This window comes from Artibeus jamaicensis, unplaced genomic scaffold (assembly GCF_021234435.1).
Source record: "Artibeus jamaicensis isolate MK-2021 breed Jamaican fruit bat unplaced genomic scaffold, CSHL_Jam_final contig_793, whole genome shotgun sequence".
In the NCBI taxonomy this organism is placed as follows: domain Eukaryota; kingdom Metazoa; phylum Chordata; class Mammalia; order Chiroptera; family Phyllostomidae; genus Artibeus; species Artibeus jamaicensis.
Window position 1 is genome coordinate 10,198,662 of NW_026521975.1, and position 72,089 is coordinate 10,270,750.

Sequence of the window (72,089 nt, forward strand, 5' to 3'; positions counted from 1 at the left end):
TAAAGGAACTCCTTAAAAACATATACTTCAGAAGGGAACAGATTCCAAAAGTTAGGTGCCAGATGAAAAAAATCAGGTTAACAACTAAACCCACTATCCTATCGCCAATTACAATGCTGAAGAGCATACTTAGTCCATATTATTTAACCGTCTCCCAGCCTACCAAACCCTTCCATATTCAATAACCTGACAATAGCATATTTTGTGAGTTAGGTATTGGTCGCTTCACTCCAATTGCTTTATCTCCGTATCAATCAGAATCAATTATCAAAATATAGATGAGTAGCTTGAAAAAAATAAAATTTCTGACTAGAATAAACCTTAAACTCATTACATTCTGAAATAATTAGTGCCGCAACACATCTTTCTAGTTCCCAAGCCATGTATTTAACCAATTTCCATAAGAAATGGCTGATAGCTATCACCAAATTAGGGAAGTTTTCTTTCATTATTTTTTCAAATAAGTTCAGTTTCTCGCTGTTCCACATTTGACATCCCTTTGATTCAGATGTTGGCACTTTTGGAGATGTCCCAGAGTCTTCTATACTCTCATTAAAAAAAAATATATATATATTGTTTCCTTATTCTGTTCTGGTTGAATGTTTATTTCTTCCTTATGTTACAAATTAATTTGAATCCCGGCTTTCTTCCCTATAGATTTTTATTTATTTCACTTAGTGTACCCTTCATTTCTTCCCTTATGTTTTTGCTGCACTCTAACATTTCTCTGAGCCTCCATATCACCAGCGTTTTGAACTCTCCATCTGATAAGTTGGCTATCTCTGTTTCACTTAGTTCTTTTTCTGGGGATCTTTCATTTGGGCCATGTTTCTTTGTTTCCCCAACTTGGCAGCACCATGTTTGTTTGTAATTAGGGAGAGCCGCTTTGACTTCCTGTCTTAGCATGCCAGTTAAGTCGTAAGGGTTGGAGCCTTAGATATTCACCAGGGTGGGACAACTTGCTTTTCTTTGTGGCGCTGTGAGGGGAATGGAGTTGGAGAGGGGACAATGCTGCTGCTTGACCTCTGGAGGCTTTCCTGGCACTTGTTCCATTTCCAGTCACTTCACCCACTTCCTGTATGTGACTGGCTCCCTTCTAGCTGCTCCCCTGTTGAAGACTCCCATAACGGGTAGGTTTGCACACCTTCTAGGAATGAGCAGGTTCTTTAAATGGACTCTCTTTAGAAACCTTAAGTTTCTTCTGCCACTCCAACCCCCACTGACTCTTACAGCCAGTTGTTGTGAGGCTTTCATCTCCCTGGTGCTGGAACCCTGGGCTACGTGGTCTGGCCCGGGGCTGGAATCAGTGGCTCTCCAGGATATCCCTCCCAATTTTTATCTGCTTCACATGAGTGTGGGACCACCAGTTTTGCCACCATCACCATCTCTCCACGCCCAACCCTATCCTCTCTGCCCCACTACCATCTTGGTGAATGTGGCTTCTTTAAATCCTTGGTTGTCAGACTTCCACGCAGTTTGATTTTCTGGCAGTTCTGGGTGTTTTTTTGTTTTGAGGTTAGTTGTGATTCTTCTGGTTGTGCAACGAGGTGAAGCATGTCTACTTATGCCTCCATCTTGACTGGAAGTCACAAAAGTGATATTTTCTGCAACCACTTATTAGGCAAGAATGGTCATTTATACAGGTTTTGAATACCTGTATAAATGAAAAAAAGTCTAAATCATGAACCAAGCCATAATCTCAGATTACCTTAAACACTTGTTTAAATACTGATGAAGTTTGGTTCTGATGTGCAAAAGAAAATAAAGATACACAACACACACACACTCTTAAGAGGTCAAACAGTATCATGTTAACCCTACCTGTCTAACCATATTATAAAGTGTTGTCTATTGCTGTTACTGAAATTTAACTGACACATAATCCATTTCAATGCCAATTTGTTAGTCCCACTGTGAAAGAAATGCTTATAAAACAAAATTCTTTCGCACAAGAAAACACTAAACAAATATAAAACTAGACTAGGTTGAAATTTTAGTTATTTTAAAGATTTCTAATTATCTGTTTTTATGGTATTGGGTTGCCTTTTTTAATATCTAAATTAATGTCTCCAAAGAAAATATAACATGGTGAAAGCTTTAAATGACACCATTATGCACCAAAGGATTTATGATTTACCAATTACATATTCCATCACTTTGGCAAAAGGATGAATTTTTAAAAACCATTCATAAACATAACATAGCTGTATATATTGGGTCGACCAAAAAGTCCATTTAGCTTTCTCTATAAAACAAAAGATACATTTTTCATTTTCACCAATAACTTTATTGATCTGGATATTTTGAACATGTTAGCTATCTCGTGTCATAGAACATGGATTGTTCTGAATTAATATCTCAATTTGATCGCTATCAACTTCAACAGATCTACCACACCATGGAGCACCACGCAGCAAGAAATCTCTAGTTTGAAACTTCGAAAACCGCTGTTGTCATGTTCAATTAGTCATGGCACCTTCTCCATACACTGCATAAATCCTTTTTTTGAGTTTCAGTTATATTTTTACCTTAATTGAAATAATAAAACATAACACGCCGAAAATGTTCCGTATTTTCTTTGATCTTCGATATTAAAATGGCTACACAAAAATTCCCCAATTTTGGTAAGTTTTTTTACAATGCAGGCTTATAGAACAGCTATCACAATACAATATAATACAATTGTTTCGAATGAAGTTAAAGATAACTAAGCATTAGTACAGCCATCTTATGAATAAAAACAAATGAATTTTTTGGCTAACCCAGTATCTCCAAATTGTACTTTTTCATATATAAGAATAAAACATTAAAGTAAAATGTCCTGTAAATACTAAGAACAGCACAAATTTGTCACAATTAAACTTAATGAAGAAGCTGATATGAGGAATATTAAAAATGTAGAAATGTAACACATATAAGTATAGAATGCCAAGATTGTATCAATAAATTTTATATACAGAATATACTACACTATTTTAAACTTTTTAGATTGTTGTGTCTATTAATACATGTCTTTGCTTCTAAATCAAGACCTTTTTTATTTTTAATTTTAATTTTTTATTTTATTTTAATTTTTATTTATTTATCTTTAGGAGGGAAGGAAAGGAGAGAAGGAGAGAAATATCAATGTATGGTTGCTTCTGGTGCATCCCCTGCTGGGAACTGGCCCCTGCTGGGAACTGGCCTGCAACCCAGGCATGTGTCCTGACTGGGAATCAAACGGGCAACCCTTTGCTTCACAGGCTGGTGCTCAATCCACTGAGCTACACCAGCCAGGGCTAACGTACTCATTTTTGTAACTAAGATAAAGTCACTTCTCACAAAATAAATAGACACTTAACAGAATTAACTTCCTCTATTGGCACTAGATGCTTCAAGACTATCAAAGATCTACATAATAGCGCAATAAATTTTGGAATTAGTTGAGAATAATACAAAATTTCTACTAGTAAATATAATTTAATCCAAAAATTAAGACAAAAGACAAAATGACAATTCTACAAGAACACTTCTAGTCACAAATGATTAGGTTTTACTTAGGTTTATGGAAAGCATTTAATTGCATAAAACTTATAGGGAAAAATGGCCATATTTGAAGACAGCCACAAGAATCAAAGTAGCACAAAGGATGGTAACAAGCAGAGTCACAAAACATACTAAAGAGGTATGTGTGGTCAGTCCCACTGGAACCTGTAAAGTCACATTCTCATATGCCTATAAAGAGAGATGGAGAGAGAAGTTAGAAACACTTAAAATGCATGGTGTAAGTGAGAACACTATTTCTTTGTTTTTAAGTTTTTTTAAAAAGATCTTTCAGCCCTGGCTGGCGTAGCTCAGTGGATTGAGCGCGGGCCTGTGAACCAGAGTATCGCGGTTCGATTCCCAGTCAGGGCACATGCCTGGGTTGCAGGCCAGTTCCCAGCAGGGGACACATAAGAGGCAACCATACATTGATATTTCTCTCTCACTCTTTCTCCTTCCCTTCCCCTCTCTCGAAAAATAAATAAATAAAATATTTTAAAAAAAAGATCTTTCAACCAATGCTATACGATAAATAACATTATTGTTTGAATGATTCTTTTGGATTAAACATTTTATTTAGTATAATAAAATCAAACTCATCTCCCACAGTAATTCTTAAATTCTCATTAGTTTTGATTTTTTGTATCTTTTACATAGAACTGAGTCTATTCTTTTTTTAAAATGCGGGCTATATCCCAATGTCACCTCTGTAATCAATATGTTTCATATTAGATTATAGAATTCTAAGTTGAAAGCTTAAAAGAAAAATATTAAAATAACAATAAAACTAAGGTATCTATTCATTTTGTTTTGCTGTTTCTCTCCCTAAATAGCTTTTAAAAGTTTGTTGTTCAAAAATTATATAATTGAATATATCCTTTATTATTAGTACAATATTAAATAGTTGTGATAGTGACTAGCAATGAAAAAGTGCTCCTATGTTCAACTTAATTTATATTTTCTATTTGGTTTTGAACATAAAGGGTTCAATTAGAAACTTTGGAAAATTTTATGGTTTAAAAATGGGTTTTTAAATACATTATTTAATTAGGTAATTTGGAAATATACTTATTTTTTACTTCTTTTTATTAATACCTAGATTATAACTTCACATCCAAAAAAGATTATGTTACCAACACTCTGTAACAAAGTACTATTTGAAAATTATCTTTCAAAAAACGGCATCTTAAACAAACAAACCTTGGTATAGATCACCACCTCAATGGTCACCTATTTTCTGCTATATATAAAGAAGATATGTAACACAAAGTAATTTTAAAAAATCAAACTGCTTTTTAAAAAAGATTTTATTTAATTATGTTTAGAGAGAGGGTAAGGGAGGGAGAAACAGAGGGAGAGAAACATCAATGTGAGAGAGAAACACTGATCACTTGCTTCTTGGATGCGAACCAAACCTGCAACCCAGGCATGTGCCCTGACTGGGGATTAAACTGGTAACCTTTCGCTTTGCAGGACTGTGCCCCAACCACGGAGGTCAGGGTTAAAAAATCAAACTGCTTAATTATGACCTCTTATTTGAAGTTACATGGTCTTAAAAGGAATTGACTTAAAAATGTTTTAACAGGGTAATTACTTATTTTACAGCAATGCACATCACCAATTGTTAAAATTAATAAATCATAAACAAACATTAATCATACTCTTTATTTTTTTTAACTTATTTTTTTAGAGAGAGGAGAAGGGAGGAAGAGAGAGAGGGAGACAGAAACATCGATGTGTGGTTGCCTCTCATGTGGCCCTCACGAGGGCCCTGGCCAGCAACCCAGGCATGTGTCCTGACTGGGAATCGAACCAGTGACCCTTTGGTTCTCAGCCCACGCTCAATTCACTGAGCTACACCAGCCAGGGCTCATACTCTTTATTCACACAAGAAAATAAAATGCAATTCTCCAGATGTATTTTAGAATTTGAAGAAATTCAAGTAGCATGTGATACTGCGATTTATATAATAAGAAATACATATTTGGTTTTCATTCCCCTTTCTTGCTTAAACCTCCCCACACTGTTGGAATTTCTTAAGTGCTGAGAGTGACCATGGCGCCTTTTATGATGATGAAGTCACCTCAGGATGAGATGCTTTGAAAAGCACCTCAGGATGAAAGCTGGTTGCCAATGGAGCCAACCACATGATAACAGAGTAGGAACTCTAAGTCACACCTCCTGACTTCCAGGAAGAGGAGAAGGACTGGAAGTGTTGTAAAGACTTACCCACTTTGAAGAGAAGAAAGAAGTAGACTATGTTAACTAAAGAAGGTAAAAAGAGCCCTGGCTGGTGTGGCTCAGTGTACTGAGCACAGGCCTGCACATCAAAGGGTCACTGGTTGGCTTCCCAATCAGGTCACATGCCTGGGTTGCAGGCCAGGGCCCCAGCTGTGGGATGCTCGAAAAGCAACCACACATTGTTTCTCTCCTCTTTCTCCCTCCTTTCCCCTATCTAAAAATAAATAAATAAAATCTTTTAAAATTATTAAAAAAAATAAAAGTGAATAGAAAACTGTAGACTTCTTAGACAAAACCAGTGTTAATCAATTATTAATACCTAATTTAATAACTAAAAACAAGTTAGGAGGTCAAAACTATAAAAATGGTCTGAAACAGCCTAGATTTAAATATATAGTAGTGCCCTAGCCAGTGTGGTTCAGTTGGCTGGGCACCATCCCACAAACAGAAGGATCATTGGTTATGGCACAGGCCTGGGTTTCTAGGTCGGTCCCTAGTCGGGGAATGTACAGAAGGCAACCAATCGATGTTTCTCTCCCTCTCTTTCTCCCTCCCTTCTCCCTTCTCTGAAAAAAATAAAATAAAATAATAGATATATAGTAGTAATACAACTGTCTAAAACTGAACCACAGTTGAAATGATTCTACGTTAAGTTTTATTTTCCTTTTTTCACCTGTTCTGTGTAACACAATGAAGTTAACTACTTTATTTTGCTGTTCAAAAAATGAATAAAAATTTCTAAATAAAGTTTTAAACATCTTTAACTAAAGATGGACATACTACTATTTTTCTTAGCCATTCCACACCTTTAAAAAGCCTATCGGCTCCACTTAAGATCTGGACCAATGAGGCATGAGATTAATGCTCAATTACCAGCCCTCAAAGTAAATAATTCAAAGACTCTTTATAAAGGAGAAACCACTGTTGCCATCAGTAGCAAAGAAACAATAACAACAAAAAAACCCCCAGCTTTCTATGGTAGAACATAAAATTCTAATCCCTTAAATGTGGCAGAAACATTATAGAAAGAATTTTAGATGAGGCAGTATAATTGAAAAACCTAAAATGTTAACTTACTGATTTATATTTCAGATTGTTCCACTGGCAAATATCCTTACTCTTCAAAGCACAAGGAGCTGCCACTTTTGACTGAGACCAGCATTTCAAAATTGGAAACTCTAAGAAAAGTGGTAGAAGATGGTATTAGAAAACCTGTACGTAGACTAGAAGCTAGGTCAAACCAATCAGTCATGTCGGTATATAAGTATTCAAACATTTTAATACACAACATACATGATCTGGATGTATTACATGCTGTTTTATTTTAATAGCCTATTCTAAGCAAATGCGTGAGAAATTATAAAATTACTTCTTAACAAATCTCATTAAATCAGGGACTACTTTAAAAAATTTTTAATTTAAACTATTTCTTGAAGTAGGTAAAAAGATACTTAGAACAGTGCACAGAACCTAAGCATATAACTCAGTAAATTTCCAAGATTAAACTCATCCGTATAAAAAGCACTCAGACCAAAAAACGACAAAAAAAAAAAAAAAAATAATACCAGAACCTCAGATTCTTTCTCCAGAGGGCACATTTTTTTCAAACTTTACTTCAGATATGTCAAAGGTACAACTAAGCCCTGGCTAAGTAGCTCAGTTGGTTAGAGCATTGTCCTGATAAGCTGTGATTGTGGGTTCCATCTCTGGTCAGGGCACATACAAGCAGCAGCCAATAAGTGCATAAATAAGTGGAACAACAAATTGATGTTTCTTTCTCTCAGCCTTCCTCTCTCTCTAAAATCAAAACTTTTTTTTAAGGCACCACTAATAGAAACAGAAAGCTAGGTTGGATGAACAAAGCTAACATACTTGAACACATTTTTTATTTTCTCATTATGAAATATATGATGGCAGAAAATGTATGGATTAAACATTTCATATCTGTCGGTCTTTAGTAATCATACTAGTGACTTATGCAAACATTCTAATCAGTCAAAATTTGGAAACACAAAGAACCAAAATCTGAAAGGAATTTCTTAAAGTCTTGATTCTAAGAAAACCAAATATGGTGAAAGCATAGTTTGTTTTTATTTATTCAAATTTACACAGAACCAAAAAGTCATGGATTATGTTTATAGCAAAAGTAGGTGATAAAGTACCCCCTCAAAAACCAACAGCTGCAGTCCTGTAATACCAGCATGAGTAAATGGAAAGCAGCCAAGGGGCAATGAGGACCACTGTCTGAAAAAAGAAACACACCAGTCACTATATATCTACTCATAAAAGAACATGGCACCACCCATAGTCTTGCCAAAAGTACACCTGAATCAATCACACCTCTGGAGCCAGCTGCCAATTTCCAGGAAATAAAGAGATCAGATGAACTATATGAATACTGTGACCAAAACCCCACCTCTGAGAAAACTTTTTAAATGGGTAAGACTAAATTAGTGTCTGAGAATGCCCATGTGGGTGATAAAAGTATAAAGAAATAGAAGGAAGTGATTAAATGTCAGGACAGTGGGTTTAGTCTTAAAAGACAGGAGGTGGCTATGATGGAGACAGGGTACACGGAACTGTTGCTGGGGTGGCGGGCAAAGTTCTATTTCTTGACCTGGGTAGTAATTAAAGGAAATTTGCCTTATAATAATTCACTAAACTATATATTTGTGAAGTTTTTTAGATTGTGCTTTATTTTAGAATCAAAAAGTTAAAAATAAAAAAGAAACATGCTTTGTTATCCCTTGACTTCAGACCTGCCACCATACCTTTATTTTTATTTTCAACCTTCAGAAAAGATGTGTAACCCTCACCTTGGTCACAATACATCAGTAAATCAGGGTTATTGACTACAAGAAAGATTTTTTCATCTTTAATATGTGGCTGATGATAGCGGTAGTGCACAGGCAAAAGAGCTTGGAAACAGTCGATGCACTGTGAATCTTGTCTGGCATAAATGAGAACTTCAGATTCCTCAGATAAATAGTTGGGAGCTTCTATATTAAAATCTTCTGAAACCATCACTGCCTGTCAAAAAGAAAATAAATATTAACCCAATAGGAAAAAAATGAATGAGGAAGATTTAAAAAACAAAAATAAAACCAGAAGACTGCTATACAGGTGAAATGTCAAATTCATCCCCCTTATAAACAATTCCATTGCCCTTCCATCTTCAGCTTTACAAAAACACGAGATATGATGATCTGTGTTTAATAAAAGTTTGTTTACTAAAAGTAAAGAAACTATGCTGATGCAAAATTTTCTCCTAACAAAAATTATTTCTACATAATTTCTTTATCAATCTTTGTTTAGGTGATAGAACAGGCACCGAGAAAAATTTTGTGCATATACATAGCATTACTTGATAAGTATGAAAACCATTATATAAAAAAGTTAACCCAGTATTGGGTTAAAATGATTGGTATCATTCTAGTCATTTCCTGTTCTTCACAGAAGCAGGTAAGATGGTAGTGAGATACAGCACTGTGTCAGGAAGTCAAAGCAAAGGTCAGCACTCTTTCTATACTAGTTATAAAAAAGTAATGAAAAAAATGGTAGTAATTTCTACAAGAAACAATATGGTAAAAACCATTTTAAAATAAGTATTCTATAGTAAAAGTTAAAATGTACATGTGGAAGAAATTAGTCCTATATTATAATATGCATGTTTGTGTATTGCATATGTATCCATATATGTACACATATTGATACAAGTATATAGGCATTACATACATATCTGTGTTTGTGTATGGATGTATTCACACAGACAACTTCTCTCTAGATTATCTATGCAAAGCCCTGACATATCTCAGAGAACAAAGCACCATTAACTTCTTCCCATCACAGCAAAAATCCTAATTCTCCTGTTTGATGACACCAACTGCTATATTTTTTTCACATGTGGAACTCAATGGCAACAGTCAAGGGATTATATGGAGTCATAAGGAAACTCAGATGTGATCAAATTAAACTGCTGTCCCAACAAGGGTATTTTTCAAGTATCCAGCCACTGCTTGATTATTTTCAATGACTGAGTTATTTCATTTTATCTAATGTTAAAAGGTTATTCTTTTCCTATGAGTAGAAACTTGATGCTCTGGCCTATAACATTCACCAACTGTCCTTGCTTACAATATCTGCAATAAATCTGTTCCTCATTTCACTAAGGGTCCTTAAACATCAAAAGTCCTCCATCAGGCTGCCTCTACTACATTTTCTCCTCACCAACAAAACATTCAGCTCTCTCCCTTTCTCAGGACATGGCTTCCAAACCATTCATCATATTAGTTGCCTTTGGAAATACTCAGGAACTAGGATAACAATATTACCTTATTTAGCCAAAAATTACATTAGCTTTGTAGCAGCCCTATTTCAGTGTGATAGCTCGCTAGCTAGCTAGCTATAGACAAATTCTTAAAAAAAATTAAGACTTTATTTTTAAGAGCAGTTTTAGGCTTACTGAAAAAATGAGCAGAAAATAAAGCATCCACATATAGCCTACTCACCCTCCACACAGTCACATAATTTTCTCTATTATTAACATGGGTATCGTATAGTAATTTTCAACTGGTGTGCCACAAGAATTCTTAACACATGCAACACCTAACTATTTAGTCAGGGGCACAGACTTTTCCCTAACATTGTCAGATTAAAAAAATGACAACAGCCAACACAACAAGAGCTGTCCAGTGTGAATGCATCAAAATTATACCTATTTTTGTCAGACTGGCAAAAAATTTAATATATCTTTCAGTGTGCCACAGAATTTTAGTAATTATTTTATGTTTGCTATCACTGGTGTAGTACATTTGTTACAACTGATAGCCCAGTACTGATATGTTATTAACTAAAGCTCATAGTTTTAAAGTCAGGGTTCACTCTATTTTGTATAGCCTATGATTGACAAATGTAAAATGACACATATCCGCTATTGCAGTATCATACAAAATAGTTTCAGTGACCGTATGTTTTCCCTACTCATCCCTATAGTTTTCATTTGAACTTTTTGCAGAAAACTTTAGGTAAGTTCCATCCTACTTTTTCAAGTAATTAACTCAATCAATTAAATGCAGGACTTTAGACTGATCTCTATTAAATTTTATCTTTTGGGCTACATACAGTCCGTCTCTTTCTAGACTGTTGAGATTTAATCGAAATCCCAATCTGTTAACCAACATTTATCTAGTATTTATCAGCATGGTAACTATGTCTTCAGTATTTTTAATCTAAGGACAAAAATGTTGACCAGGAAGGTCAAGAGAAAAGTCCTAAGGAATATTACTAGAGACGCTCCACTAGAAATTTTTTAATGAACTCTTTCGGTACAAGATACAAATCAAAATAACACAGCCCAATTTTTTCTATCTTGTCTACGAAGATGTATATGTGACCTGATATCAATAAAGGTACCTTTCTTTGATAGTACTTACTATCAGTGAGTATTTCACAAAGTGGTTTATGTACATTATATCCTTTAACTTTCACAAGAATTTTATCAGAAAACTATTAGCTCTTTTGTGTGTGTTACATGCTATTGCATTAGCTTCGACTCCTGGTAATCTCTGAATGAGTGATTTTCACAACGTCCTGTCCTCAACAGCCCTGCTCAGCTACTGTACAGTCACCCGTGTGGCTTCTTTTATGGAGTCAATCCATCTTACGTTTGCTCGTTCTCCTTTCCTGCTGCCTTTTATTTCCCCCAGTATTATTGTCTTTTCCAAAGAACTCTGCCTTCTCATAATGTGCCCAAAGTAGGGCACTTTCAGTTTTGTCATTTTTGACTCCAGTGATGATTCAGGCTTAATTTGCAATACACCCATTTGTTTTATACTTCTGACAGCGCAGGATATCTGTGGAGTTGTCCTCCAACACCATATATTTCAAATGAATCAATGTTTTTCCTATCAGCCTTCATCATTGTCCAACTTTCCCATCTGTACGCAGTATTTGGGAATACAAGGATACAGATATCTTAGCCATGGTCTCTAATGATACATCTTTGTTCTTGGTGATCTTTCCTAATTCTTCCATTGCTGCCAAGACTTCTCCTGATTTCTTTCTTTTTTTAAAGATTTCATTTGTTCATTTCTAGAGAGAAGGGAAGGGAGGGAGAAAGAGAGAGAAAGAAACATCGATGTATCAGATGTGTCAGAGAAACACCAATGGTGGTTGCCTCTCACATACCCCCAACCAGGGACCTGGCCTACCACCCAGGCATGTGCCCTGACTGGGTATTGAACCAGCAACTTTTTAGTTTGCAGGCTGACACTCAACCCATTGAGCCACACCAGACCGGGCTTTCTTTTTTTAATCTCATAGGAGGACATGCTTACTGACTTTAGAGACAGTAGAAGAGAGGAAGAAAGGAGAGAAACATAAGTGTGACAGAGAGACATCGATTGCTTGCCTCTTCTATGCACCCCAAAAGGGGATAGAACCCACAAGGTAGGTATGTGTCCTGACCAGGAATTGATGTTTACTGGATGTTACTCCCACCAACTGAGCCACACCAGCCAGGGCTTCCTTTTTAAAAAAATTTAATCTTTATTGAATATTTTTTCCATTACTATTTATACCCTTATATCTCCCTCCCCCTGGCAATCACCACACTGTTGTCCATGTCCATGAGTTTTTTCCTTTTTGCTCAATTCCTCCACCCCCTAACCTTGCCCCCCAACTGGCTGTCATTTACTCTGCATCTATGAGTCTGTCTCTGTTTGCTGGTTAGTGCAGTTTGTTCATTAGATTCCACATATGAGTGAAATCATATGGTATTTGTCTTTCTCTGACTGGCTTATTTCACTTAGCATAATGTTCTCAGTCCATCCTTACTGTTGCAAAGGGTAAAACTTTCTTCTTTTTTATGGCTGAGTAGTATTACATTGTATAAATATCCCATAGTTTTATCTACTCATCACTTCCATATCTTGGTGATTGTAAACAATGCTGCAATGAACACAGGAGTGCTTATGTTCTTTCAAATTAGTGTTTTGGGTTCCTTCGGATATATTCCCAGAAGTCAGATCACTGGGTCAAAAGGCAGATCCATTCTTAATTTTTTGAGTTATATTCATACTTCTTCCCACAGTGGCTGCACCAGTCTACATTTCAAACAACAATGCAAAAGGTTTCCCCTTTCTCCATGTACTTGTTATTTGTTAATTTATTGATAACCATTCTGACAGGTGTGAGATGGCATCTCATTGTGGTTTTAATGTGCATTTCTTTGATGACTAGGGATGTTGAGCATCTTTTCATGTCTGTTGACCATCTGTGTGTCCTGTTTGGAGAAATATCTATTTGGGTCCTTTGCTCATTTTTTAATTGGGTTGTTTTGGGGGTGTTGAGTTTTGAAAGTACTTTGTAAATTTTGGACATTAACCCCTTACCAGATGTATCAGCAAATATGTTCTCCCATTCTGTGGGATGTATTTTTATTTTGTTGATGATTTCCTTTGCTCTGCAAAAACTTTTTAGTTTGATGTAGTCTCATTTATTTTTTGTTTCCCTTGGCTGTGGAGGTATATCCATTAAAACTGTTATGAGCAATGTCCAAGATTTTGCTGCCTACATTTTCTTCTATGATTTTTATGGTTTCAGGTCTACCATTTGAGTCTTTGATCAATTTTAAATTTATTCTTGTGTGTGGTATAAGAAGGTGGTCTAACTTCCTTTTTCTGCATGTATCTGTCCAATTTTGCCAACACCACATACTGAATAAACTATCTTTAGACAACTGAATGTGCTTGGTTCCTCTATTGACTATCAATTGACTATAAAGGCACGGTTTTATTTCTGGGCTCTCTATTCTGTTTCATTGATCTATGTGTCTCTTTTTATGCCATGACTATGCTGTTTTGATTATTATGGTCTTATAGTATAGTTTGATATTAAGTGGTGTGATTTCTCCAACTTTGTTCTTTTTCCTCAGGATCAGTGTTGCTATGCAGGGCCTTTTGCAGCTCCATATAAAGTTTTGAAATATTTGTTCTAGTTCTGTGAAATACACAATTGGAATCTTGATAGGAATTGCACTGAATCTATAGACTGCTTTGGATAGTATGGGCATTTTAATGATGTTAATTCTTCCTATCCATGAACACAGTTAGGTGCTCCCACTTATTTGCATCTTCTTAAAATTTCTTCAGTGCCTTCTAATTTTCTGAGTACAGGTCTTTTGCATCCTTGGTTAGGTTTATTCCTAGGTGTTTTATTCTGTTTGAAGCAAGTGTGAATGGGATTGTTTTCTTAAGTTCCTTTCTGTTAGTTTGTTATTGGTATTTAAAAATGTAACTGACTTCTGGATGTTAACTTTGTATCCTGCTACTTTGCTGAATTCATTGATCAATTCTAGTAGTCTTGGTGGAATCTTTGGGGTTCTCTATACAGTACAATGTTGTCTAGACAGCAAATAAAGACAGTTTTACTTCTTCCTTTCCAAATTGGATGCTTTTTATTTCTTCTTCTTCTTGTCTGACTGCTGTGACTAGAACTTCCAGTACTACATGAATAAGAGAGGTGGAAGAGGATATCCCTGTCTTGTTCCCAATCTTAAGGGGAAAGCTTGTAGTTTTTGTCCACTGAGTATGATGCTGGCAGTGAGTTTGTCTTATATGCTTTTATTATGTCTAGGTATGTTCCCTTCAATCCCACTTTGCTGAGAGTTTTTATTGTAAATGGATGCTGGATTTTATCAAAAAGTTTTTCTTCATCTATTGATATGGCCACCTGTTTTTTATCCTTCATTTTGTTTATGTGGTGAATCACAATTACTGATTTGTGAATGTTATACAGACCTTCTATTCCCAGAATAAATCCCACTTAATCATGCTGTATGACCTTTTTGATGTATTGCTGTATTAATTTGTTTGCTAATATTTTATTGAGGATATTACATTCTGATGTTCATCAGGAGTATTGGCCTATTATTTTCTTCCTTTGTACTTTTATCTGGTTTTGGAATTAGCATAATGCTGGCCTCATAAAATGAGTTTGGGAATCCTTCCTCCTCTTGAATTTTTTTGAAATATTTTGAGGAGAGCTGTTATTTCTTCTAGGAATGTTTGGTAAAATTCACCTGTGAAGCCATCTCATCCAGGGTTTTTTGTTTTTTGTTTTTTTTTACTGCTTCAATTTTATTAGGTTTAATCTATCTATTCAGATTCTTTGATTCTTCCTGATTTATTTTTGGAAGACTGTATGTTTCTAGAAATTTATCCATTTTGCCAGGTTGTCCCATTTGTTGGCATATAATTGTTCATAGTATTTTCTTACAACCCTTTGTATTTCTTTGGTGTCAGTTGTTATTTCTCCTCTTTCATTTCTGATTTTATTTATTTGGGTCCCTCTCTCTTTTTTTTTTTTTTCCTTGATGAGCCCGGTTAAAGGTTTGTCAACTTGTTTATCTTTTCATGACCTTCTGTATCATTTTTTAGACTTTATTTCACTTATTTCTGCTTTGATCTTTATTATTTCCTTCCTTCTACTCACTCTGGACTTCGTTGTTCTTTTGCAAGTTTCTCTAAGCATGAATTTAGATTGTTTATTTGAGCTTTTTCTTGTTTTTTTCTGAGGTAGGCTTGTAATGCTATGAATCTCTCTCTTAAGATTGCTTTCTCAGTGCCCCATATATTTTGGGTTGTAGTGTCCTCAATTTCATTTGTTTCAAGGTATCTTTGGATTTCTTCCTCGATCTCATTGTTGACCCATTAACATGCTATTTAGTTTCCATGTCTTTGTGGGTTTTTTTTTCCCAGTTTTCTTGTGTTTGAATTTAGTTTCATAGCATTGTGGTCAAAGATGCTTGATGTGATTTCAATCTTTTTAAATTTACTGAGACTTGTTTTGTGTCCTAACATGTAGTCTCTCCTAAAAAATGCTCCATATGCACTTGAAAATAATGTACAGTCTCCTGCTTTGGGGTGAAATGTTCTGAATATACTGATTAAATCCATTAGGTCTAATGTGCCATTTAAGGCCACTCTCTCCTTGTTGATTTTGACTGGAAGATCTATCCACTGAAGTTAATTGGGGTGTTAAAATCCCCAACTATTACTGTATTTCTGTCTGTCTCTCCCTTTATGTCCATCAAGATTTGCTTTATATATTTAGGTGCTCCTATTTTTGATGCATAAATGTTTACTAGGGTTATATCCTCTTATTGTATTGTTCCCTTTATCATCATGTAGTATCCTTCTTTCTCTCTTATTGTGGCCTTGGTTTTAAAGTCTGTTTTGTTGGATATAAGTACTGCTACCCCAGCTTTACTTTTCCATTTGCATATCCTTTTTCATCCCTTTGCTTTTATTCTGTGTGAGGCTTTTGATCTGAGATGGGTCTCTTGGAGGCAGCATGTATATGGGTCTCATTTTCTTACCCATTTGGCTACCCTCAGTCTTTTGGTTGGGGCATTTAGGCCATTTACATTTAAGGTGATTAGTGATATATACATATTTAGTGCCATTTTAGTGTTAGACTGTTTTCCTATTTTTTTTTTTTTGTTTCTCTCCTCCTCCTCCTTCTTTCTCCTTCTCCTTCTTCTCAAAGTAAGCCCTTTAATATTTGTTGCAGTACTGGTTTGGTGTTAACCAACTCCTTTAGCTTTTTCTGGCCTGGGAAAACCCCTTATATCTCCCTCAATTTTAAATATAGCTTTGCTGGGTAAAGTGAACTTAGTTGTAGATCCTTGCTTTTTATCTTGAATATTCTATGCCACTTCCACCTGGCCTGCAATATTTCCGTTCAGAAATCAGATGACAGCTAATTGGTGTTCCCTTGTATGTAACTACCTGGTTTTCTCTTGTGGCTTTTAAGATTCTCTCCTTGTCTTTAAGCCTTGTCATTTTAATCATGATGTGTCTTAGTATAGGCCTCTTTGGGTACAACTTGTTCAGGTCCCTCTGGGCTTCCTGGACTTGTGTGACTCTTTCCTTCACCAGATTATGGAAGAGTTCAGTCATTATTTCTTCAAACAGATTCTCAATCCCTTGCTTCCTCTCTTCTCTTTCTGGTATTCCCATGATGCAGATGTTGTTACAGTTTATGTTGTCCAAAATGTTTCTTAAGCTCTCCTCATTTATTAAAATTCTATTTTCTTTTTGCTGTTCTGCCTGTATTTTTTCCTACCTTCTTTTCCAAAAACATTAATTTGATCTTCTGCTTCATCTAACCTACTGTTTATTCCTTCCAGTATACTATTATTTCAATATTGCATTCTTTATTACTTATTGGTCCTTTTTAACAGTTTTTATGTCTCTTTTCATGTTGTTGAGTATCCTTATAATCATTACTATAAACTATCTGATTAATTGCTTGTCTCCATTTCATCTAATTCTTCTGGAGAATTCTCTCATTCTTTCATTTGAGGTCTGTTTGTTTATCTTCCCATTTTGGCTGCTTCTTTGTATTTTCTGCCTTAGCTGCTAAACTAGTCAGTCATCAAACAGATCAGTTGTTGATTTAATCAGGCTGTGATCAGCAGCCTGGCATCAGCACCACACAGCGGGGTAGCGCAATTCCTGTGGGCAGCACTGTTGCTCCCCCTCAGGCTGATGCCACTTAGAGAGGAGTGCTCTGCCTGACAAAGATGGCTTCTGTAGTATGGGGGATGACACAGCACATGTATTCTGGTAGCTGTTTCTTCAGTTCTCTGCCCAGAGCCACCAGTCCCAGACTCTCCTCAAGCATTTCTAATCCACTCTGCCTTCCCTCTGCCAGAGCCCAGGGTAAGTGGCTGCAAAAGAAATTTGGGGCATTGGCTCTTTAAGAGGCTCTCTACATCTCCAGCTGTCTCTCCCTGGAAGATAGAAATCCTGTTGCTTTTCACAGCTGGATGTTATCTGGGTTCCTTTCCAGCTGTGGTGCTGTAGACTGGGGAGCCAAGCTTGGGGTTTAGACCCCACACTTCTCAGGGGGAAATCCCTGGGTGCTGAAATACTCCGCTGGAACTTTAGCTATTGCCCCTGGGAGCCCAGCCAGCCCTCTCATGTCTACTCTGCACTGCCTACCTGTTTTGTTGTGGTGAAGTGGTTTCTTCAGTCTGTCCTTGGTTATAAGGCTTTCCCCACCTAGTGTTCAGTTGATGATTTCTCTACAATTTACTTGTAATTCCAGATTGGTCCTGGGAGGTTTGTTAGTGTAGTTTCCATTTACTCCTTCGCCACCTTGGATCTGAATTTCTTCTTTTAATTTCTTGAGTGCAGATTTTATCTGAATTGATGAATGAATCAAGGTAAGCAAAACCTTAATAACTGCAATGTCTTCACTGTCAATGTTAAAGTCGTGTATTTCTTCTGTAGTCATGAATTCTGTCTTGATGTTCAAATGCAGACCTGCTTTAGCTCATTATATAAATGGAGAAAGTTATCAGAGTGGACAAATAATATAGTTAGGAAGTAGAGGAGACAAAATTTGAAACCAGGTCAAATTGACTCCCCTATTCAATTAGGTTAAACAATATAAAATAGACAATGTTTGACTAGTAGAAAATTATACATAATAAGAGCTGACATAAAGTATATTCCTGATCGTGCTGTCTAGAATTTATGATGGTACTATGACTTCAATTTCTCTAATTACTTATTTATTTCATTTAATATTTTTTTTCACAGAAATAAAAACATGGTAACTCTCCCAAAATTGAGAACTTTTTAAAATATAAATTTAAGCTAAGATATATGAAAAATAAGGCAGGTAGAAACAGCAATTTGGCCTTCAGAGAGGGCTCTGTTGCTCAAGGATTATTTGGTGATGGATCAAAAAAATTTTATTCCTGGTACTTTAATTTCAAAAATTATTCTTATAAGGGGTTTCTTTTCAGGTGATGAAAATGTTCTAGAATTAGATAATGGTGACAGATGTACAACTTTATGAACATATTAAAACCTACTAAATTGTACATTTCAAAAGTGTGAGTTTTATGTTGCATGACTTATGTCTCAATTTTTAAAATAAGAATATTTTTTTTACATGAACCTTAAAAGAGACCCAAATCCATTTTAAACCAAGATTGATTAAGAGAGAGCAGAAGCTAATCCACAGACAATAATCTGAGGTCTTGGAACCAACTTAGGTGTTTCAGGTATGAGTTTCTTTGAAACCTGGTTTAAACAGGGAGAAAGAAAGAAATTATACAAGTTGGTACACCAATTGACAAGTGATAAAAAATTCAGACAGTGGAGGTATGGATATCACTTTAGATTTAAAACAACAGAAAACCATTTTTGGAAATCATAACCTGACAATCAAAAATGATTTGGACAATGACTGGATGCTGGAAAACCTCTCAATCATGTGAGAAACCATTAATGCAATCCCTAAAAGTACAATGACTATATGCTGACCTGCAAAAATTATAATTAATTATTCCATTTTTCACTCCAGATAAGACAACAGCAATAGCATGTTACCAAGAAATTGAAATTATGCATTAAAAATTAATCCTAAAGCACATGAATTGGTTAACAGACATGGACCTATACATTTTCATGACGACACTCAACTACATGTGTCACAAACTGACCACAGCAAAGTTAAATGAATTAAGCTACAAAATTGCTATATGTACATTTGCAAAATCTTTCTCTCATGGACTAGAGCTCTAAAAAAACACAAAAATCCCCAATTAAAACATAGTAACTGGTGTCTTCAAACAACTTATACATATAATCCAAAAATGTAAAACTTTATAAAAATGAAATATATAATATTTTTCTGACACTGGGATGTTAATCCTTGGATGTTAATTTCAAGTGGGAGAATATCTGGTACCCGTTCTCCAAGTTGGGCATGGCAGAAATCCTAACACTACGTATTTTGATTGAGTAAAACTTATGATTTCAAAAATAGAGCATTTCCATTTTGACCATAAAATGGTAATTTCATGTTTCAATATAATATAATGCTGTTTTCAAAGAATGTGAGAGATTTTGCTTAAATATACCTGTGTAGTAGATCTACCTAATAAATGAAATGATGTTGCTCACAAACCATCACAAGCTCTTTAAAAATATATTATTTATTTATTTATTTATTTTTAGAGAGAAGAGAAGGGAGGGAGAAAGAGAGGGAGAGAAACATCAGTGTGTGGTTGCCTTTCATGTGTGTCCCATTGAAAACCTGGCCTGTAACCCAGGCAAATGCCTTGACTGGGAATTGAACTGTCAGTTCATTGATTCATAGGCCAGCACTCAATCCACTGAGCTACACCAGCCAGGGCTCAAGCTCTTTACAAAACATTTTGTTGTCACATCACCCATTTGATACAGACTCACTGTTCTATTTGCTGCAGCCCAAAACTTTATGTCATAGAACAGAGTCAAGATCTCAAGCTAAATATATAAGCATCAATCTATATGTAAATTCTCTTCTTTCCATTTAAAGTCATCACATAATACCACTTCTCATGATAAATTTTCTCAACACAAAGAATTGAGCCACAGTCTCAACTTAGCTAGGCAGAAGGTAATAGAATCTAATAGAGCAAGAAATCAATTTCCAATGATCTATGTCATAAATAAGACATCCATTTTTCTCAAAATTACCAAAAGAAAAAGTAAATTCACTTAAATGCCTTATAATTTAGAATTAGGAAGCAAAAAAAAAAAAATCAAGAAAAAGTTATCAATCAATCTATAGTGGCACCCTTTATCCCCTTCATTATCTTTGTTATACAGTCGACAGTACACATCCCAATCTCATCCCAACCAAAGGTGTGGGCATGTAACTTCTTTCTGGGCGCTTCTATGCAAAAAAAAAAATTCCATTTTCTTAAAAAATAGAAGACAATTTTATTAAGTAGATTTAAATATAATTCTAATACATGTCACTACAAGCCAAAAAACTGCACTTAAATTCAAAGCCTATTATTTGAAGTTTCAAAATCCTCACTCAGAATTCATGACTCAGACAAGAAACAAATGAGGAAAAAAAGCAACAAGGTCTTTCCACATGTGTATACGTATCTAAACTGGTATATATGAACATGGGTATCAAAACTGCTATATATACACAAAATAGAACACAGGAAAAACCTTGATGAATGGGAATTAAGAGAGCTGGAAGCTTACCATTGTGTACCTTTTCTTAAAATAAGACTTTATTCATTTATCTTTAGAAGGGAAGGGAAGGAGAGAGGGAGATAACAGGAACTGGCCTGTAATCCAGGCATGTACCCTGACTGGGAACTGAACCGTGATCTCTTAGTTTGCAGGCCCGCACTCAATCCACTGAGCTACACCAGCCAGGGCTCACTGTGTACCTTTTTATACCTTATGAATTTTGAAGCATGAGAATGTAATTACCTATTCAAAAAGAAATTTAAATAAACAAAGAAAGAAAGAGAAAAAATTGCCCTAAACAGAATTAGAAGTAAATTGCCATCATGAATGACTCCAAGTGTATCTATATTTTGTCTTTTTAAAATTCATATTTAGATTATAATCTTATGAACTAAGACAGTGTTTCCCAAAATTTATTAATAGGAATCACCTGAGTCATTAAAAGTAGATTTTGAGGTCTAATCTAGACATACCGAAATAAGATTTAGTGAACCAAAGGGTTGCTGGTTTGATTCCCAGTCGGGACACATGCCTGGGTTGCAGGTCAGGTCCCCAGCTGGGGGCATGTGAGAAGCAACCACACATTGATGTTTTCCCCCCTCCCTTTTCCTCCGTCTAAAAATAAATAAATAAAATCTTTAAAAAAAAGAAATCCAATAAATATTAATTTCCTTTCCTCTCATACTCAAATTATACAGATGTTGGGGTATGTCTCTCTAGTTTAACAAAGTTGCTTCCCTGGCTGGTGTGGCTCAGTGGATTGAGTGGCGGCCTGAGAAATAAAAGTGCTGGTTCGATTCCCAGTCAGGGCACATGCCCTCAGTTGCAGACCCGGTACCCAGTCAGGGGCGCTGAAGAGGCAACCACACATTGATGTTTCCCTCTCTTTCTCCATCCCTTCCCCCATCTCTAAAAATGAATAAAATCTTAAAAAAAAATAATATAACAAAGTTGCTGTTGAAACAGGATTAATTACTCGTTAATCTTCTTAGATACATATATAATTTTTCTAGTCACTAAACTAGAAACTAACTTGCCAAAAAGCATTTACTAGTTCAAGTACAAGTATCACTCACTTGTTAAAGAAACTCCTATCCCAGAGGGGAGAGGGGAGGGGACTACTATAAAGGACACATGGACAAAACCCAGAGGGAGGGTGGAAGCAAGGGAGAAAGGTGGGATTGGCTGGGGTGGGGAAAATGCAGACAACTGTAACTGAATGATGATAAAGTAATTAAAAAAATATATATATAGAAGAAACTCCTATCCCAATTAAAAGGTGTTACTGTTTATGCTTACAAAATGAATAAAAAATACTACAGTTTAGTTTTCTTGCATACTAGGTTGCCTAAATCTTGCATACTAGCTTCCTCAAAAAAAAATCCTCTCAAAAAAATCTTCTAATAGTTGTAAAAATCCTCTAGTAGTTGTACCTCTGTTATGTTTCTCTCTCGTAATGAAGCCAACTCATATGGGTCCACAAAAAGTCCTGTTGGGATGTACTGTTTAATTAAGAGGCGGCAGGTCTGTAAGTCCTCCATGCTTTCTCCAAATTTCACTTTTATTAAAAGGTCTCTGTAAGACAAATATGTTTAAAGTAAATCTCTTCATTCAATTGTTAATGAGATAGCATAATACTACATTCAAATGAGTAGAAACACTATAGATTATAAAGTCAAATGAAATATTTATATAATGTCAGAATCACCCATTAGATCAGGGATGTCAAACTCATTTTCACCAGGGGCCACATCAGCCTTGCGGTTGCCTTCAAAGGGCCGAATGGAATTTTAGGACTGTACAGATGTAACTACTCCTTAACTAGGGGCAAGGAGCTCAGCCCTGCCGCGGGCAGAAACAAGGTGCCGGGCCAGATAAAACAGGTGGAGGGCCGGATTCGGCTCGCAGGCCTTGTATTTGCCGCCTGTGCATTAGATCTTTCATGTATTTACGTCAGAATCCACAGTATTATATTAGTGCAACAATTTTCAACCAGTGTGCCACAAGAGGGACACTGCTAGTTGAAAGAATTTTTAAAACATGCAATACCTAACATTTTTTTAGTCAAGGACACTGACCTCTTTTCCCTTAGACTGTCAAATAAAAAAAGTCAACACAATAGCCATCCAATGTGAATAAATCAAAATCGTACCTATTTTTGGTGTGCTACAGAATTTTGGTAATTAGTTTAGATGCGCTGTGAAATGAAAAAAGGTTAAAAATCACTGTATTAGTGTGAAATCAGACAAAAGTCAATAGAAAAAGATAGAGTCCAAAAATGGTCACACACATATTATCTTTCTTTAAAACTTATTTATTTATTTTTAGAGGGAAAGAAAAGGAAAGAGAAAGAGAGGAAGAGAAACATCTATGTGAGGGAGAAACATTGACTGGTTGCCTCTCAAATGTGCCCTGACTGGGGACTGAACCTGCAACCAAAGCATGTGCTCTGACTGGGAATCGAACTGGCGACCTTTTGCTTCAGTGGGATGATGCCCAACCAACTGAGCCACACCAGTCAGGGGTAGACACACATATTTTCAAAAACAGTATAATTTAATGGGGAAAGGATAGTCTTTTCAAAAAATGACATTGAAACAAACAGATATCCATATAGAAAAAAATAAACCTTGACCTAAACCTCATACCATATACAAAAATTAACTTGAAATAAACTATAAACCTAAACATATAATTGTCTTAGCTTTGTGTCTGGGGGCACACTTGGACCAAATGCAGGAAATGAGATCCAAAGTATACCATGACAATTTTGCTTAGGTGAGAAAATAGATATAAAAGTTAAGGAAAGCTGAAGTGGCTGGAAGTCATAACACTAAGCTCCAGAGAGGAGGAAACTATGTAGGAAAAGCTTAGAAATATGAACTGGGGAGTCCTCTTGAGTATCTGTGGAATACTAAGATACGCAGGAGTGAGGCGTAACTCCACAAGATGGGCACATGATGACCAGGGAACCAAAAGATGAGAAATTCTAAAATTTCACACAAGGTAGGAAGATATTTCCATTCCAACCAACCAAAGCAAAGAAATCCCAATGGGGATCCCAACCAAAGCTTTCACTCGAAATCCAACAGGTAAAGCCTTAGTAGCTAAATTATTAGCCTTGCAGTAATGAAGGGCCATTTGTAACTCTAGACCCATAGAAAAAAAAGGTTAAAAGGATCAAGTTTATAAATAAGCAACTTAAAACTACCAATATTCCTGACCGGTGTGGCTCAGTTGTTTGGACATCATTCCACAAAGCAAAGGGCTAATGCTGGTTCTAGTCCTGGTTGGAGCACATGCCTGGGTTGTGGGTTCAGTTCCCAGTCAGGGTGTGTATGAGAAGCAACTGATCTACATTTCTCTCTCACATCAATGTTTCTTCCCCTTTCTTTCTCCCTCCCTTCCCTTCTCTCTAAAAATAAATCAATAAAATCTTTAAAATAATACCTTAAGAAAAACTACTAATGAAACTGCTAACTCCTTTAAAAGAAGATAAAATCTACACACTCAAAAACATTCATATCTACAATATTCAGTATTCAATCAAAAGTTACTAAATACGCTAAGCAGCAGAAAAATGAGACCAATAATGAAGAAAAAAATCACTCAAAGAAACAGAAGTAGAAATGACAGTGACAAAATTAGCAGAGGACATTATATACCTATTAACATGTCGGGGATTTAAAGAAAAACATGAACATTATGATGGAAAGTGAAGAAATATATGTTGAAATGCAACTTTGAGAGATGAAAAAGACAATTTCTGAAATAAAATCTATCCAGATATGATTAGAAGCACTTAGACACTGCAGAAGAAAAAAATCAGTGTCTTCGAGACACAATAACAGAAACTATACAAACCGAAGCATTCTGAGCAAAGAAGAATGGGGGTGGGAGAAACAGTTCCAAAGATCTTTCAACAGTCTCAAGTAGAGAATGTCAAAAGAGGCCGAGAGAGAGACAGAACAAAGAACATAACAGAAAGAAAATTTGAAGATGATATAATGGCTGAAAATTTTCTGGTTTTCATGAAAAATCTAAGCTAGTAAATCCAAAAAGCTCAACAAACACCAAGCAGAATAAACACACACAAAAAATACCCCATTCTAAGACATATTATCATCCAGTCACTGAAAAAAAAATTTTTAAGCAATCAAAGAAAAAAAAGAACTTTATGTGTAGAGTAACAAACATAAGAACACACCAGAGGACAATGGAACAATGTATGTAAAGTATTAAAAGAAAAAAAGCTGTCGATTTAGGATTATATATCCAGGAGGTAAACCCTTCAAAAATAAAGGTTAAGACAAACACAAACTAAAAGAATATGTCACTGCAATAAATAGTAAAGGAAGTTCTTCAGGCAGAAAAAGGAAATCAGATGGAAACTTAAATCTACAAGAAAGACAGAAGAGCAAATGGTAATATGTGGGTGAACATAAAAACAGTTCTCTCATTTTTTAATTGCTTTAAAATATGATTGATAGAGAAACTGGAACCCCTGTGCATTGTTGACGGCAATGTGAAATGGTGCAACCACTACTAAAAACAATATGACAATTACACAAAAAAATTAATATAAATGAAACTTGAGGACATTATGCTATGTGAGATAATCCAATCATAAGTACTGTATAATTCCACCTATATGGGGTACCTAGAATAGTCGAATTCAGAGAGATAGAAAGTACAATGGTGGTAGCCAGAGGCTGGGAAAAGGGGAGAATAGAGAGTTGATGTTTAAGAGGTATAATGTCAGTTTTGCAAGGTGAAGAGTTCTGTAGATGGATGGTGGTGATGGTAACACAATAGTGTAAATGTTCTTAATTCCACTGAAGTGTACAATTTTAAAGGTTTAAGATGGTATATTTTATATTATGGGTATTTGCCAGAAATAAAATAAATAATAATGTAACATGACTCTTCAAAATAAAAATAATAACAATATATGGTGGGGTTTACAACGTAAGTAAAATGTAAAGTTAACAAATGTATATCAACAATAGCATAAAGAAAAGGGGGAGGAAATGAACTATTTCGATGTAAGAGTCATACATTATTCACGGTGTAAAATAATACTATTTGAAAGTAGACTGTGGTAAGTTAAATTGTACACTGTACACCCTAAAGCAACCAACTAAAAAAAAAAGAAATACAGTTAATAAGCCAAAAATAGAGATAAAACAACATGCTTAAAAAATACTTAGTTTATCCAAATAAGGCAAGAAGAGAAAGACTAGATGGACGAAATAGAAAATAAGTAGCCAGATGGGTAAGTTTCAGCCAACCCAACCAAACCAACATTCACTAAAAGTAAATGGTCTGATCACTCCAATTAGAATGTAGAGATTGACAGACTGGATAAAATAACAAATTTTAATTCAATGTCCTATTGGAGATCCTAGCCAGGTAAAAAAGGGCATAAAAACATATAACAAGTGCACAGATTGTCTTTACTTACAAACCCATGATCACCTATGTAGAACAGCCCAAGGAGTCTACAAAAAGGCTATAGGCATTGATAAGTGATTTCATAAGGAATCAGGGTACTAAAACACGATACAAAAATCAACTGTATTTCTATTATTAGCAACAAACAAGTAGAAATGAAAATTTTACATAAAAAAACATGAAATATTTAGGGATACGTTTAACAAAGTATGTGTAAGACATAGACTCTGAAAGTTACAATATCGTTAAGATTAAACCGATAAAACCTAAATAAATGAAGATGCCATATTCATGCATTAGAACATTCAACATTCACAATCAGTTCTCTACAAATTGATCTAAGTTTCAACAGAATCCCACACAAAATTTCACAATGCTTTTTTGATGAAATCTACAAGTTGATTCCAAAAGTTATATGGAAATGCTCCAGCATTTCTCTGATCTACCTATCTAATAGCTCTAAAAGAAAATAAGTTTTTAATAAATAAATTTAATAAATAAATTTTAAATAAGTCTCTCTAATTCCCAGAGACCTCCACTTCCTCCTGTGTGTACAAACCATCCTTTTAATAATCTGGTCTAAAATTTTGCCCAGAACCTACATCAACTAACTCCCAGATTATCCAAAGATTACAAACAGAAGTTCAGCAATCATTCAAGCAAGTTCTCCCACTGAAACAAGATATAGTTCATCAGAGAGGGGAGACCCTACAGTCATTTATAGTAGTAAGGTCCTTTTGTATACTTCCCTTACACATTTTGCACTTCAGTTTCCTACTACCAATGCTTGCTTGACCCTTTCCAAAGTGGAATTCTTCCTGACCAAGAAGATAGAAATAAGAGGACCTATCAAATTTTACTTTCTTTAATCTGTTAATATTTCCTCATCTACCCTAGCAGCAAGACTATACATGCTCTACACATAACTAAAAAGCCTTTTTTAAAACAATGATTACAGGCATATTCTGAAGGTCTCAAATAACAGATTTCTAGTTTCTGAAGCTATTCTTGTAGGTTCTGCCTCTCTTCATATTTGGTTTTATTTCCTGCTTTTTATCTGCAATATTTACAATTGAACAGCTACTTCTGCCCTCACAATAGCCTCTCCAGGTACTTCTTTCTTCCTTATTAGAATCATTTATGATTATACTGTCATCTTTACATTATTTATTATCTCCCAGTCCTCCTGAGAATACATCCCAATTACTTTAAAGAGAGAAGCTATACACTTGGCACAATTACCTTGACACTGGGTAAAATGTGCCAGGAACTCTTGTCAAAAAAAACTCCTTTCAGAAGCAACTTCCCTTCCAAAGTCAGTTTTACTACTTTATAGTCATATCTCCTCTTTAACTGAAACTGTATTTCCCTGCTTGATCACCTATCTCAATATTAATAATAATACCCAACCTTTTCTAGGTGTGCAGTATGTGACAAGCACCATATTAAAGGGCTTTCCAAATACTAGTGTCTGATTTAGTTCTCACAACCCTAATGAGGAACTACTATCCTTATCCAGTGTTACTGATAAGGTAGTAAAACTTAAGTAACTTGATTAACGCCATGCAGATATTAAATAACAGAGCTACATTTTGAGCCAAAATCTGAGTTAAAAAGAAAACCACAACAAAAAATAACCCCACCCCAAGTTCTTTCTATACCTCCTAGTCATTCACATGTAGGCCAACTTTGAAGAGGAGGGTGAGATATTTTAGTTTAAGGTGACTTATAAATGAAGCGATTTTAAAAACAAACATTATCAGGCCCTGGTTGGATGGCTCAGTTGGTTGGTGCATCATCCCCTATACCAAAAGGTTGCAGGTTCAATCCCTGGAATAGGAGGCAACCAATTAATGTTTCTCTCTCATGTCAATGTTTCTCTCTTTCTCTGCCCCCTAATTCTTTCTCCCTAAAAATCAATAAACATATCCTTGGGTGAGGATTAATAAACAAATAAATAAATGTATTAGAATTTTTACATCAAATACCTGAGAATCATTTCAGAGTAATCACTTTGAGAAGCTTTAAAGTTTGGGAAGTTTTCTTATGGAGCAGTTTCTACAACGTTTTACCAGTCTTTTAAATACCTTCAATACTGGCAAATACTAATTTTTGAGGATAATTTGTATTTTGGAAACAGCTTGGTCATTTGGAACCAAGTCTTGAAAATCACGAATAGTGACTTAGGGTGGTATAATATCTTAGCACTACTTGTGAACACAGCTTTGGAGCAGAGTAGTCCTAAACTGGAGCCACCCTACCCACTACCAAATTATTTAAATTCTCTGTGCCCTAGTTATTTCACCTGAAAAATTAGAAAGGTATCATCCATCTCACAACCACTGTGAAGATTAAACAGGATATTGTATATACAACTTCTAACTATATGGTAAATAACAAACATGTTTTCTTTTCCACTGTTATTTTAATCGTTATTTCAAACTGTAACCATATATAAAAAATCTGTCACTTATAACTGGAATAAAGCAAGTGATTTTTTTCAGTTCAACCATTTTTCAACTACTGATTTTTTTTCCTCTACATTATATGAAACAGTACTTTGATGCAAATACAAGTATAGGCAATTTACCTGTGGAAACCATCCTTCAGAACTTCTTGCTGCAAAATAATTTCAGAGCAAGTGGCCCTTATGCCTGTAAGAACCAAAAGAGTTTTTTGTTTAAATAAAGCAAGCACATAATGAAAGAATACTTAAATAATTAGAAAATAATTATTTTAATAAGCTTTACTTGAATGGAAAAATGTAGCCAACCTCAAAATAAAACAAAAACTTTTAAAACTTAAATTGAACTACATATTAATCTACTTCTAGTATATATAGCACAGGGGTTAAGAACATTGACTTTGGAGTTATTGCCTATCTTCAAATCCAAGTCTGTCATTTAATAGCTGTGTGACTTTGGTTCATTGCTCTGCTAGCTGTCATGAAAAAATAACTGTAGAAGGAATTAGAACAGGTCTGACCACATAGTACTATATGTAAGTATTTGTTACTAATATTACTTTGTTCAGATGATCCCAGAACACCAAAAAGAACAAAATAGCTAAAAAAAAAAAGAGCCAGAAAATCTCAGTTTTAATTCCAGCTCACTGAAACTGTTTTTTAGATTCATACTGGCAATTTCTATATTCTACCATCCACACCAAACTGGAGTTTTTTTCAAAGGGTTCCTCTATAAACTTAGAATAACCAGAAATCTCACTATACAGACTCCATGCAGATTTCAGACATTAAAACTATTACTTAATTTTAGCATCACACAATTAAAAATTCAATTACTGATGATCAGATCACCAACTCTGCCAGGCATCTTGCTATATAATTTTACCCCATTTTCAAAAGCTGGCAGTGTACAGAAAGAACATTAGAACAAACACACTAAAACCCATATTGTATTGTATGTTGCTAGGTCCACTAGATATATTCCTGACAATACACATGAAGAAAAGTGACATGGAGATGAAAACATCTGAAATATACAAGGGAAGAAAGGGAAAAACTATGGAAAAATAACATTTCTTAAATAATATTTATATGACGGATACTCTACTTGGGGCTTTCACATGAATTTTAACTTTCACAACCTAGCAAAATAGGAATTCAAAATTATTGCCATTTGTACAAAGGAGGCTTTATAACAGTTACTAACTGGCTCTGGGTCTTACAAATAAGTGACTGATTAAAAGCCAGATTTGCCTGACATTTAAAGCCTCAAATATTTCCACTTTCCTAGCTATTTAAAGAAAGCCTTATTTACCACAAACAAATAACTTAGGGCACCTCTTGTACAAATCCAGATGTTTCTTCATCATGTTAATACTAAGGGGGGTGGGGTAGGGAATAAGAGTTTTTAAATATCAATATATTAAATTATAAAAAAGGTAAGATGAAAGGTTTAAGTTGGAATATACACTAGAGAGTAGTAAATCACATTCATCTGGAGATGGTAGGAAGGCTAATTTATAAACAATATAGCAAATACTAGACAATTTATCATTTTTAAGGCAAAAGTACCATCTTCAAAACAAATTTCTTGCATCTGAACTCACCTTATATATTTTTTCACTTAAGTATTACTTTATTTGGTTATTGTGGTCTGTTTGTACTCCCTCGGGAAATTGACCCTTTTTGAATCATAAAATGCCAGTGTGGGAACAGTCTAGAAAGATGTTACCAAGTCCAATGGTTTAAAAAACCTTTTTGGACTTACGGCCAAAATGGAGGCGTAGGAGGAAACACTGTTCCTCCTCGCACAACCAAGTTTATGAACAACAAATATTTAAAAACCAGAACACAACCAAAACAGAGAGAAAATTAAACTGTACCAAAGTCTGACAACAACGAATCATTCATTCAGACCAGTAAAAGGGGGTGGAGACAGTGGCTGGCGGAGAGGCAGGCTTTGCGCAGGAAAAAGTGGCCAGACCAACCCAGGTGCGCAGGTGGCGGTTGGCAGACCCCAGGCACAGGGTGGCAACCGGCACATCCAGTGAGGGGGCAAGGCGGCTGGCTGACCCTGGTCACACATTCGTGTGCAGATAAACCAGGCAAAGGAGCGAGCAGTGAGATAGACCACGCAAACCAGGGCCCCAGTGCTGAGAAATAAAGCCTAAAAGCACCAATTGGAAAATCTTTCAGGGGTCAAGGTGCTAGGAGAGGCTCCCAGGCTCACAGAGTTTGTTGGTGAGACCCATAGGGTTCTGGAGGGTGCAAAAGCCCACACATCTGGGAACTGGTACCAGAAGGGCCCAATTTGCTTGTGGGAAGCAGCAGAGGAGACCAAAATCCGAGAGTGTGGAACAAGGGCCAGTGCCCCTCTCTGACCCCACCCCCACATTCAGCTTCTTAACCAAGTGACCTGGGTTGCCCCACCCTGGTGAACACCTTAGGCTCCGCACCTCATACATAACAGGTGCAAACAGACCAAAACATTATGGCTCAAGAAGAACAGCTCAAAGCCCCAGGGCCCATACTTCTAAGCAACAAAGAGATAGCCAACTTATCAGATGCACAGTTCAAAACACTGGTGATCAGGATGCTCACAGAACTGGTTGATTTTAGTCACAAATTAGATGAAAAAATGAAGGCTTCACTAAGTGAAATGAAGCAAAATACACAGGGAACCAATAGTGATGGGAAGGAAACTGGGACTCAAATCAATGTAGGAGACCAGAAGGAAGAAGAAAACGACCAAACAGAAAACAATGAAGAAACAAGAATTCAAAAAAATGAGGAGAGGCTTAGGAAACTCCAGGACATCTTTAAATGTTCCAACAACCGAATTATAGGGCTACCAGAGGGGAAGAGGAAGAGCAACAAGTGGAAAAATTAAAAGAACTTCCCCAATCTGGCAAAGGAAATAGACTTCCAGGAAATCCAGGAAGCTCAGAGAGTAACAAAGAAGTTGGACCCGGGGAAGAACACACCAAGGCACATCATAATTACATTAGCCAAGATTAAAATGAAGGAGAATCCTAGAAGCAGCAAAGATAAGGGGACAGTCACCTACAAAGGAGTTCCCATCAGACTGGCAGCTGATTTCTCAAAAGAGACCTTACAGGCAAGAAGGGACTCGAAAGAAGTGTTCCAAGTCATGAAATCCAAAGACCTACATCCAAGATTGCTCTATCCAGCAAAGTTTTCATTTAGAACGGAAGGGCAGATAAAGTGCTTCTCAGATAAGGTCAAATTCAAGAAGTTCATCATCACCAAGCCCTTATTATATGAAATGTTAAAGGGACTTATCAAAGAAAAAGAAGATAAAAAATATGAACAGTGAAAGAACAACAAACAGTTATTAACAACCACACCTAAAACAAAAGCAAACTAAGGGGACACCTAAAACAGGAGGAGAACCATAGAAATGGAGATCGTATGGAGGGTTAGCAACAGGGGAGTGGGGGGGTGGGGAGAAGGTACAGAGACTAAGTAGCATAGGCAGTAAGGAGAAAATAGGGGGGTGGACAAGAATAGTATGGGAAATATAGAATCTAAAGAACCATGTTCTAAAGAACATGGACATGAACTAAATGGGGGAAATGGTGGGGGAGGAGGTGTGCAGGGTAGAGGGGAATGAAAGGGGGGGAAATGGGACAACTGTAATGGCATATGGAATAAAACATATAAAAAACTTTTTGGCCCTGGCTGGTGTAGCTCAGTGGATTGAGCACGGGCCTGTGAACCAAAAGATCACAGTTCGATTCCCCATCAGGGTACATGCCTGGGTTGCCGGTCAATTCCCAGCAGGGGCCAGTTCCCAGCAGGGGATGCACCAGAAGCAACCATACATTGATATTCCTCTCCTTCTCTCCTTCCATTCCCTTCTAAAGATAAATAAATAAATAATTTAAAAAAAAACCTTTTTGGCCTCAAAATCTTTTCTTCATATGAATTTTGAAACATAATAGATATGTAAACATACAAAAGCAGAACTGCATTGACTGACAAACACTAGTCTGATAATGCTCATTTTCCAGATGGAGAAACTCACGTGGCTTGACTTTCCTTTCCTTATCAAAGTCATAATTTATCTAATTATCACTACAGGAATCTGTCTCCTCCCCCACAATGAACGCTCAAGGAGGGCTGGAACCACAACTAGTACAGCACTCCAGCCCACGTACTTGGGCCCAAAGAAATCAACCAACTCCCTTGCTTAGGCAGGAATGATAAAGAAACCCTAGTCCAAAAGTAGAGTGTAAGCAATGGAGTAGCTAAAGAACTTCCACGCATGACAGGTGGCCAGGGGACAATAGAGTGGGGAGATTGCCTGAGGGAGTAAGGGGTACTGGGTGGAGGGGGGGAAAGGGGGAAAAACTGGAACAACATAATCAATAAAATATAATTAAAAAATAAAAAGTAAACACCTGGGATGAGTGAAATTTTTTTTAATGTTTGTAAGACAAAACTAGTCGTTTTCTCCCCACTCCCCCAGTCTCTGTATTCTGGATTGGGATTCTCACATCTCGCAGGGCACGGAAGCCTTGCTGGCCCCTTCCTGTTAAGAAACTTCATGCATCCCAAGACGCTTCAAGGCTGTACTTCCTTCACAATATTTTAGTAACAGAGTGGCCAGTCCTGCCTCGGAACAACAGATCCCGACTCTCCAGAGTCCACAGAGCTGTGCTGGGGACGAGTGGGGTGACAGAAGAGGAGATACGTCGACTCTGTTTTTAATCTCTTCCAGCTCAGCACACAGTTCTAGGGTCGCGCGCCGGGTTACAGTGAACGACCCTAGCGAACAGCTTAAGGGAGAGGACTCGGAAGTCCGAGCTGCGGCTCACCCCCTTGGCCCTCAAATCCGGCCCCCATTCCCGCAGACACGCCCTTCCCTTTACCCGCGTCGGTGGGTGCGACATTGAGGGCGGTAGCTGTAGTGCAGGTTGACTCCCAGAGGAATATCCAGGCCACCACTCGGACCACCACGATCCAGGCAGGGGCAGCCAGGACGCCGAAGAACGTGCTCCGGAGAGGAGCGCGCCCGGGCGAAATGCGGAAAAGAAGCCCGCATACGCTTCACGCCGCTCCTAGAGCGCGCTGCTAAGGAGTTAGTGACTGGGACGGAAGCCTACGGGCACCCACGCCTTTGGTGTCCTCACGCTCTCGGTCCCCCAGTTCCCCGCCACTACTCCTTGCAAGCCCGGCGAGCGAAACTTCCACGCTCTCCCGAGGCTGCACTCGGAAACCGAGCTTCGCTCTCACCGTTCGCGAGCCCCGCCCCTTGGTGTTCCGGTTGGGGGCGGGGAAAGGAAAGGCGCAAGCGCCTTTGAGAGCAGCGGGGCTATTTCTGTGGGAACGGTTTCCTGGGCCCGGAACCCGACTGTGACCTAGGCACGCTGGCTGCGGTGCGGGCTCGTCCAGTTGTTGTTCTCGACTTCCACCTCCAGGTATTTGTGGATTCGGGCTTCCTGCCGGGGAGTTTTACCCCACAGCCCTGTCTATAGGACTGTGGCTGTCGCCTCGTACTGCAATGCCAGGCTCTGCCGGGTGTCAAAGTCGAGTCAGGTGCTTCTCAGTGCACTGCAGTTGGATGGAAACAACCCCCCTCACGGAGGTTTTAGATGATGTCCTGCCAGAGAAAATGCATTTACTGTACTTCTCTAAGGGTAAAAAAAAAAAAGTCTTTCACTGGTAGAGACCTGAGCAGGGAGAGGATCGTCTGTCTACATGTTGGCAAAATCCATACACTGTGGGGGATGCTTGGCTAGATTCTGGCAGTCACTGTTCCTTGGGGCTAGGCAGGGCGGGGAGTGAGGGAGGCAGAGTCTTAGTGTCTAGGAAGAAGCGTCCGTCTGTCTTAAGAAATTTAGCTGAATCTGTAAGTAGGCTGAGAGAGTGTCCATTGCAGGTTGGAGCAGAACAGAGGGCTGTAGGACGAATGACTCAAAGAGGAAAGATATCAGAAGATAAAAACTGAAAATAGCAGAATAAGCATGCTATGATGAACTATAGAGCTAAATTTTGGAAGAAACTTGAAAGAATTGAAACTGGTTGTCTATACAGAGGAGAAGAGAGAAGGACAGTAGATTTATTATAAGTATCAGACTTATTTTTACATTTTAGACAGGATACAAACATTAGTAAAAATAAAAGTTTTTTAAATTTAAAAATATACAAATGTCTGTAATCAGAATTACATTATTGAGTATCAGTTGTATATATTCTTCATGAGTACAGCCATTTGCTTGAGTGTGTAGAATTTGTGTTCAGTGGAATCTCCTAGAAAATTTGCTAACGTACCAGATTTTAGTGGGATTAGTATTTGTTTTTAAAAAAAGAAGAAGAAAGAGGGGGTCGAGTGGGGAGGATCATTGCATTAAATCAGGGGCAGAGTACAGAAATTTGAAAAAGCATTTTTTACATGTTATTAATTTTCTAAATACAAAATTCTCACACCTAGCAATAAGGGGTGAATAATAGACATTTTGGTATATCCATAGGACATTCTACTAAAATTCAGATTTTAGTAGAATATTTAATGGCAAAATTACATAGGTTATTAAATTTGAAAGGTTGTTTAAATTTAATAGTATGTGTAATATAAAAGAACATACTATAGTTAAAAAATAAAACTATGTCTAGGAAAAAGACTGGGAGGAATCAAGGGTGCTTATTTTATATGTTTCCTCCACCCCATGTTGATGTGGACTCTGGGCCCATGGGGTACATGTGTTGTGTCTGGGACAAACAAATTCACACGAACTACAGAAGTCTGTAGAGAAGAAGGGATGGCATGGCCACTCTCTGAGAGGAGGGCCCTGACCCCTGCCTGGACAGGCTTTTATTGCTTTTCTGGGTACATTACTTTGAGGATGGTCTTCATTTACTATGCACAGGTTTGCTTTAGGTGGTTACCTTTTACAGATAACAAAGGAAAGAATGTTGCTAATTACTTCAAAGAAAAGGATGTTTTAGATGCAAGGTGAAGAGTGGTTGACCTGGTTACACTCCATCCTTGGGAGGTTTAGCATAGATTTTACGAAGTTACTTTAAAGATATGCAGTAAACATTTGTTGCCTCAATTCAGGATGAGGGAGTTTTCACAAAAAGCAAACCTCATAGCAGCCTAGGTACAATGCAGGCCTGATTCCCCATGGAAAAACAAATCCATGGGCTCGGTTCTTATGTGCCAACTTGCTCCCCACCAGTTTTCCAAGTTGGGGGCTGGGTTACATTCACCATGCCATGTGGATAGGTTCCCTATACTCCATCCCACCATCACTTCCAGTTTTCTACAGTGAATATGTATTAAATAACTATGTTCCTATAGTGATTCACTGACAGAACTGAGTATATGGTTACCCAATGCTGCTTTACTTCTAGATTCCTTGATATTTGCAAATTTTCCTGGGAATAATATAGTCACATCTAAAATAGTCCCTATAATGAAATATGCTTTGGCATTGGGGGTAGAGGAGGGAAAAGGGAATAGAAAGTATTAACCTATAAGATAGTTGTTTTTCTTCTTTTTTTTAGAGTTTTAGTTTTAGTTTTTAAAATATATTTTATTAATTATGCCATTACAGTTGTTTTATTTCCCCCCTTCATTCCCCTCCACCCTGCACACCCCCCCACCATTCCCCCCTTTAGTTTATGACCACGTGTCTCAAGTTCTTTAGATTCTATATTTCCCATACTATTCTTGCCCTCCCCCCTATCTATTTTCTACCTACCATCTATGCTACTTATTTTCTGTACCTTCTCCCCCCTTCTCCTTCTCCCACTCCCGTGTTGCTAACCCTCCATGTGATCTTCATTTCTATGTTTTTGCTCCTGATCTAGCTGTCCTCTTAGTTTGCTTTGTTTTAGGTGTGGTTCTTAATAACTGTGAGTTTGCTGCCCTTTCACTGTTCATCTTTTTAATCTTCTTTTTCTTAGGTAAGTCCCCTTAACATTTCATATAATAAGGGCTTGGTGATGATGAACTCCTTGAATTTGATCTTATCTGAGAAGCACTTTATCTGTCCTTCCATTCTAAATGAAAGCTTTGCTGGATAGAGCAATCTTGGATGTAGGTCTTTGGATTTCATGACTTGAAATACCTCTTTCCAGCCCCTTCTTGCCTGTAAGGTCTCTTTTGAGAAATCCGCTGACAGTCTGATGGGAACTCCTTTGTAGGTGACTGTCCCCTTATCTCTTGCTGCTTCTAGGATTCTAGAATTCACCAGGGTGGGGCCACCCAGGTCGCTGGTTTTTGACGCTGTATGTGGGGGCGGGGTTGGAGAGGGACAGTGGCAGTTCCCTCTGCTGTTTCCTGCCCCTGGGCCCTAGCGGCGCGTCTCACTGCTAGCTCCTTCACCGGTTTATCTGCGCGAGAGTGTGTGACCTCCGTCAGCCCTCAGTGGGTCCGCCCGCTTCTCCACATCTGGGATTCACCCACTCCCTTCCCCTCTTTCTAAAAATAAATAAATAAAGTCTTTTTTAAAAAGTAATTACCAAAACTCCAGGAATACAATGATTGGGAAAGTACAAGGTAAATAGATTTGGTCTGGTGAACCCCTCCAGACATAATGTTTAAGATTATGGAGCATGCTTGTATAAACTTGTTTAATTGGTAAATAAAAAAGATCCCATAAGTCAGCTCTTGGGCTGACTCATGGGTTCATATACAAACTTTAGTTAAGAGTACAGTACACTAAGAAATCAAAACCGAACTGCATTTCTAAGCTCATGTGTGACTATAGCTACAGCCCTCAGTGAATCAGGGACCCAACAGACTAAGGCTAACCAAGGGCCAAACGGAACTTTCAGGGGTAACCCTTGAAATATTGAGGTTGATAGGCTGATCATGCATCTCTAGAACTGATTTAGATCTGGACTAGAGCCAGATACACTGGGGAAGAGGGATAGGGAGGAGTGTGATTTATCCAACACTTATGGTAATTTTTTTTCTCTTTTTCAGGAAGTCATTATGTGACTAACACATCTTCATCAGATTTCCTCTGATTTACCCTGACGAGTATGTGAGAATGATGTGCACTGCCAAGAAATGTGGAGTTAGATTCCAGCCTCCAGCTATTATCTTAATCTATGAGAATGAAATGAAGGGGAAAAATCGCCAGCGCATTATGCCTGTACGAAACTTTTCAAAGTTTTCAGGTACCTCATGTTTTATCATGCCTCCTATCTTAAATATTCTCTAAATCACTTAATAAGAATGATTTGAGTCTTGTGGTGTGACATGGCATTCAGAGTTAAACAGACCTCTTAGGTTATGAAAATAAAAAATATATCCCTCCTTTCTCTGCCACACTCAAAGCTCAATTCTACTTCTGCAGAATAATTTGTTCTCAAAAAAGCCACTTTGCTACTTGGCTATAATGGCAGATAATCCTGTCAGTAGTTTGCAATGCACCAATAGTTTGTGGTGTATAGGTTCTGTGTGGTATATAGATTTGTTTCTCTCCTAGATTGCAACAGAGCTGCTGAACAATTAAAGAATAATCCACGACACAAGAGTTACTTGGAACAGGTGTCCCTGAGACAGCTGGAAAAGTTATTCAGTTTTTTACGAGGTTACTTGTGGGGACAGAGTTTGGCAGAAACAATGGAACAAATTCGACGGGAAACAACTATTGATCCCGAGGAAGACCTGAACAAACTAGATGACAAGGAACTTGCCAAAAGAAAGAGCATAATGGATGAACTTTTTGAGAAAAATCAGAAGAAGAAGGATGATCCAAATTTTGTTTATGACATCGAAGTTGAATTTCCACAGGATGAACTGCAGTCCTGTGGCTGGGACACAGAGTCAGCAGATGAGTTCTGATCCCCAAAACAAACATTTATTGAGCTAACAGAAACTCTGTGTTTATACAGAGAATATAGATCAGTTCTAGAAAAATCTGTAAAGAACACTAAATGTACATGTTGGGTCATATTTGGATTGACCATGTGACTTTTCAAAACCAAGACATGTGGAAAATCTACTATGTAGGTGCATGAGGAATATAAAAAAATCAGTACATAGGAATCTGACTTTAAGGTGCTCACAGTCTAATTGGAAGATGGGTCAAAAACTTGTGAAAACCTAATTAACAGTACTAGGCAGCAAAAACATTAAAGCCAAATGATTGATAAAAATGAAAAAGGGTCAGAGCCTAGATTACTGTAGAGCAGAATAGTCAGGGAAGACTTGGTTCTTCAGTGGCAAGATGGGACTTTGCCTGGCCCTTGAAGTGGTAGTATTTGAATAGAAGCTTATAGAGGATTCCAGATGAGAAACTGGGAGGAAAAAGAGGGGAAGGGTATAGTAAGCAAATTATAATTTGATAAGATTGGAGGGTGTATATGGTTACCAGGGGATTATCCGGTATACATTATGTCTTTATATACATTTAACTCTGTTTTACAAGTATTCTGGAGTAGAAGAGCAAGTCCATGTAATTTGATGAACAGCAGGGGGATTCTGCCCTTCTGGTATCTGGAAATATAAACCAAAGACATTCCGAAACCTGAACCTCTTCCCATAAGTAAGAGGTTTGTTTGTAAAATGGGAACTCTACCCATAATAAATGAACAATAGGTACTTCCAGTTTGGACCTGTTCATAGATTTGCATGTACAAAGGAGATTTTTGTTAAGCAAGGTTATATGTGTATAGATCTTTCTTCTTGCTATATTATTATTATTTGATTGGTAGAAATCCTGTGTTTTCTGCAAGGAAATTAATACTAAATAAACCTGTAAAAATTAGTCATTCTTTCTGTCTGTTTCTACTCTGTTTACCATTAAAAGGTAAAGCCCCCATTAAAGGGATCATTCTTATAGTGACACCACCAGGGACTTAAGATGGTCATGACTCATTATGTATATTTGCCAAAGGTGGCAAAAGAATTTTCAGAATTGGAGATTCTTTTACATCTGCATAGTATTTTAGTTTATAGATGTAGATGATATATTTTAAAAGTTGACTTTAGATTGTTTTCTCCTTCACTGTTACAAACAATGAAAATAACCTTGTATATTCTCTATTTTGCATGTGTATATGACTATAAATAGTGCATCGAGGGGAATTGCTGGATATGTGCATTTAAAATTTTCATAGATATTGCTAAGTTTTCCTCCAAAGAGGTTCATTCATTCATTCATTCATTCATTCAGTACTCTGTACCATATAAGTACCTACTATGTGCTGAGCATGTGCTGCTATTCAGAGCCTGAGGATACAGCAGTATGTACAACAAAGCCCTTGCCTTTATAAGGTTTACAGTCTAGTTGGAGAGGACACAATAAACAAATACACACAGTAATGTCCTATGATAAGTGGTCAGAGAGGATGGAAGCCACTGGATTTGATAGGGTGATCAAAGAAGGTCTTACTGAAGAGGTGACATTTGAGCAAAGGCCTGAAGGAAATAGGGAAAAATGTGCATTTCAGGGGTAGTAGAGAAAGGTAAGTGCATAGGTTACAGGATAGTGTGCTTGGCATAGTTGAGGGACAGTAAGGAGGGTGATGTGGTTAATACAGATGAAGCAAGAAAATGGTAGGAGATGCAGATGGAGTACATGAAGGTCTGTCTGAAAAAAGTGCAACCATTGTTTATGTAATGAGAATGGTTTGTGCAACACCAATGTAACCTGGCAGTCAAGGAGAGTGGACTGAAATGTGCATGTATGAACAATGACAACTTCATTGTACTAGTCAGTGGGGGTGGTAGATGCTGTTGAGTGAGCATGTGTACTGTGTGGCCATCACATTCAAAATGACTAAATGAGTAGAGCAACAAATCTGCATCAAATTTTGTGTTAAGCTTGAACATTCCTCCACAGAAACTATTCAGATGATTCAGAAGGCTTTCTCGGACAATGCAGTGAGTGCAGTGCAAATTAAAGTATGGCGCAATGCTTCAGATGATCGAGAATCTGTTGAAAGCGATCCATATTCTGGAGGGCCTGCAATAAGCAGAACTCTTGAGAAGGTTGAATGCCTATGGGCTGCAATCAACAAAGATCAGAGAACTGTGTGAGGTCCCAAGGTGCCTACTTTGAAGGCAACTGAGGCATTATTGTCCTGTGTACAATGTTTCTTGTATCTTGCATCTTCTTCAATAAATATATCTATTTTTCATATGACATAGCTGGATTCTTTCTGGACAAGCCTCATATTTTACCAATGGGCAGTACTTACCACAAAGGTTGTACCAACTTAAATATCAGCAATACACGAGTCCTGTCTTCCCCACATGCTTATCAATAGAATGTTAACAAACTTGTTGATCTATGCCAATTTTATAATTAAAAAAATGGCATTTCATAGTTTTAATTTGCATTGCTTTTGAGTGACAGTGAGTATAAGATCTATTTTTAAGCATTTTTTATTTAATTATTGTTCAAGTACAATTTTCTGTCTTTTACTCCCATCCCAGCTCACCCCCCCCAGTGCTCCCCACCTCCCTCCCATTTCTACCCCCCTTAGTTTTTGTCCATGTGTCCTTTATACTTGTTCATGTGAATCCTTCCCCTTTTCCTCTGAAATTCTTTCCCCTCTCCCCTCTGTTCCCTGTCAGCCTGTTCTGTATTTCAGTGTCTTTGGTTATATTTTGCTTGCTTGTTTGTTTTGTTGTTTAGCTTCCTGTTAAAGGTGAGATCATATGGTATTTTGTCTTTCACTGCTTGGCTTATTACTGATGGGCACCTAGGTAACATCTATTTTTAATGAAATAACTTATTATGTCCTTTGCTCATTTTTCTTGTGGGTTACTGGTCTTTTTCTTACTAATTTGTAAGAAGTTCTTTATTAGGAAAACAGTTCTTGGTCTGTGATTTGAGTTGCGGATATTTCCACCTTGTCATTTGTTTTGACTTTGTTCGTATTTTTTCCAGGCAGCTATTTTTTCAAGTCGAATTGATCAATATTTTTCTCTATACCTCTGGATTTTGTGTCATATATAGAGAAGCATTCCTCATTCAAAGATTTTTTTCAATCTCATGATTTTTTCTATACAGGAATATATTTTGGTATAAGATGTGAGATGTGACCCCAACTTTACTTTTTTCCAGATACCCATCGAATACCACTGTCTATTAAATTACCTATCTTTCCTCATCTTCATTTGAAATGTATTCTTGTCCATAAACTAAATTCCCATATGTATCAAAATAGTCATGTTTTGATTATGTTAATGTCATCTGCAGCACACTTCCCAATCCATGTTTTCTTGACTAAATTAAATGTATAGAAAGATACAAAATGTGCCATAATTTTTGCCTTTGAGGTGTTAACATAGTTTAGCTAAAGCCACAATACTACCATATATTAGGTTGAGGTACTAGCTACATACAGGTAAAGCAGAAGGGGGAGATCATGTGATCCAAGCAGTTGTGGGTTTTCCCCTCCATGTATGATGTCCAAAGCTTATTCTTCTGCTCATATCATTTACATTTTTTCCACTAGAAAATTAATACATGTTCAATGTCAATTATTTTAAAAGTTTAGGCAAATACCAGAGTGTAAAAGTGAAATGGAAAAATTCTCCCTTCAACCCAATTCTCACTCTGCACAGAAATTGGCTTTGTAGAGGACTTGTGTTCCATCTCTTCTTGTGATCATGCTTTATCATTCTCTTACTCTGACCCTGTCTTTCTCATATCAGCTTCATTTCCTGCTGACTCATTCTCTGTAATCTGTAAATACATGTAAGACCCTGCCATATTAAGTAAATACTTGAAATCACCTTGTGTTTTTCTACCTAATTCTGTGTCTAATCAAATTTTATCTAATTGTTAGATGTATCTGCTTCCCCTGACTCTGGCTCCTTCCACTCACCTATCCTTGAGAGCAGATCTAGAGATGCAGTCTTAGCCCATAAAGCTCCGTACTTCAAGAGCTGCCTTGAAAGTTCAGTTTGGCCGTGGGTTATCCTGAGTCTTTTGGATCCCTAAGAATCTCTGGTTCATTGAGGGATACAGGTTTGATCACATGTAAGCCTGGAATGGAATTCAGTTTGGAATTCAGTACACCTCTTAGTGTACTGTACTCTTAACCAAAGATTGTATATGAATTTCTGGGTCAGCCCAAGAATTAATATGAAGGATCTTTCCTATTTACCAATTAAGCATGTATTATCAAGCACCCTCATATCAAGGTACTGTAAGTGATTACATTAAATATGTCCTGGGACTGATCTTTCTCCCTTGTGTTTTTGCAATTATTTTACTTGTCAAGTCCATTGTAATTATTTAATCACCTATCTAATATTTTGACAATAGTAGTGGATGAAAATTGAGGAAAGGGGGTTTTGGCCAAGATGGAGGTGTAGGTAGAAACCCTTTGCTTCCTTGCACAACCAAAAGGAGGATAACAACCAATCTAAAATCAATAAACGACCAAAAGTACCAGAAAATCAAACTGCAAGGAACTCCAACAACCACAGAATTAAAGAAACAGTCAAAGAGAGCAACCAGACCAGCAAGATGGCAGATGGAGAGAACACGTTGCAACAAGGCGGCAGACCCTATGCAGGTGGCGGGCTGCATGGTGAGGCTGACTTAAGGGGAAACTGAGACTCAGAGCTGACTGTGGACTACAGGGGTTGCCGTGGTAGGAGAAACTCCCAGTCTCACAGGAGAGTTTGTCGGAAAGTGGGCTAGAGATGAGCAGGCAAGCTGCATTGTTCCCTCTCTGGGCCCTCCCCCACAGGCAGTACTACAATGCAGCAAGGAGGGTTGCTCTGTCCTGGTGAATACCTAAGGCCCCACCCCCTTACAACTTAACAGGTGCCCTGAACAAAGAAATAGGGCCAAAATAAAAGAACAGAGCAAATCTTCAGAAAGTAAGTTGAGTGAGGAGGAGATAGCCAACCTATCTGATGGAGAATTTAAAGTCCTGGTAATTAAACTGCTCACAGAACTGAGCTTGGTCCAGAAATGAAAGAACAAATGAAAGATACTCAAAATGAAATAAAGCAAAATATTTAGGGAACCAACAGTGACAGGAAGGAAACCAGGACTCAAATCAACGATTTGGAAAAAAAGGAAGAAATAAACATCCAACCAGAACAGAATGAAGAAAAGAATTCAAAAAAATGAGGAGAAACTTAGGAACCTCTGGGACAACTTTAAATGTTTCAATACCCAAATTATCAGGGTGCCAGAAGTAGAAGAACAATAGCAAGAAAATGAAAACTTATTTGAACAAATAATGAAGAAAAACTTCCCCAATCTGATGAAGGAAATAGACTCCCAGAAAGTCTGGGAAGCCCAGAGAGTCCCAAAGAAGTTGGACCCAAAGAGGAACACACCAAGGCACATCATCATTAAGTTACCCAAGATTAAAGACAAAGAGAGAATCTTAAAAGTAGCAAGAGAAAAGGAGATAGTTACCTAAAAAGGAGTGCCCATAAGGCTATCAGCTGATTTCTCAAAAGAAACCTTGCAGGCAAGAAGGGGGTGAAAAGAAGTATTTAAAATCATGAAAGGCAAGGACCTTTATCCAAGATTACTCTACCCAGCAAAGCTTTCATTTAGAATGGAAGGGCAGATGAAGTGCTTCCCAGATAAGGCCAAGTTCAAGGAGTTCATTCCTACCAAGCTCTTATTATATGAAATGTTACAGGGACTTGTCTAGGAAAAGAAGATAAAAAATATAAGTAGTAAAATGACAAGAAATTCACAACTGTCAACAAATGAACCTGAAAAAAAAACAAACAAAAATTAAGCAAACAACTAGAACAAGAACTGAATTAGAAAAATGGAGATCACATGGAGGGTTTTCAGTAGGGAGGGAAAAAGGAGGAATGGGGGAAAAGGTACAGGGAAGAAGAAGCATAATTGATAAGCATTAAATAGACAGGGAGAGGTCAAAAATAGCATAGGAAATAGCTCAAAGAACTTATATGTACAACCCATGGACATGAACTAAGATGGGGTTAAATGCTGGGGGGTTGGGGGATGCAAGGCAGAGCAGGGGAAATTGGGAAAACTGTAATAGCATAACAATAAAATATACAAAAAGAAAAGAAAATTGAGTAGAGGCCATTCATTGACTCTGGCAACTAGGTTTCTGTTAACATTCTAGAATGAAACCTGAAGGGGCCAATTAGGATAGAAATTGCAGGATATTAAAAAGGTAACAGAAGATCTTAACTATGTGAGATGATGGATAAGCTAATTAGTTTGTGGTAATCATGTCACAATGTCTATGTAGTGTATCAAAATGTTGTATACCTTAAATATGTTTGATATTTGTCAATTATACCTCAAGAAAGTTGGACAAAAATAAAAATAAATAAACATGTAAAGGAAACAGAAGATCATATGCCTAAATGAAAAACATAAAACTATACAACTCTTAGAAGAAAATAAAGGAGACATTTTTATGACCTTTGCACATTAGCTCCAAGACTGCCACAACAAAATACTATCTAAACTGGGGAGCTTATGAACAAAAGAAATTTATTTCTCACAGTCCTCACAGTTGGCAAAGATGCTCAACATCATTGCCATTAGGAGAATGCAAATTAGAAGTACAATGAGATACTACTTCATATCCACTAGAATGTCTATAATTTAAAAAAGGTAAGTGTTAGTGAGTACGGGGACAAATTGGAACCTTCCTATACTGCTGATAAAAATGTAAAATGGTACAGCCACTTGGAAGTTTGGCATTTTCTTGAAAAGTTACATGTAAATTCACTATACTACTCAGTAGTTCCACCCCTAGGAAGCTGCATAAGAGAACTGAAAACATATGTCCACCCAATAACCTGTACTTGAACGTTCATAACAGCATTATTCATAATAGTGTAAAACTGGAAACACTCCTTTATCCATCCATTGTGTGAGTAGAGAAACAAAATGAGTAACATTTGCACAATAAAATACTATTTGGCAATAAAACATATGCTAGGTGAAAGAAGCCAGACAAAAGACTGCATACATAGCATATGATCTATTTATAGGAAATATCCAAAAAAAAGGCAACTCTAGAGACAGAAAGCAGATTAGTCATTGCCTGGGGCTGGAGTTGAGGAATGGGAATTGATTACAAATAGGCATGAGAGATATTTCGCAGTTGATGGAAACACTCTAAAATTGGTTTGAGTGATGTTTGTACAATTCTGTAAATTCACTAAAATCACTAATTTGTACATTTAATCACAGGTAAATTTTAGTGCTCACTTCAGCAGCACATATATTAAGAACAGTTGAATTTCATGGTACATATGTTGAAGTATAGAAGTTGTACTTTAATAAAGCTAGAAGAAGAGGGCCAAGATGGAGGCGTAGGTGGAAACATTGTGCCTCCTCACACAACCAAGTTTAAAGGCAACAAAGTTTTAGTAACAAAAACACAGTCAAAACACAGAAAATTGAACCATAGGGAAGTCTGACAACAACGAACCATTCAGCCAGACCAGTAAGAGGGGCGGAGTCAGCAGCTGGTGGAGTGGGGTCTGCAGGAAAAAGTGGCCTAGACCAACCCAGGGGTACAGGCAGCAGTTGGCAATCCCAGGTGTGAGGTGGAAATGGGCAGACTCAGTGAGGGTGCAAGGTGGCTGGCTGACTGTGGTCACACATTCATGCGCAGATAAACCAGACAAAGGAGTGAGCAGTGAGAGAAACCATGCAGGCTAGGGCCCTAGCACTGAGAATTAAAGCCTAAAAGCACCAATTGGAAAAAACTTTTGGGGTTGAGGGGCTGGGAAAGGTTCCCAGATTCACAGAGAGTTTGTTGGAGAGACCCACAGGGCTCTGGAGAGTGCACAAGCCCACAAACCCAGGAACCAGCATCAGAAGGGACCAATTTGCTTGTGGGAAGCGGCAGAGGGGACCGAAATCCAAGAGAGAGCGCAAAAACGCTATTGCCCCTCTCTGACCCCGCCGCCACATACAGCATCACAACCCAGTGACCTGGGTTGCCCCGCCCTGGTGAACACCTAGGGCTCAGCACCTCATACGTAAAAGGGGCAAACAGACCAAAACATTATGGCTCAGGAAGAACAGCACAAAGCCCCAGAGCCACTACTTCTAAGTGACCAAGAGATAGCCAACCTATCTGGTGCACAGTTCAAAACACTGGTTGGTGATCAGGATGCTCACAGAACTGGTTGATTCTAGTCACAAATTAGAGGAACAAACAAAGGCTAAACTAATTGAAATTAAGGGAAATGCACAGGAAACCAATAGTAATGGAAAGGAAACTGGGACTCAAATCAAGGGAGTAGACCAGAAGGAAGGAAGAAACAACCAAACACAAAAGAATGAAGAAACAAGAATTCAAAAAAAAATGAGGAGAGGCTTAGGAACCTCCAGGACATCTTTAAACGCTCCAACATCCCAATTATAGGGCTACCGGAAGGGGAAGAGGAATAGCAACAAGTGGAAAACTTACTTGAACAAATAATAAAGGAGAACTTCCCCAATCTGGCAAAGAAAATAGACTTCCAGGAAATCCAGGAAGCTCAGAGAGTCCCAAAGAAGGTGGACCCAAGAAGGAACACACCAAGGCACATCATCATTACATTAGCCAAGATTAAAATGGAGAGAATCGTAGAAGCGGCAAGAGGTAAGGGGACAGTCACCTACAAAGGAGTTCCCATCAGACTGTCAGCGGATTTCTCAAAAGAGACCTTCCAGGCAAGAAGGGGCTGGAAAGAAGTATTCCAAGTCATGAAATCCAAAGGCCTACAACCAAGATTGCTCCATCCAGTAAAGCTTTCCATTTAGAATGGAAGGGCAGATAAAGTGTTTCCCAGATAAGGTCAAATTCAAGGAGTTCATCATCACCAAGCCCTTACTATATGAAATGTTAAAGGGACTTATCAAAGAAAAAGAAGATAAAAAACATGAACAGTGAATGGACAGAAAACTCACAGTTATTAACAACCACACGTAAAACAAAAGCAAACTAAGAGGACAGCTAGATCAGGAGCAGAACCATAGAAATGAAGATCACATGGAGGGTTAGCAACAGGGGAGTGGGAGGAGGAGAAGGGGGGAGAAGGTATAGAGAATAAGTAGCATAGACGGTAGGTAGAAAATAAATAAGGGGGAGGGCAAGAATAGTAGGGGAAATATAGAATGTAAAGAACTTGTGACACATGGACATGAACTAAAGGGGGGAATGGTGGGGGAGGGGTGTGCAGCGTGGAGGGGAATGGGACAACTGTAATGGCAAAATCAATAAAATATATTAAAAAGAGAAAAGGTTATACTTTAAGAAAGCTGTTAAAAACAGGAAACAAAAAATAGAATAAATGTCTGCAGATCATTCTAAGAATGAACAAGAAGGGTCACAAATATGTGCAAAACCTCTTTGAGCACACATAGAGATGGAGACTGAAAAAGGTTAGAGAAGGAAGGAAATAAATACATTTATTCAAAAAAACACTTTTTGAGTATTTACTCTATGGAAGCTTCCCAGGACATCTGGAATGGGACAGTTTTAAAGAAGGAAAAATGAGAGAGAAGGCTGACAGGTTCATAATTTTAGTATTCTTCTTAGTGAACTAGGTGGATCCGGCTGATTATAGTAAGATGAGGAAGAGCTAGGGGAGAGAGTGAGGAGACAGGGTGAAAATGAGAGGTGAGCAGAAGAGCCTTTGTTAAGACAGAATGGGATGTTGGATGTGTTAACAGATTTTTTTAAAAAGTAGACTGTGGAGGTCACATTAAAATCTGAAATCAATCTAGAAGTTAAAAACTAAAAAGAATTCCCCCTCTCCTTACCGCCTCTCTCCTAAAAACAAATTAATGAAAGAACTTCCTGTGATCGTATTTATAGGAACGCTAATGGCTGAATTAAAAATTGAACTTCAAGCTAAAATATTTTAGCTCTTATGGCTCTATGGCTCTCAGTGGTTCACACATCACACTATAGCAGATACTGTTGATTACCTACACAACATCCCCTTTTCCTTCTTTTTTTGCATGCCCAATATTGTGTTTTGGGGGTATAACCCCTCCCACGTAAGTCTCAGATCCAGAGGCAAGTTCTGATTCGTCTCAGTAAATCCCAGCGATCCCATTTCATTGTCTATGATTGGTTTAGAGATGGGCGTGTTACCCAGTTCTAGTCAATGAGATGTGAAGGGGGATCTATTGTACAGGAACTTGTGAAAAATGTGTTCTCTATTTGTTTAAGAAAGGAAAAATCTCTATCTCTCTGGACATGGTTGTATCTGTATGTGACACCTGGAAATACTGCAGTCACTTTGTGGCTAACCTGAAGATTTGCTAATCATTAATGAGGGCAGAACAAAGAAAACCACAGAAAGAATAAGCCAGAGCTCTGGCATGCTGCACCTGGAGCAGCTCTGGCATGCTGCACCTTTGAACATTTTGTTATGAAATAAATTTCCCATTTTTAATCCAGTTTAAATTGATGTTTTTCTGTCTATGCATCTACAAACTCCTAACTATTAACAAAGAAGTAAGCCTCTTCCATTTCTGAACCCAATATGACCCAACTGTGTTTCAAGGATAGGCCCAGAGACCTCTGGAAAGAGATTGATACAATGGATAAAGAAAAGGATACGAATTCAAGGAAGGCCAGGCAACTGGCAAGGGCAGCACAAAGCAGTGGACCTTGGACTCAAAGGTTGGATGGAGCCCTATGGAACCAGGACGAAGCTGAGTCAAATGGGAGGGGCTGAGCAATGAGAAATACTAGAAAGGGTAGCACCAGAAGTCAGCTCTGGCAAGTTGTGACAGGTGAGCTTGGAAGAAAGAAATTAAAGCAATTGTATCAGAGAAGGGAAATGCTGAGCTAAGGGATCTCAGAAGTTTAGCAAGTCCTTGGTGTGGATGACATCCAGCATGTGAACTTTCCAGACCAAGACAAAGAGGGAATTCAATAAAACCAAAATAGTTTTGGAGTCTAGAAATGAAACAGGCTAGAGGAGCAATAGCTCAAATATTAAAAGATCCTGGGAACACCGATGAGGAGCAAAGAGAAGAAAATCAGCCAGACCCTAAAGTCATTTGGGTAGGTATAAAATGCCTACTATGGTTTTTGGCAATTGCATCTATAATTTGAAGAAGAAAATATGAAAGGGTATTTAGAAAGAGGGAGATGAAAAGTACAGAGGAGAAAAGTGATAAAAGAGTAGAGGGTCTGTTGGTTGGTTTGTTTAAACAGAAAAAGGTTCTCGTATGTGCTGTACCAGAAGGAAACAACAATAAAAAAGCTCAACAAAATTGGTAGTACATGTTCAAGTCAGACAGAATAACCTTGAAATTGAATGAATGCTCCTTGTTCCCGACCTGAATATGACCACCCTAATATACGAATTTTTCAGTTTCTGGTAAAACTCTTAGGTTAGAAAATTACATTAGGGTTGCCTTCTTGACCTTGACCTTACTAATAGTAGTCTTAGGTAGTTGGGTAGATAATTACCACATGCATCAATGCTTATAAGGAAATTTTAATCAGAGCCAAGCATCTGTCATCACTACTATTAAAAATTTGTTGATTTCCTTGTCCATCTTCCCTATTATTAGATACTGGCTACTATATTATTATACTATATTACACAAACTTTATATAAAACATATATATAATATATATACAATTTATATAAAAATATATAATATATATAAATGTCTGTTAAGAAAAATCACCCATGTCTTCTGGTGAAGATGGCAGTGTAGTCATCTCCTACAACATCAAAATTACAACTAAACTGCACAACAGTCATTATTCAGAACTCCCGGAAATCTGGCCAAACAGAAGTCTGACAACTAAGGAATTAAAGCAGAAGCCACATTAAAACTAGTAGGAGGAGTAGAGACTTGGAACAGGCAGGTCTTACCCCCATGAGTGGCAGATAAAAATTGGGAGGGATATTTTGACTACAGAGGTAACCTCTGAGGAGTGAGGGCCCTTTGCCCCACACCAGGCACCCCAGCCCAGGGTTCCAGTGCCAGGAGGACAAGTCCCCATAACCTCTGGCTGCATAAAACAGAGGGGATTGAGGCTCAGTGATATGGGGTTCCATCTCACTCAGAGTTCCAGGCAGTTCCTCTTAAAGGCCCCATACACCGACTTACTCAGACTCACTCCCTGCACTGGGAATTCCAGCTCCAGCACTGGGGGAGTAGCTTAAAAGGCACCAGAGGCATTAGGGGGAAAAACTGAATGGTCTGGCATCAGGGCAACAGGTGTAGGGGCAGCTTTCCACCACACAGAAGTGCTAGCAGAGACCATTGTACCTTTGACAAGCCCTTCTACCACAGAGCCGGCAGGCAATGCCTCATCTGAGGCCCTATAAACCTAGATCACTTTGTTTGCCCCACCCAGTGCAACTTTGGGGCTCGCTCAAGCTATTTCCAGTGGCTTGTCCATAGAATGGGCTGTCTTGGCTTATGCTTCATATTTTCCTAAAAGAAAACATGGCACGCATCTGGCCTCATTGTGCCTGTACCTCTCACTAAGTGGTCCCTGCCACTAGTGGCAGTTGGCCTAGGTTCACAGCCTGGCCTCTTTGGGGCACCTCCAAGACCAGTATAAGTAGCAGCCATGTACAGATTGCTTTGTAGCTCGTGCCAGGTGGCTCGAGGCACAAGACAGGCAGCAGCAGCCTGTGGCCTGTACCTCCTAGAAGGCTCCAGAGCTAGGGCATCCAGCGGATAGTTTCAAACCACATCGAAGCACTGCTCAACCATCTCCATAAGTGACACACTTAAGGAGGGGACTCAGAGGGCACCAGAACCCTGCAGAAGTAGGAGCTGCTCTGTGGGGTGAGCCCCCGCGCAGCTAATCCTCCACAGTGGTAGGAGGTCAGTGGTTGCAGCCAGCCCATGCAGTTGATTGGCCTGGGGGTAATTTCCTTTCACTGATGTGACAACAACAATTAAGGCTCAACTACAACAGGAGAGTGTACACAGGGCACACCTCAAGTGCCCAGCTTGGGTGGTGGGGGAAGTTCTGTGGGGGACCCCTGGATCCTACAGAACACCTAGTACATTAGGCCACCCTATTAAGCCTGGGAGATATAACAGCTCTACCTAATACATAGAATCGAACAAAGGAAGCCTGCCAAAATGAGGAGACAAAGATACATGGCCCAGTGAAAGAACAGAACAAAACTCCAGAAAAAGAACTAAACAGCTCTGGTTGATGTGACTCAGTGGATTGAGCACCAGCCTTCAAACTGAGAGGTCACAGTTTCAATTCCCAGTCAGGACACATGCCTGGGTTGGGGCCAAATCTCCCACTGGGGGTGTGTGTGGGAGGCAACCATGTATCTCTCACACATTGATGTTTCTCTCCCTCTCCTTCTCCCTCCTTTCCCTTCTCCTTAAGAAAGTAAATAAATAAAATCTTTAAAAATAAAAGAACTAAACAAAATGGAGAAAAGCAATCTACTAGATGCAGAGTTCAAAACATTGGTTATAAGGATGCTCAATGAACTTACTGAGAACTTCCAACAGCATAAAAAGGATCAGTCGGAAATGAAGGATACACTAACTGAAATGAGGAATAGTTTACAGGAAAGCAACAGTAGAGTAGATGAAGCTTAGAATCAAATCAGTGATTTGGAATATAAGGAATCAAAAAAAAAAAAACCCAATCAGAACAGCAACATGAAAAAAGAATTTAAAAAAACGAGGGTAGTGTTAGGACCTTCTGGGACAACTTCAAGTGTATACTAACATTTGCATCATTGGGGTGCCAGCAGGAGAAAAGAGAGAGCAAGAAATTGAAAACAACCCTGGCTTTGTAGGTTAGTTGGCTAGTGTCATCCTACTATGCCAAGGGTGTGGGTTTGATCCCAGTCAGGGTACATACTACAGTTGTTACAGAAAACAACTCAGCCGCTTTTGGGTGTATGGAGTGGAAGTTTATTTTACGTGGACCCAGAGGAGTCAGTCTCCAAATCCTGGGCACTCAGCAGCAGGGCAGCAGTTATTTTTATAGAGCAAGGGAGGGCCCGTCCTTTGGACCCTTACTTCTGGCATGAAAGCAGGAGGCAATTACAGAAGCAGAAAGCAGAGCGTTATCTCTGGTATGTAGACAATAAATAGTCCAGAGAAGCCAAAAGAGGCTTTTGGCCTCTTTGGGCCAAAACAAGCCACTGGGCTGCAAAAACAAGTCACTCTCTAGTCACTGTGTTGTGTCTTAAAATGGCTATCAATTTCCCCCAACACAATCAGCCAATGAATGCATACATAAGTGAAACAACAACTTGATGTTTCTCTCTCTCCCTTCCTCTCTCTCTCCAGAAAAATAACAGTAAAATGGCAATAAATACATACCTATCAACAACTGAATCTGAAAAACAAACAAACATGCACAACAGAAACACACTAATAGATACAGAGAACATGTTGAGAGTTGCCAGATGTGAGGAGGATTGGGAGGGTGGGTAATAAAGGGGAAGGCATTAAAAAGTACAGATCACTTGTTACAGAATAGTCATGGGGATGTAAAGTACAGCATAGAGAATTTAGTCATAAATTATTCTTACTAATAACTATGTGTGATGTCAGATAGGTGCAAGAATTATCAGGATGATCACTTAGTTTTATTCTCTTTATTATTTTATTTTAAATTATTTATTTATTTTTAGAGAAGGGGAGGGGAGGGAGAAATAGAGGGAGAGAAACATCAATTTATGGTTGACTCTCATGTGGCCCCCAGTGGGGACCTGGCTTGCAACCAAGGCATGTGCCCTCACTGGGAATTGAACCAGTGACCCTTTGGTTCATAGCCCATGTTCAATCCACTGAGCTACACCAGCCAGGGTCACTTAGTAAGTAAGTTTTATAATGTCTGATCACTGGGGTGTGCACCTGAAAATAATATAATTATGTATGTCAACTGTAATTAAAAATAAAAATGATTATTAAAGAGAAAAAAGATCCAAAACTTAAAAATAAGGCAAAAAATGAAGACCACATGTCCTTTTTAAGTATATTTTATGGATTATACTGTTACAGTTGTCCCATTTTTTTTTCTCCCCTTTTCCCCCTCTGCCCTATGTTCTCTCCCACCAGCATTCCTCTCCACTTAGTTCATGTCCATGTATCATACATACAACTTCTTTGGCCTCTCCATTTCCTATACTATCCTTAAACTCCCCCTGTCTATCTTGTACCTACCAATTGTGCTTCTTATTCCCTGTACTTTTCCTCCATTCTCCTCCCATCCCCTCCCCACTGATAACCCTCTATGTGATCTCCATTTCTGTGATTCTGTTCCTGGTCTACTTGTTTGCTTAGTTTGTTTTTCTTTTTGTTTTTTAGGTTTAGTTGTTGATAGTTGTAAGTTTGTTGTCATTTTACTGTTCATAATTTTGATCTTTTTCTTAGATAAGTCTCTCTAATATTTAATTTAATAAGAGCTTGGTGATGATGAACTCCTTGAATTTTACCTTATCTGGGAAGCACTTTATCTGCCCTTCCATTTTAAATGATAGCTTTGCTGGATAATAATCTTGGATGTAGGTCCTTGCCTTTCATGGAATACTTCTTTCCAGCCCCTTCTTGCCTGCAAGGTTTCTTTTGAGAAATCAGGGACCTCCTTTGTAGGTAAACTCCTTTTCTCTTGCTGCTTTTAAGATTCTCTTCTTATCTTTAATCTTGGATGATTTAATTATGATGTGTATTAGTGTGTTCCTCTTTGGGTCCAACTTCTTTGGGACTCTCTGAGCTTCCTGGACTTCTTTGTTTATTTCCTTTGCCAGATTGGGGAAGTTCTTCTTCCTTATTTTTTCAACTAAGTTTTCAATTTCTTGCTCTTTCTCTTCTCCTTCTGACACTCCTATGATTCAGATATTGAAACATTTAAAGTTCTCCCGGAGGTTCCTAAGCCTCTCCTCATTTTTGTGACTTCTTTTTCCTTCATTCTGTTCTGGCTGAATGTTTATTTCTTCCTTCATTCCAAATCATTGATCTGAGTCTTGGTTTTCTTCCCTTCATTGTTGGTTTTCTGTATATTTTTCTTTATTTCACTTCTCACAGCCTTCACTTCTTGCTCTATTTTGCATCCATGTTCAACCATTTCTTTGAGCATCCTGGTTATCAGTGTTTTTTAAAATATATATTTTATTTATTATGCTATTACAGTTGTCCCGTTTTCACCACTTTATTCTCCTCTGTCCTGCACACCCTCTCCAACCCACATTCCCCCCCTTTAGCTCATGTCCATGTGTCATACATATAAGTTCTTTGGCTTCTACATTTCCCAGACTGTTCTTAATCTCCCCCTGTCTATTTTCTACCTACCATCAATGCTACTTATTCTCTGTATCCTTTTTCCCCCTCTCCCCTTTCCACTCCCTTGCTGATAACCCTCTATGTGATCTCCATTTCTGTGATTCTGTTCCTGTTTTTGTTGCTTGCTTAGTTTGTTTTTGTTTTTGTTTTAGGTGTGGTTGTTAATAACTGTGAGTTTGTTGTTATTTTACTGTTTATATTTTTTATCTTCTTTTCTTAGATAAGTCCCTTTAACATTTCATATACTAAGAACTTGGTGATGATGAACTTCTTTAACTTGACCTTATCTGAGAATCACTTTATTTGCCCTTCCATTCTAAATGAAAGCTTTGCTGGACAGAGCAATCTTGGATATAGGCCTTTGGATTTCATGACTTGGAATACTTCTTTCCAGCCCCTTCTTGCCTGTAAGGTCTCTTTGGAGAAATCAGCTGACAGTCTTATGGGAAATTCTTTGTAGGTAACTGCCTCCTTTTCTTTTTCTGCTTCTAAGATTCTCTCCTTTATTTTAATGTTGGCTAATGTAATTATGATGTGCCTTAGTGTGTTTCTCCTTGGGTCCAACTTCTTTGGGACTCTCTGAGCTTTCTGGACTTCCTGGAAGTCTATTTCCTTTGCTATATTGGGGAAGTTCTCCTTCATTATGTTTTCAATTTCTTTCTCTTCCTCTTCTCTTTCTGGCACCCCTATGTTTCAGATGTTGGAACATTTAAAGTTGCCCCAGAGGTTCCTAAGCCTCTCCTTATTTATTTATTTATTTATTTATTTATTTATTTATTTATTTGGATTCTTGCTTCTTCATTCTTTTCTGTGTTGTTGTTTCTTTCTTCCTTCTTGTCCACACCGTTAATTTGAGTCAATTTCCTTCCCATCACTATTGGTTCCCTGTACATTTTTCTTTATTTCACTTAGCATAGCCTTCATTTTTTTAAATCTAATTTGTGACCAAATTCAACCAATTATGTAGCATCCTGATTACCAGTGTTTTGAACTGTGCATCTGATAGGTTGGCTATTTCTTCATCACTTAGTTGTATTTTTTTTTTTGAGGTTTGATCTGTTTTTTCATTAGGGCCATTTTTTTTTTCTCAGTACTCCTGTTACATAGTAAGGGGCAGAGCTTTAGGTGTTCACCAGGGCAGGGCAACCAACATTGCTGTGTTATAATGCTATATGTGGGGAAGGGGTCCCAGAGGGAACAATGGTTTCTGCTCCACTCTCTGCTAGATTTCTGCCACTTCCACTGCTACCCACAAGCAAATTGGGCTCTTCTGGTGCTGATTCCCGGGTGGATGGGCTTGTGTATGATCTAGAACCCTGTGGGCCTCTCCAGTGAACTCTCTTGTGAGGCTGGGAGTTTTTCCCATTGCTGCCTCAACCCCCATTGGTGTTTTCAATCAGAGGTTTAAGGCTTTATTTCCCTGTACTGGAGCCCTAGCTTGCGTGGTCTGTCTTGTTCCCTAGTTGTGCCTCCAGGTTTATCTGCATGCAAATGTGGGACCACCTGCTTCACCAGCTGCCATCTTGCCTGCCCCAGTTCTCCCGCTGCTGCCTTGACAGAGTCCTCTCTGCCCAGCTGCCTGTCTCTGCCCCTCCTACCAGTCTGGATGAATATGTATTCTTTAACTTCTTGGTTAAAGAATACATATTCTTTAACTTCTTGGACTTCCATACAGTTCAATTTTCTGTCAGTTCTGGTGTTTTTTGTATTTAAATTGTTGTGTCCTTCTTTTATTTGTTCAAGGAGTCACAGTGTGTCTACCTATGCCTCCACCTTGGCTGGAAGTGCCTGATTACCAGGGTTTTGAACTCTGCATCTGATAGGTTGTCTGATGCAGACACTGGCCCGCAGTGTCTGCAGCATTATAGATGAGATGAGACAAATTCACACAGACTGCAGAACTCCTGTGGAGAAAAGGGATGGCATGGCCACCCTCTTGAGTGAGAAAGGGCCTTGACCCTTGCCTAGACAAACTTTTATTGCTTTTCACATTACATCGAGGATGGTCCTCATTTACTATGCACGGGTTTGCTTTAGGTGGTTACCTTTTACAGAAAACAAAGGAGAGGATATTGCTAATTATATCACAGAAGAAGGATATTTGCAAATGCAAAGGGAAAAGTGGTTGAACTGGTTACACTAGTCCTTGGAAGGTTTAGCATAGATTTTAGGAAGTTACTTTAAAGATATGCAGTAAACATTTTCTGTCTCGATTCAGGGTGAGGAAGTTTTAGCAAAAAGCCAGTCTGAAATTGGCCTAGGTACAATGCAGGTCTGATTCCCCATGGTAGAAACTATCTGTGGGTGTGGGTCCTGTGTGCAGGACCTCGCTCCCCAATGGCTTTTCCAAGCGGGAGCTGGGCTACATTTCCTATGCCACACAGAACAGTCCCCTTTAGTTGTCTGTCTCCTTGTCACTTAGTTCCTTTTCTGGAGTTTCGATCTGTTCTTTTATATTTCTTTGTCTCAGTGCACCTGTTACATTGTAAGGGGCAGAGCCTTAGGTATTTGCCAGGGTGGGGCAACCCATGTTGCTGCATTGTGAAACTGTATGTGGGGAGGGGTCCAAGAGGGAAGAATGCCACTTGTTCAGCTCTTGCCCCACTTTCAGTCATTTCCCCTGCTACACACAAGCAAACTGATGCTGATTCATCAATGTGATGAAATCTGATCTGATATGATGAATGTGGTGAAAATTTTTGATGCTAATTTCTGTGTAGGTGTGTGTGTGTATGTATGTTCTAGGACCCTGTGAGTCTCTCCAGTGAACTCTCCTGAGAAGCTGGGAGTTTCTCCTGCCACCACAACCCCCATAGGATTTTATAGGGAGAGGTTTTGAGGCTTTATTTCCCCACACTAGAACCTTGGGTTGCATGGTCTGTCTTGCTGCCCAGCTGTTCCTCCTGGTTTATCTGTAGGCCAATATGGGACTGCCTGGTCTGCCAACCGCTGCCCCACCTGGTCTGCTGCCTTGCTCAGCATTCTCTTCACCTCGGCTGCCCATCCCCGCCTCTCCTACCAGTCTGGATGAATGTTTCTTTTTTAACTCCTTGGTTGTCAGACATCCATATAGTTCAATATTCTGGCAGTTCTGGTTGTTTTTTGTTTTTAAATTTGTTGTTGCCCTCTTTTATGGTTGTGCTAGGAAGTAAAGTGTATCTACCTACATCCCATTTGGCTGGAAGTCAAAGAAAGATCTCACACGTCTTTTCAACATTTTAGTGCAGCATTATTTAAAAATTTTCCCAAAGATTATTTAATTTTCTGGGACAATATATTTGTGTTTCACTTTGCTGTTTACCATCTGATTAGAATCTAGACACTGTGTTGTTAGTTCCATGTTGATTTGAAATTTTCCGTCCAGTAGAGATGACCTATAGGTGTATTTGCCTATAAGACATTAACCACTTTTGTATCTAACCTAGCTATATTATTCTAATATTTCTTTGTGAAAGCCTATAAATACTCATTTTTTCAAAATACTTTTTGAACTAGTGTTATCATCTTATTGGCCCCTTCATCAATGGGTTAATAAGACTTAGACATGTACTTACTTTACATTGGTATGAGAAATACTTTTTTTAATTTTGAAAATTATACTTTGACATGTGATAGCCCATATTAACCACGTCATAAAAGGATTAATATCTTTTTAGTCTTGGCGCATGCTTTTGATATAATGGGCTGACACACATTGAACTTTACATTTTTGACATTTCCACCTATGCGAAGACCAGGGAACAGGAAGTCAGAAAGAGCAGAAAGCTTGAGGCAAAAGAGAAAGAGGCCAAACTGAGAAATTAGAGAAAGAGGCCAAACTGAGAAGTTAGAGAAATAAAGCATATTTGCCACATGAGGGGTCGCCCTTCCTTTGGGTCACAGCAGGCTCAGGCAAGCAAACTGTATCACCATCTTCTGATAAGCCTTTGAGAAGGTCCACCTTGGCACTGTAAAGTTAATCACTGAGACTCCAGAGTAAGAGGGCTTGGGGCAGCAAATTGGTCAGAAGGGTCGGGGCTAGGGGTTGTAGCTGGAAGAATTGTTTTGAATATGTAGATGCGAGTACATTGTGCATCTTAATGTCCCTCCCAGGCTACTCCATTTCCTGCAGCCATTACCTGATCATAAGGGAACGAGGATGTACAACTATTGCTGCTAAAATGAAAAAGAAAAAAAGCCCACTACCATCAGAGGGCAGTATTTGATTTTTAATGTATGAAAAGGTAGCTCTGGCTCAGCACTGAAAGGACGTTAGTAATATTTCCTTTAAATTTGGACGATGTGTCTGTGTCCACATCTAGGTAAGTGCTGGGGTAAAACCTGGCTCTGCTTTTACATTGTTTTCAAATAATCTTTCTTAAATGCTAGGTCTTCTGTGTTATGCTAGATTCATTCATTTTAAGCACTTAATGTATGCCAAGCACTAATCTAGGAAATAGACATATAGAGGAGAACAAGACAGGACTCCCTTTTCATGGAGCTCACATTTCAGTGAAGAGAAGTAAATAAGGAAAACATCATATGTGCTGTGCAGATAAATGTAAGTAGAATGATATGGGGCAAATCCTTCAGTCCCTCCTGTATAATCTAAAAAGGAAGACAAGAAAAAACATTCTATCAGCCTGATAAATCCCCAAATGCAAATTCCAAGACCATGTCACTAAAACACTTGTATGACCAAGTCACATTCTATAGCATCGTATGCCCAATAAGCTTTATTCTTATAATCCAAACTTCACCTTTTTTCTGTTTTCAATTTTTGTCCATTTCTATGCCTGACCTCACTTTTTCCCTAAAGGCTGATGAGATGTCCCCCTAAGGAGAAGGAGCCAGGAGTTAGTTGTTCTGTTCTCCCTCCTTTTTGGTCCAAGCCTTTCTGCCACAGCTGAGGGTGGATCGTGGGGTGCAGCTTACACAGCCTGTGTACTTAGGAGCATCTATATGCTCAGTTGTCACTGAGACTAATGGCTGAGAAAGATCCATCAGAGAATAGGATACCTTCATCTTCATTCCTTTTTCTCAGTTTCTTCATGTGAAATGAGATATTCACACCTGTTTTCACTGGGCCAGTGTGAAGATTAAATAAGATAATGTGTATATCATCTGGCAAAGAGTAAGTATTCAGTAAGTACAAACAAAAAAATCTCTTGCATCTACTTCTCTCCTAGGCTCCAGATATATGTTATCAGTCTTCCGGATGTACAAAAGTAACACTAAAATTCAAGGCAGCTAAGGCTGGGGAGTTATATCTCACTGAAGAACTGAATGAAGATTTTATAAGATATTAACATTTTATTTTTCAATTACAGTTACATTCAATATAGTTTTGTGTTAATTTCAGGTGCACAGCATAGTGGTTAGGCAATTTATGATATTTTGAGTGACTGGACTAAAACCACCAGGATGAAATATTATGAAGATAAAAGTAAAGTCCAGTACTTACATTAAAAAATGTCAACTGCAGGAGCACAAGATGGGAAAGAATTTACTTCACAGTATTAATGTGAAACAGAGGGCATTTAATGGACAGCAGATTCACTATGAACAGACTGTAGAGTGGCTGCCAAGGAAGCTAATGTAATTCTATGCTGCACTAATTGAGGTTTAATGTCCAGATCAAAAAAAATGAATGGCCCATTGTACGCTGTCCCGGCCAGATCCTATCTGGAGCCATGATCTCTTTCAGGAGCCTCATATTAAAAGGGACATTGACAAACTGGAGTATGTCCACCAGAGACTGACCATGTCACATGAGAATCTATTGGAAGACATGATGAGGTTTTTGCCTGGAAAAGAGAAAATTGCTCTTAACAAATATCTATTTAAGGACTTTTCATGTAGAAAATTGTAGGACTACTTTTAGAAGGAAAAACTAGGCACAGCGGGGGAAACTTTAGGGAGCGGCTCTCGCCTCACTGAAAGGAAGAATTTTCCGAGGATCAAAGTTTTTAGCAACAAGGAAATGACTTTATGAAGTAGTGATCTGGATCCCAGAAAGCAATTGAGCAAGGCACTGGATGGGAGGTTAATCAGATCAGTGTTTTTCAAACCACTTTCTATGGAGGGGTATCCCAGTGAGCCAGGATGGGGGCTAGGGGATGTGAATTTTTCCAGAATATAGAAAGGAAGGAGACTAAGGAGGAACTGGACCTTTAACCATAGAAGTTCAGTTCTTATGTTTTAAGTTTCTCATTGTTGGAGTTCTGCTTGAGACACTTAAGGGCTCTGCTCCTAAAATCACATATTTAAAACCACTGGAGATGATGGCTTTCTCACCAACTCAGGTGGTGGCACATCTCCTCACTCTAGAGCACAGGCTGGGAAAGACTTAGCTTTGTTTGAGCTCAATCATTCCTGAAGCTTTCTAAATGGTCCCCTCCTTTCCCTTAAAATAAATAAATAAGTAAAAGAGTAGCCTTGGTCTTTTGGTTAGTAGCCCTGGAGTCTGTAAGGCCTGACGATTTTCTGTACATAGCACTAACATTTAAGCCATGCACCCTTCCTTTTGTTTTATCTCCTCCATCAGACTCCACCTTTGACAGACAAGGCTTGCCCCTCCACCCAAGGGTAGAGAAATCTTGGGGTCAAATTTTAGTCAGAACTCTATCCCAGGGCATTTGTATTTCTTCCCCAGCAGGCCCTCCAGGAGATACTTAACCAGCACAGGCCATTAGAGAGGAGCTCGCCAGGTAGAAGGATCCCTTCCTGCTAGCTAGGGGTTCCCAACCTCTGGCCTGTATTACCACTTTGACACTGAGCCCACCTTGCCTTGCGTAACTATTATCTTATTAATGTAGCCCCATCTTTCTTCAAAGCGAAAGACCCCGTGTCACTTTGTTAGCACAGGTAGCTAAATATTAATAAAGGAAGGAAGCACGGGTATCAGACATTATGAAGCATAATTAATTAGGGGGCATAAGCCTGATTAATCATTTGGGAAGTTACAACTTCACACACTCCCCAGGGAACCACCAGTCCATCTGCAGATTACCGAAGAGAGGGATCAACCATAAAGGGGGAAGTAAGCACATGTGCTGTAGAAGCCAAAGTGGTGAACAGGAGAGGTGCTTCTATAAGGCATCAGTAACAGGAGGCAAGATTGTGACCATCGAGTTCTATCTGTCCAGCCTGGGAGAGGAATCAGATTAGATAGGAGACATGAAGCCCTGAGGTTAGGGGGTAGACCCATCCGAAGTATGCAAAAGCTTGAGAAGTTGACTGGTTATTTTGAAAAAGCACCTGTTGTCCCTCTCTCTCCCTCTCCTGGTAACACTGGCTAGCTAGCCCTGTTCCTGCTTTCTCTCTCCATAGCAACCAGGTGGCCCTAGCAGCTGAGGTGGCAGTGCATGGACTCCAAAGGTAGGGCCCAAGCAGGAGCAAGGGATCATAGCCAGGAACAGTGCTAAGCTACCTGGACTGGGACAAAGTCTGCTGATACTGGCTCACGGCACGGAACTTTTAGGCCATGGCCTTTGTTTGGGGCTCAATGAAGACAAGATAGGACTTTTTCCACAGCAGGATGGATGGAGATGAGACATGGGGAACCCTGGGTCACTCCTTTGAATTTGCATCTGGGACCACAGATAAATCTTACCACACCATAGTCTCCCATGCTCGGGTCTCATGGATGCTTTCCTGAACACTGCAAGAACCCCCTTCCACCAGCAACAACTCGGATTTGTTTCTCCATTTCCCACCACCAGGTCCAGATTGTAGCAGTTGACAATAGAATAAAAAATGAGTAACAAACATCTAGAGTTCTCTCTACTTGCTTTACATTTGCTGAGACTTTTGGTTGCCAAAGTTTCTTCTTTGCTACCTTTTCAAATTTCCAAGTTCATCAGACTTACCTGGAGAACTTGTTAAAACACAGACCGATAGGCCCCACCCTCAGAGTTTCTGATTCAATAGGTCTGGACTGGGGCCTAGGAATTTACATTTCTAGCAAGTCCCCCAGACTGTACTGTGACAAACACTAGGCTAGACTCTTGCTTTTCTTCATTTATGTTGTTGAGTGTCCCTTTTTAAATCTACAATGCTCTTACCTCATATTCATATTAACTCCAAAAAATTCCATAGATCTCTCTGCTTATAGGCCTCTCCTCTTATAATGACATGATTTTTGTGGGATTCAGGTATGTTGTGGCCTTCCATTTTAAACTTTCACACAAGCCCTGGTTCTCTGGACATTAGGCTGTGGCCCCGGGGCTTACCCTCACAAGGTGCTGTGCTCTTAGAAGGTGTTGTACATTCTTGCTGAAGAAATTCAGAGAAGGGAAGGATTGGTATCGACTGGAACAACTAGGAAAACTTCCAAAAAGGGATCAGACAGAATTCAGTTTATCCTAAAAGGGAGATTTGTCTGCTTAGAAGGGAAAGAACATTTCTGAAAGGGAACCACATTGCCAGTGACCCCTGAAAACAGGAGCATACTTTGGAATGCACTCAGGAAAGAGAGTGCGTGGAACATGCATGTCTTCAATGAAGTGGTGAAGTATGACAAGGGAAAGCATCCCATCTTTTGCCAGAACTGTGGTAACTTAGTTCTGGTAACTTAGATTAAGTGCAATCAACCACACGGGAGGTGAAGTGATGCTGATTTTTGTCACATTGGGTGATTCAGGATCTCTGAAGCTCCAGGGGCAGCAATGCTGTGTTGGCCAGCAGCTTGGGCCTTTGCTTCTAAGTCCCAGGACACATAATTCCACATCTTCTTTCTGTGGAAAAAGCCCCACCCTGGCAGGGTGTGGCAAGAGCTGACCTGAGGAAGAAGCTTTGCTTAACAGGAAATGTGTGATGATGGTGAAATGAGGAAGCCTGGCTAGGCTTCAGCTTGATGGTTTTGAATTACAAAATGAAAAAGAATGTATAAAAAGTGAACACAATAATGGAAAATTGGAAACAACCCAAATATCTGTCAATGTAAGAAACATCCAGAAGCAGCATGGTCCTGCTGCCACCTTAGTGTTAGACTTCTGTCCTCCAGAACTGTGCTGGAATAAACTTCCATTGTCAAGAGAAACAAAGAAAGAAAAGAAAAAAGAAAGAAAGAAAAAAGGGAAGAAAAGAGAAGAAAAGAGAAAAAAAGAAAATATCCAAACCTGTAGAAAATTTTTATGAATTTATTTGTGCTAAACTGACAACATATGCTGAGAGAAAGATCTGAATGTTGCAGAGAGTAACAGTTTTGTATCTTATTTTATGCCTTTTAAATTAAGGAAGATTATGTGGAGTTGGGGGAAAGCTAGGTGGGGATTGAATTATAGGATAGTTAATGAGATTATGTGTTCTCTTGAAAGTGTGTTAACCTAGATGCACTGAAAGAATGAACGGGCTTGCTTAAGGCAAAGATAAATCTTTCACTAAATTGTGTGCCTGGGGCTGACTACCTACCAAGACCTGACGGTTAGGGATTTCTGATCAGATTACCCTTCGAGGTTACTTTCCAAAGAATCCCTTTTTGGTCCACATATCCATCAATAAGACATTTGCTAAATAAAAGCGGACTTATTCATGCTGTGCCATATTGTGACCCTCATAGGAAAAAGGAGGTAAAAATACCTGGAAATACCTCCTAGTTACATAGTTACCTGAGAAAAACAAACTGCCAAATAGTAAGTACATTTTAATCCATGATTTAAAAAAGATAGTAAAAATTATTGAAGGATGATCAGAAAGTTATTTTCCTGCAGGGAGGGAAATGAAGTTAAGGTGAGAAGGGAGGAGCTTAAATGGGATTTAAATTAAAAAAATAAATTTCTGAATGGTTTGACATTTTTACATGTAATTGTAATAAATACAAACTAGTCCTTACTAACTGCCAGACACTGTTCAAAGTGTTTCAGACCTATTAACCTATTTAATACTCTCAGCAAAGCTTTGAAGGTAGGTATATTAGTTTCTCCCACTTATTGATAAGGTAACAGAAGCCCAGAGGACACAGGTAATAATTGGAAGAGCTAGGATTCGAACCAAGGTCATCTGGCTCCAGAGTTTGTGCACTAAATCCCCTCACTATTATGTGTTATGTTTCTCAGTGGACTATGTTGGTCCATTGAATGTTAACTGTAAATGTAAAATGATACAAATTAAAAGATGAACTATACAGAGAAAAAAAATGGAACTCAAGTTTCTAAAGCTATCTCTTTAAAACACTGATCCAAAGATTCACTTTGAATTCCAGCTCAGATGAAATAATTGAGGCATGAAAAAAGTTCAGAGCACAAGCCTAAGCCTTCCTTCCCTCTTTACACCAAACTGCTGGTTAACATTTCTGGAACGAAGGTTAAATGTTTTTACCATGGAAATAGAGATAAGTTTTAATATGCAAATATTTCTCTGATTTAATACTACTAAGGTCTAAATGGCACTTACGTACAGAGAACAAGTTGTGATTTGGGAAGGGAAGAGATAGACAAGGAGAGGGTCTGAGAGCACCACAGAGGTCACATGGGGGAGGCTGCCGGTGGCAGATTATCATACACTAGCTATTAATGACTCTGCCTTATGGTGATTCCAGCCTTACTTCCGTAAGCACTTCCCCATGTATTTTGCACATTTGGTCCTTCCTTTGAGCTAGGGAAAAGAGATATACCCCATTTTACAGAAAAGGAAACCAAGGCTCCAGGAGATTGTGGGACAGTAAATTACCAAGTTGGAGCTAGAACCCAATATTTCTAATCTTCCCTCCAGGACCCTTGAATCACACCCACATACCTTAGCCATATCACAGCTTAACCAGGGTTAGACCTGAGTGAGCATCAGTGAAGGTGGAGCAGATAAAGGACCCACATGTTAAGGATAGTGATGGGGCCTTGGCCAAGACCCACTAAGGAATGGCCAGGTGTACTGACAGAGCAAGAGGTCTGGTCAACTAAGGGGCAACACACTGCCAAGGTCACAGGTTAGGAAAAGGCACACCAAGTCAGACAAGGAAGGAGTTGATTTGGCATCTATATGCCAGGACTTTCATTCCACCCTACCCTCATTTCTAGGATCTTTCTCCTACTCATCTCTTTGCTTCCCTCCCTTATTCCAACTGTTACTGAACAGCAAGTGGGGTCCTGCTGTACATTCCCCCTCTCTAGGCAACATTTGGGAGGCAAAGGTTTGGTGACAAGGCAAGGAGTCTTTTTTCAAAAGCTACTCAATTTTGGAATAACAGCTTTCTACATGCATTAGTCACTTAAGACTATTAATTCAGGCCAACCTCTTTAACTCTTTAGTTACAGCTTCAATTATTTAAGCCTATCAGTTAAGGCTAAAATCTTTTTTCTTTTTAAGATTTTATTTATTTATTTTTACAGAGATGGGAAAGGAGGGAGAAAGAGAGGGAGAGAAACATCAGTGTGTGGTTGCCTCTCATGCACCCCTCACTAGGGACCTGGCCTGCAACCCAGGCATGTGCCCTGACTGGGAATTGAACCACGGTCCTTTGTTTGCAGGCCCGTGCTCAATCCACTGAGCTACACCAGCCAGGGCTACTGTTCATAATTTTGATCATCTTCTTTTTTTTAGATAAGTTCCTTTAACATTTCATATAATAAGGGCTTGGTGATGAGGAACTCCTTGAATTTGACCTTATCTGAGAAGCATTTTATTTGCCCTTCCATTCTAAATGTAAGCTTTGCTGGATAGAGCAATCTTGGTTGTAGGTCCTTGCCTTTCATGACTTGAAATACTTCTTTCCAGCCCCTTCTTGCCTGTAAGGTCTCTTGTGAAATCAGCTGACATTCTGATGGGAACTCCTTTGTAGGTGACTGTCCCCTTATCTCTTGCTGCTTCTAGAATGCTCTCCTTCATTTTAATCTTGGCTAGTGTAATGATGATGTGCCTCGGTGTGTTCCTCCTTGGGTCCAACTTCTTTGGGACTCTCTGAGCTTCCTGGATTTCCTGGAAGTCTATTTCCTTTGCCAGATTGGGAAAGTTCTCCTTTATTATTTGTTCAAATAAGGTTTCTTTCCATTGTTGTTGTTCCTCTTCCCCTCTGGTAGCCCTATAATTCAGATGTTGGAACATTTAAAGATGTCCTGGAGGTTCCTAAGCCTCTCCTCATTGTTTTGAATTCTTGTTTCTTCATTCTTTTCTGGTTGGTTGTTTCTTTCTTGTGGTCCACTCCATTGATTTGAATCCCAATTTCCTTTCCATCACTATTGGTTCCCTGTGCATTTTGCTTCATTTCACATAGTGTAGCCTTCATTTTTTCATCTAATTTGTGAACAAAATCAGCCAGTTCTGTGAGCATCAGTGTTTTGAACTGTGCATCTGATAGGTTGGCTATCTTGGCTATGTCTTGGTCGCTTAAAAGTATTGGCTCTGGGGCTTTGATTTGTCCTTCTAATTGAGCCATTTTTGGTCAGGTCGTGCCTGTTACATATGAGTAGCAGAGCCTTAGGTGTTCACCCGGGCGGGGCAACCAGGTCACTGTATTGTGATGCTGTATGTGGGGGCGGGGTTGGAGAGAGAACAATGGCGCTTGTTTCACTCTCTCTTAGAATTCAGTCCCCTCTGCCACCTCTCACTATCTGGCACCTTTTCAATCGGTGCTTTTAGGCTTTATTTCCCATTGCTGGGGCCCTGGGTAGTGCGGTCTGTCTTGCTCCCCATTTTTGCCTAGTTTATCTGTGTGCGAATGTGTGATCTCGGTCAGCCCAGCCCTGCCTGCACTCCCGGGTCTGGCTGCCACTGCCTTTTCCTGCTGCAATCCCTCTCGGCTGGCCGCCAATCTGCCCCTGTTACTGGTCTGGCTGAATGGTTGTCAGACTTCCGTACAGTTCAGTTTTCTGTATGTTCTGGTTGTGTTTTTGTTTCTAAATCTTTGTTGTCCTTAATTTTGGTTGTGTGAGGAGGCACAGTATTTCCACCTATGCCTCCATCTTGGCCGGAAGTCTGGCCAGTCTGGACAGTTTCTTAGCCAGTCCTGTCCTAGGCTGTTTACCATTGCCTCAGTCAATCTCTTGCTACAACCCCTTCTTCCTCCTCCCCAGTGAGCTGATCAGATCTCTGTGCATCACAACTCCACTCACATTTATAGTCCTGACAAGCAGAAAAATACATGACTATTCCCTTGAGTGTAATCAAAAACCCTCCTAATTCTTTTTGAACTTCTGCTTTATCACCTGTTTAGGATAGGTGAAGTTTTATGACTCAATTGCTTCACTCCTTAATTAAATCTAATTAATCTATGTGCTGCTATATGCAATCTTAAATTCCTTCATACTCTGTCTACCTGCTAGTGCTACAGCACCTTTAGATATTAAATGACCTCCCACAGCTCGGCCTGACTTTGTGTCACAGCTCCTGAAAAGCTGCCATACTGATGGCACAAAGACATGGGTATGTTCCACAGATCGTGTGATCGAATGAGAACAAATACACTGTAATTCCCCTGGGATAATCGAATGACTCCTGAAATTTACTGCAATGTGTTGGACTGATGATAGCAGTAGGAGGGAAAAAGAATATTAACAATTGAAAAGCTAGTGTGCATAGCCTAGTGATGATTACTATACTTACTTAGAGAGAATAGGACTAAGCTTCAGAAGTTCTGGGCATTTTTTCTGCCTTTCATAGGTCATCTTTCTATCACTTTACTTCCTTTTTATCTTTTATCGTTTATTTCTTTCTTTCACCCAGATTAAGATGGTAAATCCCTATCCATGAAGGGTGAAATTATGATATCTGAGGGCTGGGGGAGAAAAAAAGCTAGTGTGCATTACAAGGAAGGCATTTCATGACTTTTAAATTTCCACATTTTATTTTAGCCCTTACCACTGCTTACATAATTCTAAAAATAGCCACCAGGGGACAGGAGTAGGCCAACTTCAGATGTTAGAACCGGCTTGCTTTGGGTTTCCTCTGGGAGGGTTTCCTCACAGAGCAATTACTGTTTCTAGTATACAGATTAAGAAAGTAAGGCAAAGTGAAGTAAATACAGGCAATTTAGCATCCTGTGACTGGCGGACGTGGAATTGGAACAGTGGTTTTGGTAATCCTTCTGGCAGGTTCTTTTAGAACTCACCTGAATTTGTAGCAATGATTCCCACGTTTTTTCAATGTTAAAAACCTCCTTTAATTAAAGGCAACAAATTAAGAAAACATTGAATAATGTTAATATAACTGCTTCCTTATTCCTATTTTCTAACTTAAACCTAATTTTTATCATTCATAATCCTTCTTTCATCTCTGTGCCCAATGTCAAAGAGAGAGAGCATATTCCCTTCCACTAACCTTGGCTTTTATGTCCCTCGGTTAAGAAATTATTTCTGCTAGCTTCTATTCTGTTGTTTATAATTTACAGCGAGATAAATGTCTGTGTGAATTGGACTTGATTTCCAAGTTAGGAATGGCTAGATGTCCTAAGAAGGAACACACACTCTATGGTGGCGAACAAAGATTGTCACCAAATGCTTTCAATATTTCTTTTTCCAGTTCACACCAGAAGCTTTGTTAACTAGAATAATGGGTATTAAAAATGTTTCACTGAAGTTAGCAACATCTCAAGATGTGTGAATTCTCTGGAAATATTGAGAAGCATCCCTAACACTTACCCCATCTGTTATCTACCAAATAGACCCTCATAATTATAAACTCCAATTGCCTTAAGTTATGTTTTGTTTACAGTTTATTTGGAAGAAAATTCCTGCAGAAATCATATCTGCATCTCTTTCCTTCTTCCATGAGGGAAAAGATGGGGGATGAGAATAGTCACCTACATTCTTACCATTAACTACTGGCTGGAGGAAACATCTTTTCCATTCTTTCTGATATTCAGAAGCTTGCTTCCCACAGCTCCATTATTCTTTTCTGTCTTTCTGGGAGTACATTTGTGTTAGGTAATTAGCAAGCCCCTTGGTGAGCTTTCCTAAGCTAGGTTGTGACACGTTGGCAACTCCCTTTTTGAGAAAATGTTTACCTCAAATGTTTAAAATTATAGTCTCTCTTTAAATACAACATAAAATTGAAAACAAATATATGTATTTAGTCATCATGGGGTGGGTGGCTATTTTTACACTTACTTTCTAAGGAGATATCTGCTGATTGCACTAGGTCCTGAAGAGTCAGTTCAGAAATCAGGACACCCAGCCCCTGCCACGCCACATCGATTTCCCGCATTCATTGCTTATGCTGAACTTTCCTCACCTTTTGTCCATGTTGCTATTATTGTCTAAACTGGTTACTATTGTTCCACAATTCTTTTTATTTTATTGAAATGTAGCAAAGTCCATGAATTTAAAATGTAGTTTAATGAATACATATGAATACACCCTCAATTTTCAATCTTTTATTTCATGGCCCACATAAACAATTACTAAAAATCTGCAGCACAAAAAATAAAGGTGTAATTTTGATTCATTCGCACCAGGTAGTTAGTGTTGTCACTTTTTCATTTGACAATCTAACGGAAAAGAGGTTAGTGCACCTGACTAAATAGTCAGGTATTGCATGCCTTAAAAATTCTTGTGATCCACCAGTGTGTCTGCTGGGGTGCACCAGATGAAAATTGCTTGACTCAAAGTATGTCCTGAAAAAGTCCAGCCATTGTTAATATAATGTGAATGGTTTGTATGACAGCAATGTAACCTGGCAGCCAAGGAGAGTGGACTAGTACACACATGTGTGAATAATGACAACTTCACTGTGCTAGTCAGTGGGGGCGGTAGACACCATTGAGTGAGCATGTGTGCTCTGCGACTGCTGCATCTAAAGTGACCGAGCGAGTAGAGCAATGAATCTGCATCAAATTTGCATTAAGCTTGAACATTCCTCTGTGGAAACTATTTAGATGACAGAAGGCCGCAGCTGTGGGCAACTGGTGATTGACAGCTTCATCAGGACAACGCATCTGCTCACGTATCACATCTCATGCAGAGTTTTTGAAGCATTGAATCACCCAGGTGACTCAACTCCCCTGCAGCCCATATTTGGTGCCCTGTGACTTCTGGCTTTTCCCAAAACTAAAATCACCCTTGAAAAAGAAGAGGTTTTGGACCATCAGTGAGATTCAGGAAAATATGACAGGGTACCTGATGGCTACTGGGAGAACTATGTAAGGTCCCAAGGTGCCTACTTTGTAGGGGGCTGAGGCATCACTGTCCTATGTACAATGCTTCTTGTATCTGCTCAATAAATGTCTCTATTGTTCAAAGTACACGGCTGGACACCTTCTGGACAGCCCTTGTATACCCATGTAATACCACCAGAGTTCAGTTGTCTTATATATAACTATTGACATACTTACTCATCAGCAGTTGGTAAAGCACATCACTAGCAGCCCAGAAGCTTCCCTATGCCTCTTCCTTGTCAATACCCAATTCTCTAAAAGTTGTAACTACTCTGACTTCTACCGCCATAAACTGTTTTTATCTTTTCTTGAACATAATTGAATCATACAGTATGTACCCTTTGGCATTTGGTTTCTTTGCTGAATTTAGGGTGGTGAGATTAATCCACTGTGGCATGTAACAGTAATTCAGTCTTTTATGTTACTGTGTGGTATTCTATTATATGAATATATCACAAATTGGTTATCCAGCCCTCTATGGATATACTTTTGTTGTTGCTAGTGTTTGGCTGTTATGAAGTGTTTTGCACATGTTGTTTGATGGACTCATTTTTCTTGGATGTATACTAGGAATGGAATTGCTGGGTTGTTGGATAGGCATACAGTTAGCTTTAGTACATATTAGCCTACGATTTCCCAAAGTTGTATAAATTTACAGTCCCACCAGCAATGGATAGAGTTCAGTTGTTCCACATACAATTGTTCATATAATGATCAGCAGTTGATATCTGTCTTTTAAGTTTGAGCCATTGTAGTGAATGAATATTATAAATTATTGTGGATTTAATTGCATTTTCCTTATTTGAGCATCTTTCTATGTGTTTATTTGTCCATTTGGATATCCTCTTTTATGAAATCTTTGTCTTGCCAATTTAAAAAATTAGGTTGTCTTTTCCGTATTAATTTGTAGAAGTTCTTTATATAGTCTGGCAATGAGCTCTTTGTGAGCTATACACAAATCTTTGTGAGTTCTTTATATTGTGAAAATCTCCCAGTACAAGGCTTAATTTTTACTCTCTTAATATTGTATTTGATAAATAATCTTAATTAGTCTAAAACATTGATTA

General features: G+C 38.5%; 2 protein-coding genes across 2 annotated transcripts; one reads left to right on the plus strand and one right to left on the minus strand.

The window, feature by feature from the left end:
• Nucleotides 1–3,525: 3,525 nt before the first annotated feature.
• Nucleotides 3,526–37,591, minus strand: PIGX (phosphatidylinositol glycan anchor biosynthesis class X). The gene is made up of 8 exons (XM_053672840.1): nt 37,516–37,591; nt 33,870–34,205; nt 33,636–33,815; nt 28,867–28,930; nt 22,256–22,397; nt 8,580–8,793; nt 6,841–6,941; nt 3,526–3,714 (listed from the first exon to the last, which is right to left on the minus strand). The coding sequence occupies exons 1-8, from the start codon at nt 37,589–37,591 to the stop codon at nt 3,571–3,573; spliced, it is 1,257 nt and encodes a 418-aa protein (XP_053528815.1). The 3' UTR covers nt 3,526–3,570.
• Nucleotides 33,762–41,404, plus strand: CEP19 (centrosomal protein 19). Its single transcript, XM_037147433.2, has 3 exons — nt 33,762–34,184; nt 37,700–37,896; nt 38,208–41,404. Exons 2-3 carry the CDS (start codon nt 37,767–37,769, stop codon nt 38,564–38,566), a joined length of 489 nt encoding a protein of 162 aa, XP_037003328.1. The 5' UTR covers nt 33,762–34,184; nt 37,700–37,766; the 3' UTR covers nt 38,567–41,404.
• The last annotated feature ends 30,685 nt before the right edge of the window (nt 41,405–72,089 follow it).

What these genes read in the sequence shown, in the direction of transcription:
- PIGX (XM_053672840.1), bottom strand. Translation starts at nt 37,591, where the DNA reads ATGCATGATCAGCCTATCAACCTCAATATTTCAAGGGTTACCCCTGAA. An exon ending in CTGAAGGATGGTTTCCACAG is followed by an intron (nt 22,398 to 28,866) that starts GTAAATTGCCTA and finishes TTTGTCTTACAG; the next exon opens with AGACCTTTTAATAAAAGTGA. An exon ending in ACAATCTGAAATATAAATCA is followed by an intron (nt 3,715 to 6,840) that starts GTAAGTTAACAT and finishes CTCTCTTTATAG; the next exon opens with GCATATGAGAATGTGACTTT.
- CEP19 (XM_037147433.2), top strand. Translation starts at nt 37,767, where the DNA reads ATGATGTGCACTGCCAAGAAATGTGGAGTTAGATTCCAGCCTCCAGCT. An exon ending in AAACTTTTCAAAGTTTTCAG is followed by an intron (nt 37,897 to 38,207) that starts GTACCTCATGTT and finishes TTTCTCTCCTAG; the next exon opens with ATTGCAACAGAGCTGCTGAA.